Source organism: Alexandromys fortis, unplaced genomic scaffold, assembly GCF_014885135.2.
Source record: "Alexandromys fortis isolate MF-2015 unplaced genomic scaffold, M_Fortis_MF-2015_v1.1 scaffold_2_1_26212458, whole genome shotgun sequence".
NCBI classification, from domain to species: Eukaryota; Metazoa; Chordata; class Mammalia; order Rodentia; family Cricetidae; genus Alexandromys; species Alexandromys fortis.
In genome coordinates, this window is record NW_026067930.1 from 15098099 (window position 1) to 15169992 (window position 71894).

The window sequence follows — 71894 nt, forward strand, 5'->3', positions numbered from 1 at the left end:
GAGCTGTGTGGTCGCCATGCACTTGACTTTTGCCCTTTGGTCTATACCCTGTCTCTCTGCTCTGTAGTTAACTAGCCACTGTCAGCAATCACAGGAAAAAATTGTCAATTTTCCTTTAAAGATGCTAGCCTCAGAACCATTGGATTGTCTTGAAGCATAGCTTGCAGACCCCAGCTTGGCTTTAGGTTACGGGACAGGGAGGTGTATGGTTCTAAGTTGCCATGAGCAAGGGAAGCACTCTCTTTCCTGAACTCAGAATGACCATCTGTGGGTTAACTTGGTCTTTAAGATGAAAGTCATACCTTTTCGGTCAATTTAAGTGGCCTGTGACAGTCCTATCAAAAAACTGAAACCAGAGACTTTTATGTTTAAGTACCTGGAAAATGAAGATCTAGGGGAAAAGGTGATGGAGTAGAGGTGGGGTCATTTTAAAGAAAGGCCACTCCCCCCCCACCTCGAGATTTTGAGCTGACAGTAAAGGGGAAAGAGGCATCAGTTAGGGTTACCTAAACCTCACCCCTCAAAAAATAATTTGTGCTGCCAAGAAGGGGCAGGATCCATGGGCTTCTGACAGCTCATCTCATTCAAACACTATACCCAATGAAACACGATTGGCCTAAGGTCACAGCCTGATGGCCTCCGAGTAGCAAGCTCTGAGTTCACTGTTTTTCAAAGCTCCAGACTTGCTTTTCCTGGTCTGTTTTGAATTTCCTCTTCCCTAACATGTATTTATGTCACTCCCGTTAAGAGCTGACAAGAATAGCCCCTAGCGTAGCTGCTTCTGCTCAGGCCCTGACGTCATTTAGTTCATTTCTTCAAGTTTTCCTTTTCTTTTCTCATCACACCAGATGGTCTTTCAAAGGTGAAGGGGTAGGGCTGGAGAGAGGTGGCAGCTTTGGACTTGATTAACCGGCCAATGAATCGGCCAAACCAGCTGACTGGCAAAACAAATGAGAGCCATTTAGCACTGAGTGCATGGAAGAAGTTTAGCAAAGTTGAGTGACTTTTCATTTGCCCATCCTGTTAAGAGGTTGCTCCGAATAGAACTGTATGCCAGGCAGTAAGAATCAAACCAAGAACAAGCTACTGTCCTTTCCCTTGAGGAACTCACAGTCTAGTAGGTCATGCACACACACACACACACACACACACACAAAACCATAGCTCACTGATTTGCAGGAGAAGTTGTTGTGAATAGGTTTCACATCTCCTGGCAAAAAAAATATCTCACAGGTTTAGCCAAAGGTGATGAAGGTGAGATTGCCGTTGGTTTGATGAGAGCTGCCAGAAGGGGCTATGGGAAAACCTACTAAAGACAAAGTAGGCTTTTTATGGGGCTGTGGCATTTATTTTACCCACAAATTACCAGGGTGCCTCCAGCTATGTCCAAGGGATGGTTTTGTTACTGTTTGATCATTCTCCTTACAGTGGAAGATGAGACAGAGAAGTTGGAAAGTGAGTACCAAGGGAGAAACTTCTTAGTTCATAGGCTCTAAGGGAGACCACCACCCGTACGTCCTGCATATACTGCAATGAAAGGACTTGCTACGTATTGCTCGAGAAGCGGATTGGTCTGTGGTGTTGGGGTTGGTGTCCAGAGCCTGAAGGCTGGGGCCAGGGATGATGAGTTGGTGACACCCAAGCAGTGGTCTTGGCTGATACCAATAACCAATCAGACTGCCTGATCTGCACACTCTAAAACAAAGAACAGAAATGACTAGTTTCTCAATTCACTTACATATTCTACTCCATGAGTCTCACTATGGATACCTGGGATAAAGTTGTCTGTTGTGTCCAGCAGCTTGGGGTGTTAAAACTGGCTTCTCTGAGGTGACCCCAGTCTTGTCCAGGCAATGGCTATCTGCCATAGCAAATTTGCTGAGCAAGGGGTTTATGCCTTGGGATGAAATTTCCAGGGAAGTGGGGGCAAGGCCACAAAAGGAGTACGTTTTCCCCTGGGACTATCTTAGCAAAGGAACAGGCCATGAAGGAAATTAGAAGGCACCATAAATCCAGAATTCTAAGGTGTCTCCAAGCTCTCTGCTCTTGTGTGTGTGAGGCAAGGCTGAGGAATTGCGTGCAAGGCCCCTACAAAAAGACTGTGAGGTCACACACAGGGAAGATTATCCTGACTGAGCCTGGGCCACTCAGGGAAACCCTTCAATGGAGAAACAGGAGAGAATCAAAGTGGGTGGCACACTCCACTGTTGACCTTGAGGAAACCAACTGTCCTAGAGTGTAGACGGTCCCATGTCAAGGAACAGGTGACCTCTGGGTGCTGAGGCCCTCAGCCCTATGACTGCAAGGAACTGGATTCAGCTATCAACTGAATGAGCTTGTAGGAAGTTCCCAGTCTTCAAGTGTAAGCCAGCCTGGGTTGACATCATAGTTTCAGGTTTCTACGTCTCTGGGTCAAGATGCCCAGGCCAGCACACATAAATCTTGAGGTGATGAGCCGCAAGCCCCTGGGTTATTACCATCAGTGTTGGATGTTCATATCAGCATTGGATGTTAATATCTGTGGTGTTGGATATTAATACCAGTGTTGGTTGCATTGCAGTCCATGGCAAGAGAATAAAGATGGAAGTTGTATCTATTTCCAGATGGGGCATTGATCATAATGCATATGATACCGACTTAATACATTTAGACAGACCGTAAGAAAGAAACCAGAACTTTATTCTTGCTTCTAATACAAGGCATTCTGTTTTTTTAAAATGCAACAAAATTATTTTCTTGGCATTGAAGGAACAGGCCTAAAAAAATTTTTTACAAGCCCTTTCAAGTACAGTTGTGTGGCCCTCCCAGCCACTCTGTCTCGTTAAAGAGTTGCAAGGGGAAGGGATGGAGATGATGGAGCTAATGGCTTACTCTAGGTCATAACCCAAGACAGTGCAGATGCAGGCTAGGTTTCTTTCTCTGGCTCTTTGGCAGTCTGCACTTGAGACACTCTGGGTGGCTCTTGGTGGGTGGTACATTTATCATGTGGATAGCTGTGCACTTTGGGTCCACACCGGATGGTAACCCCAAGACTGAGAAACAAAAGTGCTGAGCTCTGAAGGAGATGCCTATCCTAGCATGAAGCATCATTCATGCAAAGTTATGTGTAAACCCACACAGATTTGTCGTGGCCGCCCAGCCCAGCATTCTTACGTTCATATTCCAGATGAGGAAACAAAGCCCCAGGGACAATTGGTCCCAAGCCACCCAACTATTAAGTCACAGAGCAGGGACTCGAACCCAGGTCCTTGTGGCTCTGAACCTGAGCCTCCTTAATATATTGGTGGTTGGGTTTGGAGGTCTGTGCATTTTAGACTTCACCAGTGAACAGCATGCAACTACAGTCAACCTGAACCAGGTTGCCAATATGGCCCTATAACTTAAGAAAGCTCTTAACCTATAACCTATAACCTATAACCGATTCCTGTTGTCGAGCAACCAATATGGGTGAACTGTGAATTTTTACCGGTGCTGGCTAATTTTTTTCCTATCTTTAGTTTCTCTGCTGATTCCTCGCCTCCTCTTGGTTCAGGTCAGAGGTGCAGCTCTTTGGTTCTTTTATTATTTCAGCTCCTCCCCTTGCCACCCTTTCTGAAATAGGCCCGGTTCTCACAAATGTTTGCTTATCCACAACACACCCTAACTTGGATCTGAGCATAGTCCACTGGCTGCCTTAGGTGTAGCTCGCTGGTTCAGCTCTGGTCCTTGAGGCTCCTTACCTGGAACTCTCTTCTGCCTGAGCCTCCTTAATACAGTGTGTATATTACACACTCTTGGTCTGGCGCTTCTTGTCTGACAACCTCTGACCTTACTGTCCCTTCAACTCTTGTTTGAAAAGGCTTTTCCTGCTGTTGACAAGATTCCTGCTTCTAGCCCACCCCAGCTTCTGTTCATATTCTCTCTGCAGAGAACCAAACTTGACTCTTCAAAGGTAGCATGAGTCACTGCCAAGGAAAAAATGCTTTCTAAGCATTTTTTAAATATTTTTGACATGGCAGGCATGTTGGTGTATCCTTGTCTCAGCACTCAGAAGGCTGAAGGACAAGGGGATTGAGAGTTCAAGTCCAGTTTGGGCTGTCTAACAAGACCCTGTTTCAAAATCTAAAGCCAAAACACCATTATTTAAGTATAATATGCTCACAGAAAGTGCACAAATCAGACATATTGGGTAGTCATTAGGCCTTATAGGGACCTGGACTTCTGAACACACAGCCAGTGATTCCTTGAACACTCCCTACCCCCTCCCCCAAAAGTAACCCCTATCTACCCTCCTTTCTCACTCAATGGTTAATTTTCACCTGCTTCTGAGTTTCATATAAATGAAAGCACTTTGCATATATGATTTTAAATTTTTAAAAATTCCTGTAACAAATATATTTGACCTAAAAATGCCATTTCTCTAGTTTGAGCATATAATTGGGTGGCATTAGTGTACTCTCAGCAAAACAGAGACCTAAGTAGCTGTTTAGCCTCTGGTGACTACCATTCTGCTTTCTGTGATTTGTGGATATTTTAATCACACTGTCAAAACAGAACCATACATTTGTCTTTTGGTGACTACTTTATTTCACTTAGCGTAATGTCCTCAAGCTTGTCGCGTATAGAAGAATTTCCTTCTCAAGGCTAACTAATATCCCCTTGTGCGGCTATCACACATTCCATTTTTACATCTGTGAATATTTGGGTCGCCTCCATGCTTTCACTGTTGTGGATAAGGATGTTGTGCTCTGTAAATGTACAAATAGCTCTTCAAGACTCTGTTTTCAATTCTTTTTGCTAAATACCCCCAAAATAGAATTGTTGTGTCATATAGCAATTCTGCTTGTAAATTTTAAAAACGAAACCTTCACATCTATGTAAAGGGGCCTTGGAATTGGCGCAGAACACACACAACGAAATTCTCGGTATTACGGGGATTTATCGCCCGGGTGGGACAAGCGCGGATGGGGTGGGTGGCCGCCTTCGTGTCAGGCCAAAATAGCAGCAGGTGTGTCTGCAGAAGTAGTTTCTACAGAAGTAAAAAAGGGGGAAGTCTGTGTTAGAATGATTTGGTAAATTCTGAGTGTTGGCCAGTATAGCCAAAAAATGAATTTTAATTGCTGGACTTTAGTGTTTTTAGTCGGGCATAAGGAAGTGGCCAATAAGGGAGTAGACGTTGGGGGCTAGCTTTAGAGATGTCCTCATGGTTTAACATGGGAGACAGCAGGGAAGAGGGTCACATCTGATGGGTCACGTTTGCCATGCTTGGGCCTCAGAGAGTCCTTCAATATGTGAAGCAGAACATGCCAAAGGGGGGCGGAGGGCGTGAATCAAATAATCCAAAACTAATTCAAAAAGAATATTCCAAGATTATTCTTTATATTGTAAGGGGAAAAACGCACGGAACAGGAATTGGGGGGGGGGGTCCAACCTCAAGGTATGGAGCGCGGGAACAAGAGAAAACCAGAGCTGGGTTTTCTCTGAGTACCCAAAAAGTAAGGTCCCAACCTCATCCAGCCTCTTAAAGGTTATTGGCTAAAGGAGGTTCCCCATCAAATATGGTCAAGAGATTTGGGGTAGTGGTACCTAAAACTAGTCAGTAGGGAAGGGAGATGTCTTTTGAACAGATGGTGATGGGAAATACTCAGAAGGGGGAAGCAGAATCCTCACCTACTGCCAGGCCAGCACAGCCTGGATGCCGTGTCCGAGAAAAGGACGTCAGGATTAATGAAACATGCACTCTGGATATTGCAGAATCATAAGCCCTTTATTGCACATTACTAAGGGGATTTTATACCTAACCCAGACAGGTGGGTCAACAGGATGGAGACCTGATAGCAGATCCTTGGGTTAGAGCCAAGGCAATGCGTACTCAGGAAGCAGCGTTGGTAAACAAGTCTAGAGTACAGAACTTGTTTCTCAGAAAGCCAGAACAAGGGCAAGAAAGGTCACCAACAGGGGAGGTGAATAGGAAGCCAGGACTCCATTAGGTCCCAACAACCTACCACAAAGGAATTGACTTATTAAAATGCCCAGTGTTCAGAAGGAAGCATGGAACCAAAGTTCATGCTGCTGGATTCGACAGGGACCAAACAAGACAGCAATACCAGAGTGGACTTCCTGGAAATTAAAAAGCCTTGTGCCTCGAAAGGTGCCGTGAGTCGAGAGTACAGAGACGATGGACCGAACACATTGCCCAATCACATATCTGACACCAGAATACAGAGAATGCTTGACAGCCAGGTAAACAAGGGCATGAAAGGCTGGTTCTCCAAGGAGCGCAGATGAGCGATACACGCAAAGATGGCCAACACTATTGGTCATTAAAGAAGCGCAGAACAAAACTCAAGGAGATGCCACGTCTCACCCAGTAGGAAGTCTTCTGCTAAACACAAGTAACATTGAGAGAATGGAGAAGCTGGATCCCACGTGCCCTGCAGTGGGGATGTAAGATGTTGCAGGCCCTGTGGACACGGTACGTATTCGCGGGACTGGATGGTTTTATTCCAGTTGTGTTTCTGAGACTCAGGGATGTGACTTCATCTAATTATATAGTTGCTGCCTTGGGTCCTATTGTGAGGAGTTATTGAAAGGTATTAAATGTGTGGGTTATGTGGATGGCTTCCAGTTTGGGGTCTGGATAGATACTGACCACACACACACACGTTTTATTATAAACATGCAAACTTATATCAGAATGTAATAATAGGATAGTTCTCATAATTCCCATCTACCAGTCTTGACAGTTATCATACATGGGGCAATCTAACTTCATTTCTTTTCTATAGTCCATTCACCTCTGATTGTTTTGAAGCAAATACTAATATTACAAAAAAATTGTCACTAAACATTTCAATATATATATATATATATATATATATATATATATATCTCCAAGAGATAAGTGTTGCCTTAAAAACCCCACAATAATGACTTCATCTTAACAATTAATGTAATATTAGAATCAGAGGTCTCATCTTCATCTACATTTGGACTGATATGTACAATTTTATCTTTGTGATTGTTTTCTTTAAATTTACAACGTCACCTGCCTCCAGTGTCTTTGTCACCTGCGAATTTTGTACACAAGACTAGGTCCTTGGTGTGGTACACAGTTTCCTGGACTGTTGACTTCCTGTTGGTCCCCAGAGTATTATTGAAGTTGTCCCCTTGTTCCATTTTATATGTATGGTTAAATTTGTTGTTTATTTTAAAAGCTTTTCATTTACAATGTGTGTCTCATGGTGTGTGTGTGGGGTGTGTGTGTGTGTGTGTGTGTGTGTGACAGTAGACATGTGGAGGTCAGAGGACAGCTTTTGCGAAGTCACTTCCGTCCTTCCACCATGTGTGTTCCAGGGCCTGAACTCAGACTGTAAGGCTTGGAGTCATCTCACCAGCCTGAACCGATAGATATAAGGCTTGCAATGATTCAGGTTATTTTCAAAAGGCAGTATTCTGTCTGTCTAGCAGAAGTATCTGATTGGTGCTCTCTCGCTCTCTCTCTCTCTCTCTCTCTCCCCCCCCCCCCATGATGTAAGCATTGCTGATAGTTCCTAAGTCACGAATGCCTAAAAACCATTGGTAATCATTGTGCTTGCTACCGCCATTCATCACTCCTTCTTCTTTTAGTAGCTGGGAATACTTCCACGACGAGGTGTTTCCTGAATCCACGGTGTGGTTTTTCTGAGACACAGGCAAGCACTGGAATATCTTGTATGTTATGAGTTTTCAAGATGTCAGCATGAGTGTCCTGGCTCCCCGGAAGGTGAGCAGTGGAGGCTGTTTTTATTGACAGGACTGTTTATGAACCATTATTTAAATATTTGGCATGCTCAAATTCATAGTCACAAGCATAAAACATGGATCACTGATTTCAAACTCAAGTTCCATACACATTGGTGGCTCTGTGGCTTCCTTCCCCATCACTGCGGTCAGAGGCATCATTTTTGTAAGGTCACTTAGTGCTTTTTATAACTAAGCAGAAGTGCTTGAAGAACCCACCAGCTTTCTCCTACGTCCTCTTAGAATAATTGTTTGGAGCCTGGCATGGCATCTTTCAGTCTTCTTCCTTTGTCTGTCTGTCTGTCTGTCTGAAAGCCTATACACATACAGGCAGGCTTTCCCCTTTCCCATCTTAAATGAAGGTAATTTTTCACACTTTATTTTTAATATTTTTAAGATTGAATGTATATGTGAGCTATTTTAAAACAAGAGAAATTAGTACCAATGATTAGGAATGGTTTCTACTTGTGTAACTCTGCTACAGCAGCAGCAGTAGTTTGTTGTTGTTGTTTTGGTTTGGTTTGAGTTTTGTTTTTTGTTTGTTTGTTTTTAGAGACAGGGTTTCTCTGTGTAACAGCTCTAGCTTTCTTAGAACTAGCTCTTATAGACCAGGCTGGCCTCGAACTCACACCTACCTCTGCCTCCTGAGTACAGAGATTAAAGGCATGCACCATCACTGCCCAGCCCAGCAACAGTACTTTTAATATCATATTTACCTTCATTCATCCCCCTAATTCTATCCCTCTATAACTTGTGGTGTTTATATATGGGTGTTATGCTGTCCATGGAGTATGGCTAACATGTCAGAGAGCAGAGCCCTGAGGAAAATTGACTCTCTGTGTCCAGGAAGCTATGAATCATCAGTAGTTTCTCCACAATCTCTGCAGTGATACTCACTGGATTGGTCTTGTGCAGGTAACCCCAGCTGCTGTGGGTTCGTGTGTACAGTGATGCTGTCATGTCCAGAAGGCATCGTTTGGGCTCCAGCCCTTCCCCAACCTCTGCAGACAAGTGTGTGTGTGTGTTTTGCATATGCATACAGAGGTCTGTCAGTCTCCAGTGTCATTCTTCCTATTATATCTACCTCGGTTTCATTTTGTTCTATTTTTTGAGACGAGATCTCTTCCCTGGCCTGAAATTCATCGATTAGGCTAGGTTGGCTGACTAGCATGCCTCAGGCATCCACCCAGATAGGCTTTCTAGTTCACACATTTGCTGTCAATGAAACGAAATCTCATCGTGGTTTTCTGAGGTGCAGAGTGCTTTGCCTGTCTAGTAGGTACAGCCCCTCCTTATTTCCTGTGGTCCAAAGAACGCATGTCAATTATTGAACAGTTGAGCTCAAACCCAATAAAGTGCAGTGTTTGGCTGGGTTTTCTGTTTCTTCCCATGGGTGTTTCTGTTTTCCCTTAGAGCCCTCTAACACCATGCCTCCCCCCGACTCACAGAAGCCCCCAGTTAATAATCCACACATCCCTTCCACTTTTCCCACACGCAGGCAAGTCATAGAAATATGTAAGAATGTGCTCCTGTGTGTTCTCTTTGTCGTATCTGTCGTTCAGGCTCCTTCCAGACAGCTTTCCTCGAGAACACCTCACAGACATTCTCCATGTCAACCCCTGTGGCTCTTGCTTATTCCTTCAAGTAGCTACACAGCAGAATACAGCCACCTACGGTCGCAGCATGGGGCCACCCACCACTGATCTCGGCACCGTAGCCCCTAATGGCGGAAAATCACAACACTTAAGCATTTATGCGCATTGACTGGTGTATTTTTGCTTCTTCAACTTGAAATTAATTTCCTATACAAAGACGTAAAACGTTAGTGATTCAAGAAAAGTGACGTGATCTGGTGTTGCTGTCAGAATATAAATAGTATGAAAGTTGATTACAGCTCCTGAACAGTGTTTTTGGCGAAATTGAGCCAATGAAAAGAAATGATATGGACTAAATAATTCATGAATTATGCATGTGTCTTTATTGATGGCAACATCAGTGATCTGTCAGGAGAATATCTAAACATTTGCAATATCATTTAGACCTGGACACCCTATCTTGATTACATTAAAACAATCCATGACTCACTGAGCATCCTTCCTTGTTTCGTTGTTACATTGAAGCCTTGTCAGGGCACAGTGAGAGGACCATTTGCTAGGTACTTGTTTTATAGCTTTGGTTGTTAAGAATTATGGTAAATGGACAAATGTCTGGGAGGAGCTTATCTACTTTGTGTCCCAGATACTACCATCTGCTGGTTTGTTAATTTTGGGCATTAATATTTCCACAGCCAGACCGTGTTCTGATCCCATTCACTCCACAAACACTCGTGAGTCATGCTGTGGAGTGCTCAGACGACACAGGGTTCAATGGAGGTTCTGGTTAATATGATCAGCGTATTCAGAAAGTGTTCAGCTCAGTGAGGGAAGGCAGACACATGGGGAAACAACTCAGACAATGTAAGCATTGGCTTGAAATGCACACACCACACTCTGGGGAGGCTGGGACATCTTTCATGGAGGAGATGACATGTTGGGTAGGAGAGCTGACACTTGATCCCAATTTAATAGATACTATACATGTGGACAATGCATATTTATACAGAACATATTTATACCACGGCCTATAAAACATAGTTTATAGAATGTATAATTGTAAAATATGACTGTAGTTAAATGTACAGTATCTTAGACACATGCAACATATATGATTTATAAAATCTGAATCATAGGTAAATCGTAATTTTAAAAACATGTAAAATGGAAGCATTTATTCTCAGATTTTTTAAAAAATATTTATTTATTATGTATACAATATTCTGTGTGTATGCCTGCAGGCCAGAAGAAGGCACCAGCCCCATTATAGATGGTTGTGAGCCACCATGTGGTTGCTGGAAATTGAACTCAGGACCTTTGGAAGAGCAGGCAATGCTCTTAACCTCTGAGCCATCTCTCCAGCCCCTATTCTCAGATTTTTATATGTCAATGAGACCTTTGCAGAAGGGTAGGAAATGTTGGGGGAGGGGAAGGAAATGGAGATGATCAAGCTGGAGTTTCAGGCATGCTGACTGAGAAAGGAAGGAAAGCAAAGGTCTTGGAAGAGACGCAGGGGTGTTAAGGCCCAGTAGCTTCAGGCTCCTCCGAAGTGGAAGATGTGTTGGTTTCTGTAAGGCCCAGGCATGTCAAGAGGGAGCCCAGTTAGAAGCTAGCAACTTACAGATGAAGATGAAGCAACCGGCTGGGGTATTTGCTTTAGTTTGTTGGCTTAGCGGAGGGGATGAGTCACACCAGACCACAGCATCAGAGTAGGGTGACCTGTTATCCCACCAGCCCTCTGCCTTGCCAGGGAATACTCTACCCGACCACCCCAATGAGTGCTTCCTGGATGCTGCCAGCGCAGATAGAAAAGGGCATTTGCCTGGGGGTGTTTTTCTGACCCTGCTACGTCAATCTAGAAAATTCCCTGGAGCTGTTGCTTTGCCCACAACATCTAGTGCTCTCACACCCCCGCTGTTTCATGACCTCACCTCCAAGATGGCATCTAGATTGCCAGGAAAGAACCTGCTGCCGGCAATGCTAGCTAGACAGGCGAAAGCCAATGCTTCTGACCGGATCCTCCAAGGAGACTACCTTCTAGTACCATCTTAGGGAGAGTCATATGCCACCTAAGTATTCAACATGAGCCATCTTTGAAAGTCAACAAGTCTTATCTCCTTCATCCACCAGGTCATCAGAACTGTTCAGCTTTGAGGAAATGATGGAAAATCACCTTCCAGGTTCAGGAGATGTCTCAGGAAAGTGTTTTCTGTGCAAGTGTGAGGACCTGAATTTGGATCCACAGCATCCACGCCAAAGGCCCTGTGTACATAGCGATGCATATCACTGTATGCTTCTAATCCCAGCACTGGAGAAGTGGAGACAGGAGGAAGCCTGGGGTTTGCTGGTCAATCAGTCCAGCACGTTCCAGGTTTGGTGAGAGACTCTATTTCAAAAAGTAATATGGAGAACAACAGATGGGACACCATATTGACTCTGGCCTCTACACGTACACATACACAGGCGACATGTACCGTCCATGCTACTATGTGTACAAGACCTGTAGTGCACTACAAGACAGTTCACGAGTCTCGGGCAAGGGCCTGGAGATTTAAACACTAACACACTATACAGTGAGACAATGACACAGGTCATCCCTGAAGCAAGAATGCCAAGAATGCCCCCTTTATTGTCAGCTTGTCGAAGGCTCTGGCCGTGCCCCAGCTCTCGGGATCTTTCAGCTGCAGACTCATCAGAACCCACTCTCCTGCCATCAGGGTCTTGTGCTCAGAGCAGCAACTGCAGGCTGCTCAGAGCAGAGGAAAACAAGTTGTTTACAGAAAATTCAGGGTCTGGTGGTCCACAGTCCCCAACACATACACACTACACAAATACGCATGCACAACACAAGCACACACTTCACATGGGTCTAATGGGGAATCAAAGTTGAACAAATGATGGCAACACAAATAAAAATTCCAGGCTTTCCTCAACTGTGATGAAGAATCTGCTACATTCCCGCTTTAATGACTTTCCTCTGCATGCGGGAGCAAGTGTACCTTTGACAATTTCAAAGCAAAGGAGGAGGAATGAAGCAGGGTAGAGATGGAGGTGCTGACCCAAGGGTTAGGAATTGGGGGGGGGGGCATCCCAGCTCATACCAGTCATCAACTCATTCCATGCTGCGTTTCCAGTCACGATCCATCCTCAAGTCTGTTTCTTTGAGGTTGTCAGGGTGACACGGTCTCTCACACTGGATGACCACTTTATGGCCATCCTCGCACACTAGACTGGAAGTACCTCCAGAGCTCAATTTTATAGCCACAGGGATCAAGTGTGCGTTGGTTCACATGAATGAAACTCGAGGCTCCTTCCAGATCTGAGGGATGGATTTCCTCAGTAGCAATAATCCCATATCAGCACATTCTGCAAACAAGAGGGAAGGAGGGAGTACGGAAAGAAAGGAGGGAGGAAAGGGAGGAAGGGGGGGAGGAAGGAAGAACATTACCTTTGCAACCAAATCTGAGATTAAGTGTCCATATTTAACTCCCAGGAGTAGACCATCTTCCAAGAAGTATAAACTTTATTCTCAGTGACACATGAGGCCACTTAATCGGGTAAATAAATGTCCACGAACTTGCTTGTGGTGCCTAATTATCATGGATATCTGAAATCTGGAGTGCCACGCAGTCTTCCAGTAGGCTGGTGCTCTTGACAGCAGTTAAGAAACTGTCTGGCTCACTGTGGGTCCACTGAGTGCACAGGCAAGTCTAGTGGTCACTATCCTAGCATCCAAATGTGTTATCTGGACAGCATATATTTGGTTGCTCATGCAGCATCTACATTAGTTCTTGATTTTATGTTGGTGCAGTAAAAAATGTCAAAGTATGATCTTCTGAAAGCTCTGCTTCCTGCAGCTAACAAGAACAATCAAAAAAAAAGGGAGGACAACAGGGGAACAATGAATCTAGATCAACTGAGCAAAGTTCATATGGACTCATCAGACTGCAAAACGTGCACAGACTGCATGGGTCTGCACCAGGTCCTCTGTGTATATATTATGGCTTCCAGTGATGTGTTTTTATATTTTTATGAGTGTGAACAAGTGGGTCTTTGATTCTTGTGCCTATCCTTGGGCCTTTTTCCTTCTGTTGGGTTTTCTTGTCCAACCTTGATGTGATGGTTTTTGTTTCATTGATGTGGGATTTCCCTCTGTATGCCGCAAATACCATTGTTTAATAAACAAACTTGCAAAAAAAGAAAAAAGAAAAAGAAACTTGCTTGGCCTGATAGGGTAGACAGGCAGGGAAAACTAAACTGAATGCTGGGAGAAAGGAGGCAGAGTAAGGGAGAAGCCATAGAGCCTCCACTGGAGACAGACACGCTGAAACTTTGCTGGTAGGCCACGACCTCGTGGTGATGCACAGATTAATGGAGAAGGGTTAAATTAATATGTAAGATCTAGCCAATAAGAAGCTAGAGCTAATAGACCAAGCAGTGATTTAAATAATATGGTTTCTGTGTGATTATTTCGGGGCTGAGCAGTCAGGAACCAACAAGCGGCCTCCTTTTAACATTTTATCTAGTTATATTTTATTTTGCTATGTCTTGTTATCTCTTAGAATCCTGTTCTTTCCTAAGGAAAGGCAGAAGGGGAGTGGATATGGATGGGAGAGGAGTTGGGGAGGAACTGCAAGGAGTACAGGGAGGGGAAACTGCAATCATGATATATTGTATGAGATAAGAATCTATTCCCTATAAAAGGTGAGGAGGTGGGGAAGAAAGATCAAAAAATAATAAGCTACCTCTGGGTGACCAGCAGAGACTTGAGTCAACTTTGAAGATCATTTGGGTCTTGCCTCCATTTAAGAACCTTACCTAGACCTCCAAAGCTAGGTGCGTCCTGGATACAGAGGTTGTTGCTGCATGGTCAGAAGTAGGACCTTCTGTATCAGTCTGGCTTGGCTTCAGGCACACGGTGGGCCACCAGTGATTTTACGCATGGATTTTTTCATGATCCCTCTTAGAAAAGGAAGATTGGCATTCATTTGACGGGACCACTGGTGTGTATCTCCAGTCTTCCCCCAAATAGAAGTGTGGAATCTATGCTGGGTGACCATTAAGACCCAACTAAAGTCAGAGTGACTTAGAGTGCCTAGACACATCATATAGATTCAGTATATTGGTGACATTATGTTAATTAGACTAAATGACTAGAAATGGCAAATGGCTGGCAGGGATTAATTAGACACAGGTGATCAAGAGGGCAGGAAGTCATACTGAAGACTCAGGATCACACAGTGAAGTTTGCCCAGTTTTGAAGGGGAAGCCCAAGAAGGGTGGCTCTCCAGGGGCTCAGGCAACTTAAGAAGGTCCGACCACACCAGCAGGTAAGCAACTTCTATCAGCAGAGATGGAGAGACAAAATCTAGGCTGGATAACAAAGTACAGAAGCCACAAGGAATAATTCCTGCCTTGGAATCGCTGCAGTGGCAGGGTTGAGTTCACTCCACTGGCTTTTGCCTTGCACTAAGCAAAGGACCTAAATAGCACAGGGGTGGGTCACAGTGGAGCCCAAACCACACTCAGCAGGTCTTCCCTTCAGAACTGAGCATTCCAGCCAGCCGCTGTAAGTTTTGTTAACTGAGAGAGCAAACGGTCTCCTCACTGACAAGACTCTCTATTTGACGGAACACTAGTCAGGCCCTTTAGACCCACCTGAGCTTCACTGTAAAATCCAGTTTTAGCAAAAGCCCTGATCAGTCGGTTTAGCAAGAATCCCTGACCTCATTATCTGATCACTCCCAATATGGAGTCACTCGGGTATCTGCCAGCTCATCCCCAGTGCTCTGATCACCCAGTGTGGTGGTTTGAAAGAAAACGACCCCCAAATGAGTGGTATTATTGGGAGGTGTGACTTTGTTGTGATAGGTATGGCCTTGTTGGGGTAGGTGTGGTCTCGTTGGAGGAAGTATGTCACTGTGGAGGTGGGCTTTGAGATCTCATATTTGCTCAAGCCATGCCCAGTGAGACAGACCACTTTCTGTTGCCTGCAAGATGTAAGACTCTCAGCTACTTCTCTAGGAACATGTCTGCCATGTCCCACCATGATGATAATGGACTAAACCTGTGAACTACAAGTAATCCATGCCAATTAAATTATAAGAGTTGCTGTGGTCATGGTGTCTCTTCACAGTGACAGAAACCCTAAGACATTCCAGTCTCTCTTCAGCAAGAACCCTTTATCATCGACAGGTGTTCAGCCAAATCTCTCCAGGGAACTGAAGATATTTCCATTGAGTCATAAGCTAAGTGAAATAAAATGATTGTATAAAAGCTGGGGCAAATTGCAGTACTTGGACCGATCAATTGTGGCAGCCGTCCCTCAAACCCAGCTGGATTGATAGAATGGACTAAGACCCCGTGCCGGGAAGAGACTTTGCTATTTGATTCAAGACAACCCCTGTGAAATAGCTTATGTTTTAAACAGTAACTGTAAAACAATAATCCACAAGCCCAAGAACTCACTGACACGTCAGCTACGCTGGGCCACCGTTTGTAGCCCTTGACCTGAATGACAATTAAAAAGGTGACTTTCCCAAGTACCCTGACTTGAGGACCATTGGGAAAGTGACCTCATTCCCCTAAATATCATCCCCTGTGTGGCCTCAATTTCCACTATTTTAAATTGATTCTCCAAGGTAAAATTGAGCTGTCCGTGTTCATTAAGACAACATGAGAGAGAAAGCTAACCTACTAAACATTCACACCCTCCAGCCGAGAGACACAGAGTGTCTGAGCAGACGGGAGTAAGGCTGATTGGACCCATCCTGCCCTTGGCTCTGCTGTCCCAGACTAGCCTCAGCACCTTCTCTCCTGGGCCCAATAGGGAGGAGGTGATGCTGGGACTGCCCGCGGAAGACAAACACAGGAAACGAGGAAGGAGAGGCAGGCTCGTGGTAGAACAGAACCTGCAGAAGCAAAAGTGAGGAAAGGTTGGGACTGAGGAGGAGGGAGTGAGGACCAATGGGTTGCTCTCAGACCTGACGCCCAATAGGGTGGGGGTAGGATGCTCCACCGTATGTCGGCGCCTCCTCCCCAGGAACCATAACACAGACCCCAGCCCTTTGACAAAACTCACAGACCCAAAGCCTACGTGGTGGGTGAGTTTCAAAAAAAAAAGGGGGGGGGACAGGCTGCTGTCACAGCAGAAATGGGCAGTAGGCATTAAAATACTGTTCCAAATCTGACCTCCAGGAGACCTGGCCAGTCCTTCTGTCTCCCTGAATTTTAGCTAAGAGCTCCTTAATCCAATGACCAAGTTTTTCCTGCCCACGATGCCCAGCTCATTAGTTCCATCCCTGCTCTGAGTTCCAGACCCTGGTCCCTCAGGGCTGTCAACTCCAGCAGTGCATCACCCCAGTCTCTCAGGGATGACGAAGGGATGTCCCCCTCTGACCGCACTGCCTCATTCTCTGCCCACACCCCCACCCTAAAATGCATCTCCTGGAGTTGTCATGGCCATCATTCCCCTGCAGCCAGCTCTGTGGGGGGTCCATGGAGGAATCAGAAGGGGAAAAAAAGCCCTGGCTATGTTTATCCAAGAATATGGTCGCCTATTTTACTGTGACATTTAATAGACGCTCTGTGATTTGGACCCAAGGGTTCCGTCCCACTTTTGAGAAGCATCTGTCTTGCCAAGCGCCTGTTTGCAGCTCACAGGTTCCCTCTCCGTCCTTAGTTCCAAACTTTTCCTCCCTCCTCACTTCCGAGGTTCCGCCCTCAGATGCTCTTCTATCCTGGTTTCTTCTCTGTGGTAACACAGGAGGAAAGGGTTTGTTTGGCTCATTGTCCACCATCAAGGGAAACCAGGTTAGGAACTCGCAGCAGGAACCTGGAGGCCGAAACTAAAGCAAAGAGCTCGGAGGAATGTTGCAGACTTGCTTCCTATCCTAGTTTGCAAAGTCTGCTTTTTGTTTGTTTGTTTGTCTTTGTTTAAACCAACCAGGCCCACCTCTCAGGAGTGGCATCTCCTCCAGTGGGTTGGGCCCTCCTACTTCAACCAGTAATCAAGAAAATTTCACACAGACACGCCCACAGACCAGTCAGGTGGAGGCAATTTCAACTGATGTCCCTCTTCCTTGGGGACTCTAGTTTGTATCAAGTTGACAAACAAGCCATATACCTTCCTATTCCCTGTGGTTAAAAGAGCACTCATTCCAGAGACCTTTCTCTTCTCTTGTTGTTGGGTTCCAGCATCACTCTTTACTGTTAGGACATTAATCATCCCAGAAGTCTTTGCGCTTAGCAAACCTTTTTGGTTTTGATTTTTGGTTTTTCAGGACAGGGTTTCTCTATGTAACAACCCTACATGTCCTGGAACTTGTTCTGTAGACCAGGCTGGCCCCGAACTCACAGAGACCCGCCTGCCTCTGCCTCCTGAGAGCTGGGATTAAAGCGTGCGCCACCAACCCCCAGCTATCCTTTTGGTCTTAATGGAAAGCCCCCAGTGCTGGTTGACTTGCTCACATCACAGACCCTGGAATTCACGGGCTGAAGTCTCCACTCTCAAGGAGGCCATAGGAGATTGTGTCCGGAGAGCAGGTTCAGTCACAAAGGCGCCATCCTCATGAATAAGATGAGTGCCCTTAAGAAAGAGCCCTGAGAGAGGCCATCCCAACTGGCCTGTTGAAGACACAGTGAAAAGATACCAGTTATGAACCAGGAAGCAGGTCCTCACCAGACTGGATCTACTGACATTCTGACCTTCAACTTCCCGGGCTGCAGACGATGACCACGGCTTCACTGTTTCTAAACTAGACGGCACACTTTCTAGCATTGGGATAGAGCAGCACCATTATCCTAGGGGCCAACTCTAGTTCCCGAGAGGAGCCTCTCACACTGAGTGCCTCCATTCGTCTCAGCCAGTGTCTTGATAGGCAACTGCCTACTCTGTTACATACTGTATTGTGAGACTTACTTGGATTTTTTTTTTATTTTTATTTATTTATTTATTTATTTTACAGAGTGCTATAAGGACAGTGTGGAACTAAAAAGGTCAGCCTTTCATTCTGAATGTTAGGAACCGCCCACATTCCAGAACCAGCTGCCCCCACCCCCCACCCCACTCCCGCTTCAGAAACTCAGGACCAGCAGCCCTGTCATCACCAGCTGCCAACTGCAACACAATTCCCACTGTGGCCTCGAGCTGCGTACCCTTTAAAATGTCCCCACCATCATAGCCCACTCTCCGTCCCTCGGTCTCTCTGTCTCTTGTCTCCGCCGAGAGGTGGCCTTTTGCTACACCACCCCCCTCCACACCCTTAATAAACCTCTTGCGTGAGATCTGTTGCACCTTGTGCTCTCTGCAGTGTTCCTTGGCCCCAATGCGCCAAGGTTCTCTTCTGTCGCTAAACCTTAACGCTGACTACTTGTGCTAGGTTTGTGTTCCTCCTCTGTGCCGCCCCCTTGTCCTTCCCATCTTCCAAGTCTGGTCCTTTCTCCTTCTCAATAGTTCAGTGTGAAGGGACTCAAGACAGCCAGCGTGGCAAACATGGCTCTGGCAGGCCTTGCTCTTCTCCCCCATTCCCTCTGCCTCGCTAAACTGCTAGTCACCGAGGTCTAGTCCCTCATTCGGCCACGTTTTCCTCCCGAGGCTCACTACCAAGGTCCAGCTATCAAAGTATTAAAGTCCAGCAATCAAAAGCCCCCTTTAGTTCACCTAATTAACATGCCCAATCATAACATACCACCTCATCCTAGCCCATTCTAACTCAGACTTCCCTTTCTCTTGTCTTAAAAATTATACCTGTGCCAAGGCAGAGGTAGCGCATGTCATTAATTCCAGCATTTGGGAGGCAGAGGCAGGTGGATCTTTGTGAGTTCAAGGCCAGCCTGGTCTACAGAGCGAGTTCCAGGACAGTCAGGACTACACAGAGAAACCCTATCTCAGGAAAAAAAAAAAAAAAAACAAACCTAATAAATAGCACCTGCAAGGTCGTTTGCTGCAGTTTTCTGCCTGAGTCAGAAAGCAGCCACTTTAACTTTTCTTCCCCACTTGATAGAGGATCTCTGAAAACAGCTGTTCGGGTGCCTAATCCAGGGTCTGGGAAGGAACCTTCACAGCGAATCCCAGATCTCCTTTTCACGTACCCCTTTTGTTATGTAAGCATGTCGGGGAAGCTCCGCAGTCACTGGGCCAGCTGCTTTGTGGGTCACACCTCATTTTATTCTTCTGGCCAGCCTCCATGTTTATGGTCATGAAAACCAGGACTCAGAAGTCCATACAACCTCCTCAGAACAGAAGCTGGGGCTGCTCTGAGCCCTGCTTATCAGCCCTTGTCCTTGGTGATGATGATGTTAAACTATACAATGTCTAAGATGTCAGGAGGCATGGAAAGCGAATCAGACAGCTAAATAACCCTCAGAAGAAGCCAATCAGCCCTGAGATGAATGAGGATTACCTGCAATGTATAGGAAACCTTTTCCAGAACACCTCACCAAGATGATCATTAGATTGTCTTCACTGTAGTGTTGTGGAAGTGTTGAAGATGTGTTACATTTGTTTATGCTGTGGGACATTTGTTTCATGACGCAAAGGTGTGCTGCATTCTTTTATGTTGCATGTGTTTAACTCTGTGAATCTGTGTTTCTTTGCCTGTCTAAAACACCTGCTTGATCTAATAAAGAGCTGAACAGTCAATAGCTGGGCAGGAGAAAGATAGGCAGGGCTGTTAGGCAGAGAGAATAAATAGGAGGAGAAAGAAGAGGAAGGAGTGAGCAAGAAAACAAAATATATTAAGTAATTCAGTCCAGTTTCCATTGTTTGGAAGATTTTTTTTTTACTTAATGTTGAGTTTCTTATGTGTGTACTATATTTGCATCATTTTCCACCTCTGTCTCCTCCCTCTAATTCCTCTCATGCCCATCTCTTCTCCCTTTCAAATTCATGACATCTTTTTCTTTAATTTTGTTTGTGTATGTGTGTGTGAGAAAGGGTAAATATTTAAGTACAACCTGAAGAGTTCATTTAATGTTGCATATACATATATATGCATATATGTGTATACATGTTCAGAGCCGATGACATGGGATTAGATTAGATCTCCTAACACGAGCTTCATCCTTGAGGAACACTAACTCACCCTCTCTCAACATTAATTTCCTGTAGCTCTTCCTCTAGGCATGGGGCCCCATGAGATTTCCCTCTTCTGCACTGCCATGGCAGCTGCTGTTATTGTTCAGGTCTTGTTTAGGCAGCCACATTGTTATGATTCCTTGGTGCAGGTTTCCTGCCTTATAGAAGACACAACCTCACCGCAGGCATGCCCTTAATAGACCTTACTTCCAGCTGAGAGACTATCACTTCCTGCCGGATAACCAAGAGCAAAGGTAACCTTCGGCTGGCTTGCTGTGAACTGCAAAGAACGGCAGTGTCCTTCATGCTTACGGAGGAGATTGACTGCACGGTGTCCTCGGTGCACAGGTGGGATGGCTCTGAGCCCAGAAGACCCAGAACTCACAGATGTTACCTGCGTGTAGACACTGTGGCTTTCTGAGGCGAGAGCTGTGCAGAGAGGGTGGAGCTGCCTAACCAGGTTAGCCTGCTGGCATGTGACCACGCCCTCTGCGGCCTCCTGGTTACTTTCAGGTGTTTCTTCTTCTCAGTGACCTTGTAGATTTCAGAACTCCACCTCCCAAAGCTCCTCCTCTAGCTTCAGAACTGCCTCATTTCTTTTTAAAATTCAACTGAATTGTTTGCACATCGGTGAGGGTTTTGCCTGCACAGATGTCTGTGTGCTGTGTATGTGCCTGGTCTACAGAGGCCAAAAGACTGGATCAGATCCCCTGGGACTGGACTTAACAGATGGCTGTGGGCTGTTGTGTGGGTGCTGGGAGTTGAACCTGAGTCCTCTGGAAGAGCAGCGAGTGCTCTTAACTGCTGAGTTAACTGACTCCAGTCCTGGACGCCACATTTCTTACAATCAGCAATCGTAGATTTCACTTCCTAATTCAGAATCCTGTGCGCTTTGATTCCCAATGTCCACGTGAATCTTAATGCTTCTGCAGTTAATCAGGACTATCTCTACCTCACCATAACTCAATGGGAATCACCCAAGGTGCCCTCCACTTTACCCTGTACTAAACTGAACAGAGCTGCCTCAGTCACTCCTTTGCCGTTCTTTGTAGAGCCAGCAGGTGCCGTCAAGGTCAGTTAAGGTAATCCACTGGCTTCAGGCTTCGACTGAGTAACATTCCAGCTTCTATTTGGAAAGCACAGCAATGGATAATTCATCAGCCCCAAGATAGCGCGTTCCATTATTGCCTGTTAGAAAGCTCTTTCTTTATTAGCTTTGAAACTGAATTCCCTGTAATTTCTCCTCGTTGGCAGAGGCATAGCAAGTGGTGGAGGTGTGGCAGGAGCTGTCTGTCCATGCAAAATGGGATATTTTTTTATTACTGAAGTGGTTTAGAATTTCCAGCACGCGATGCTAATGCAAACTTATTAAAGTTCTGTGACTTTTATCGTCATTTTAGAATGCTCCACAGAGAACGCATTTCCTCGTTACCTGTGTCTAGGAGGAGCTGTCTCATCAGGCCTGCCCTCTGGGACCACATAGGAAGCCTGATTCTCTTCTCGAGAGACAGCTCGTTCTCTTGGATGGCAGCCTAGGGGGGGCCCTAGAAATCCCTGTTTTACGTGGTTGGTCCTAATACACCCTCATCATACTGATTAGCCTTCCCTAAAGAAATGGGTGCCCGTTGACATCAGCATCATTTGCAATGCTTTCAGTTGCCTGTCATGGAAAATCAAATCAAAGGGGGCTTAAACGATGAAGAAGATTTGCTGAGGCTTCACCAGCTTCAGACAAAGCCTTCACCCAGATGCTCCTCCTGGCACTGGGGGAGACTTTTCCATCTTTCTCGTTTTCTCAGCCTTTGTTTTATAAGTTTGTCCTCAGAATGACTTCATTTTGGAGAGCAGGATGGTGGCCAACCCTCCTGGTGCTTCTAACCTTCAATTTCCCTTTGAGGAGAAGAGGATATTTTTTTTTCCTCTGTGTCTTAGTGTCTAGTGCTGTGAAGAGACACCATGACCATGGCAACTCTTATAAAGGAAAACATTTAATTGGGGACTGGCTTACAGGTTCAGAGATTTAACCCATTGTCATCATGGTGGGCAGCATGAGGGCACACAGGCAGACACGGTACTGGACAGGCACCTGAGAGTTCTACATCCAGATCTGCAGGCAGCAGGATAAGAGAGACTCTGGGCTTGCAACATGTGCACACACCTGTAATACACATGCACACACCTGTACATACAGGTGCACATAACCCCACACACACGCACACACACACACAAAGTAGACAAGTAGTTAAAGTTTGGCCTTTTAGAGAAGGACAAGCATCTGGAAAATAGAGTTATTTCCTTGACCCATAGATGTTGGCAAATGCTTCCCAGAGCTCGAGAAATTCAAGGGCGTTGCATGACGTGAGGAATGGCTCTCACTGCCATCCTTCACTGCCTTTCATACTCCTGTGACTGTAGACATGAACCCTGCCTCTAGAACACACCCCAGACCAAATGTGTCCCCTGTCCTCAGTATGCCTTCCTGGGCCTTTTGATTGATTGAAGTCATCGCGTCATCCTTCCCCATGACAACCTTATCTAGACAATCCCTCAATCAAGGCTGTCTTCTTAGGTCACGGGTTCTCATTCTTCCTAACGCTGCCACCCTTAAATACAGTTCTTCATGCTACGGTGACTCCCAACCATAAAACCGTTTGTGTTGCTACTTCATAACTGTACTTTTGCTACAGTTGTGAATGGTAATGTAAATATCTGTGTTTTTCAGTGGTCTTAGGCAACCCCTGTGAAAGCGTCATTTGACCCCTAAGAGGTCACAACCCGTAGGTTGAGAACCTCTGCCTTGGTTGGTTCTAGGCTGTAGCAAGTTGGCAGTTAAGAACTGACCGTCACAGCCTCCACACAACCACCAATGGGAACCAGAGGGAATGGGTTTCCTATAAAAGCCTGTCATGTAATACAGTGTGATAGTGCCAAGTGCCAGAGAAGATGGGGACACAGCAGCCCTTACACATAGCTGGGAGGAGTGTGAATTGGTACGAGTGCTTTGAAAACAATCTAGAATTATCTTGTAAAACCAAACGTTCCTTAACTCCTGTTCCGGAATAGGTTAGGCTAAATAATCCATTTAACAAACCAATAATATATTAGTTACTGTCCTTATTACTATGGCACAGTACCTGTCGCAAGCAACGTGAGCAAGAAAAAGCATTTATTTTGGCTTGTAGTTTGAGGGTTCCGTCCACCGTGGTGGGAGAGGTGTGGTGGTGGGAACGAGGTGTTGACAGTCAGACTGCAGAGGAAGGTGAACACCGGCACTCAACTCCCTTCCTTCCTTTCACTCAGGCCATGACATGATTGTCACCGTGTTCAGGGTGGGTCTGTCATCCTCAGTTAATCCTCTCTGGAAACCCCCCTCCAGGACGTGCGCAGAGGTGTCTCCATGGTGATCCTAGATCAGGGGAAGTTGATAATGAAGATTAGCCATCACGTATGTTTAGCATCTGTGATGTGATATGTCAGGCCCCAGGACGGTGTCATGGGATAAAAACATTGGGACAAAAACAACCCCTACCTTCAAGATTCGTAGTCGAGCAAGGAAGAGTGACAATATATCTCACAGATGAGACGCTAGTCAGTCTGTGGTAACAGCAGAAGTGGGAGGAGATGAGACCGGGGAATGTGAACTCCACCATGGTCACAGATCTGGTCTCTGGGGGATGGACAGTGCAAGAGCCCCAATGTGGCCAGATAAGACGTTCTCACTAATTGTTGAACGCCAGGGCCCCATGCTGAACCCCTTTGTTCGTGTTATCTTGTTTATCCCACGCAGCACCCTGTGAGAGGGAGTGTCCCCACTGTACAGTTGGCAAAACAGGTCCATAAGATTAAGTCATTTGGCCTGGGTCACAGAGGCAGAAACAAAGTCAGGACATAGCATTCGCTGGCGCAGCCCGCCCCCAGATTCTGTCGCCTTCCTTCTGCCCACGTCCTCTGAACACCTGTCTCTAATTTCTGTCCTTTTCTGCCGCCGGTGTCCTGCATTCAGTGATCCGGGGTTTGTCTGTGGGAGACTCAAGCTGTCGCACCCACAGGGGATTTAGGTCTGGAAGAACCCTTAGTCACGGCTAAGTGGAGGAGCATGAGAGCCCTGTTCGTCCTGGTGGAGGCATGGTTACATACAGCGCCCTATGGGGGAGCTAAGGCTGGGACTTGGTGGGAAGCCCTCCATCACACCCAAGGATAGACATACTGTTATTTCTTCAAGCTCAGCCCTCTCAGCTGTTACTTCTTTCTCTTCCCTATCCTGCTTCTCCACTCCTGTCCTGCTCCTCTCCTGAAGCAACTGCCTTCATGAGTCTCTTCTCAGGAACTGTTTCCAGGACCCCAGCTCTAGACAGCCTTAGCCTCTTAGCCACCCCTCCCACCCTCATCATTCTTTTGTTACTTATTCTGACTTGCAGCTTCACAGCCTCTGGGGAGCAGAAGCCGGTTGCCACCCCTACCTGGGGTTTCCCTTCTTCACAGTCCTGGGCCACACACCAGACAAGGCCCCACCTCCACACGAAGTCTAGGCTGACTACTCAGGCTTCGCTGTTCCCAAACTCCAGCAAGCAGGGACAAGACCCACCTCCCAGGGTGTGGGACAATGAGGTTGCGGTTGGAGACTGTCTTCAGGCCCTGTTCAGACTTGTGTGGGTGCTGAGGCAGATTCTTGAGGATCAGCCCTGGGTGTCTGGAGGAGAGAACCAGACAGACCACTCCCCTGGGGAAGGATGCCAAGCCTGTAAGGAAAAGCCCTGTGTAAAAGAACGGGTCTCAGGCTAACAAGTTTCTTGAAGAGTAAGCAACACAGTTAGGCACATCCACCTAAGGTTGCACCGAGCCAAACTTCTTCCACCATTTAAAATGCTAGGTGGTCCAGGAAAACCTTTTGAAGATGCTGACTCAGTGATTTCCCTTTCTGGGTCCCTGTGAACTTGAGATTAGAGACTCACGTTACCATTGTTTACCAGTTACATGAAGCTTCCTAGCTGGGCTAAATTCAGTTTAGGAAGGAAGGGTGGAGCAGGGAGAACTCAGCCTGGGAACTGCACTGTGGTCCTGGTTCCTCTCTTTGAATTCAATCTTCACCTGTAATGAGTCTCTCTCTCTCTCTCTCTCTCTCTCTCTCTCTCTCTCTCTCTCTCTCTCTCCACTCTCCTTCAACTTTCTTCCACTTTTTAAAAGTCCTCTGTGATTCCATCTGTCATTTTCTCTGCAATCTCTGCATCCATCCCATCACCCTCCTTTGAATATGGAATCTCCTGCCTTTCTGCTCTCAGCTCACTCCCTCACGTTGCTTGCTTTTGTCTATTTCTCTCTTAACGCTGAACCCTGGCTTCATCTTCCCTAGGAAGCTTTTGATCTTTTCTAGCTGCTCGGTTGGGTTGGACTTTCCTTCTCTGGGTTCCCACATCACCTTGGATCCTTGGTCATGTATCGTTTTCTGTATGTTCTGATCTTGATGCCTAGGCTAGACCTTGGATAGCATGGCCATATTTTAACTCTGAAATTCTAAGACCTACCACAGCCTCTTGATGACACTTTTACTCACTAAACATTTGTTGAATAAACCCCCGAGAGGAAGGGGAGTGTGGAGAGTAAAGGAGACAGCAGAGGTGAGAAGAAACTGTTAAATTGCCATTTCACCCCATTTACGGGATTCCATGAATATATTTTTGTGCTCAATGCTCAACCTCATAAGATCTAGAATGACCTGGAAGACATGCCTCTAGAGATTATCTTGAGATGAGATCTGTCCACTGTGAGTGGCATCGTTTTCTGGGGTGGGATTCTGGGCTGTATTAAAAGCAGGTAAGTACAGCATGAGCCTTCATCCTTATCCGCTTCTTGACCGTGGATGTGACGACATATGACCTCTAACTATGAGCCGAAACAAAGCCTTCCTTCCTTGAGTTGCCTTTAGCAGAGCATTTTATCACGACAGGCAAAGCATCTAAGGCCCTGATTGGTGTACATCACGTGTCAATACGATTACAGTAGCAACATGCAAAGTCTGGGCGAGGAGCTTTGCCGAAAGTCAAACGCTAATAAAAACAATCAGATATATACATGTACACACACACACAGCCTGTACTCATCTCTAAGTTCACGCTGTAGCCAGAATCTCACTCTGGACTCCACTCAGTTCCTCAGCCCTTGTGATCTCAGTCTCAAGAATTCAGATGAGACACGCAGAGAATGAAGAAGAAGGGGTAGTTTATCACAGAGAAAAATGGTGGCCTTGGGGGATGATGTTGACAACACCCGGGAGACGGCTTAAGTGGAACACACTCTCAAGGGTGAGAGTGACCAGTATCCAGAGAGACTCTTTCACCAACCTACTTTAGATAGGCCTTCTACTATTTCTTAAGGTGTTTTAGAAATATAACTTCCCCGGGGGGGTGGGGGGGGTGGGGTGTTTTCCTGTTCAGGTGACCAACAGACTCATTCGGATTCACTTTTATGGGGGGAACAATGGAATGCCTTTGTCCTTTCCTGGAAAGCCTTCAGGATGTATAGTAGCATTCTGAGCTTTTGAGCAGTCGAGATGGTCATGGAGCTACCCAGGGCCAGAGATGTGAGTCACACCCCGTTCTTTTGACCAATTATCAAAGTCCTGTGGCTCCCAGTTGTACAAGCTGCTGGTTATGAAGGGGGAAACCATCCACGGTGGCCTTCAAACCTGATCATACCTGGCCAGCTATCTAATGACACCACGAAATGACAGGAAATTGTTAAAATTCCTGAGCAGGAGGTGACCACTTTATAAACAACCGGTCCAGGAGCCAGAGGGGAGCTCACACGGAGAACGAACATCACACCTGGGCCTGGCGTATGCCCAAGTCTCTCCCATTTCCAGAAGACTGGGCCATTGATCCTGGCTCTCACAGTACACATTCATCTAAGAAGTCAGGCAACTGGCAAAAACAAAAGACATTCTAGGCTCCACCTTCACTCTGTGCCCCTTTGTCAAGAGAGGGGGTATGGAAGCAAAGCCTGTGTTCTCCCTTTCAGGGTGAGAAGGTGGCCAAGGAGGGGGATTGTGGAAAATAAGGGTCGACCCCAAGCTCTCTATCACAGCCCTGCCAGAAGTGTCTGATTCTATCTGCCAAGTGTTATCTCCTCCCTTGTCACCCAGGCCCCAGCACAAGGGCTTCACAAATCTCCCACCACCTCACCTAGCCCCCCCCCCCCCCCCAGCTGTATCTGATGGCTCTCACTTTGCCCAGGACTGCAGGAACGGGGCCCTGCCCTCCGTGCCTCCCTCCCTTTCATCCCCAGCTCCTTCTGTTTCTTGATAAGATTTTAAGTTTTGAAACATTAATACCATCTTCTCAAGGTTATAGATTATAATTATTAAAACGATAAATCTTCCCTCCCTTGTCTATTTCTCAGAACTTCAGGCCTGATGTGTGACTTTCTGGAGATTTTTTTTTCTTTGCTTTGTATATGTGCATGTGTGTTAGATGGGGAGGTACAGGTGACGGTAGATGCCAGAGGTCAGTGTCTCATTCCTCAAGTGCCATTCACTTTTTTTTGTATTGTTTTTGTTACTATTTTGGTTTTTGCTTTTGTTTTTTTTTGTTTGTTTGTTTTGTTTTTGGTTTGGTTTTTGGTTTTGGTGTGTGTGTGTGTGTGTGTGTGTGTGTGTGTGTGTGTGTGTGTGTGTTTATAGAGTTTCTCACTGGTCTGGAACTTGCCAAGTAGGTTATGCTGGGTGGTCAGAGAACTCCAGGAATCTCTCTGTCTCTGCTTCACCAAACAGATTACAAACACATGCCACTCAGTACTTATACCTTTTAAATAAAATGTATATATCTATTATGTTTTAGAGGGAGTACACAGAACTCATAGGAAGGAGGTCAGAGGACCGTGTGAGGGAGTCAGTTCTTTCTCTGCCATGTGGATCTCAGGTCAAACTCAGGTGGTCAGGATTGATGGTAGGCACCTTTACCTGCTGAGCCATCCTGACAGCCCACACCCAGCCTTTTATGTGCGTTTTGGGGGCTTAAACTCAGGTTTCAAGCTTGTACAGGATGAGTATCCCAGTTTGTTTTCTGTTGCCATGATCAAATACTCCAAAAAAAGCCTCCTGGGGAAGAAGGGGTTGATTTGGCTTGCACTTCCACATCACAGCCCATCATTGAGAGAGGTCACACAGGAACTCAAGGAGTAGCAGAGACAGGAACCACAGAGGAACTGTGGGAGGTACCACCCCCGGGCCCACCTCCTGGGATGTATAAGAAGGCAGGTTGAGCAAACCATGCAAACAAGTCAGTCTCAACTAGTGGTTCCTCTGTGGTTCCTGTCTCCCCCGTCAATCACCAATCAAGGAAATGCCCCCACAGACTTGCACCCAGACCAATCTGATGGAGGCACTCCCTCAAGTGAGGTTCCACCCTCTTCCCAGATAACTCTAGTTTGTGTCAAGGTGACAAAACCAACAAGCACACTGAGCCACCTCTTCAACCCCCTCGCAGAGATATTCTAATGTTTATGTGACATGTTTACATGCTAATCTGCTCGTTTATTCCCACCCCTTGCCTTCCCTGGGGAGTGTCTACCGCGGAGCGGAGCGTAACATACAGTATTCTGCCCCTCAGTTCTCGCAGGGAACAATACTTCTTAGAGATCTTGCCACCTTCAAGCATTGAAGAGTTTCCTCTATCGCTTCCTCACAGTTATGTAGTTTTCTAGTCCACATAACTTACTCCGTCATCTGAAACAGGTGGCTGTCATAACAGACGCTATAAATACCAAACAACTGTAGACAGAGGGGCTTTCCCAAGTTTAAACTAATTGGAGGGGAAATACTGGGTTAGAGGTAAATGGACTTGTTGTTTTTACAACTGCTGCCAAATTTCGCATCGCAGGAATTGCACCAGCTTACTTCCTGCGAGCATGTATAAAAGGAATGTTTCTGAAATTTTAAAACTGGAACCGTACTTGCGCTTACGCCTTCTCTTTGACCTGTTATGTGGCAGTGCTACTTAGCATGTTCAAGTCCCGTTGCCGCCGTTTGGGTTAGGTTGTAGCTGGTCCTGTCTTCAGAGCGGAGAGCCAAGATTCCTTACTGAGGGCAGAAAATAAAAGAAAGGAGAGCATTGGCTTCTTCTTTCCTCCTTGCTAGTCTTAGTCTTTCATCTAGGAGTCAAGAAACAGATGAGGGACTGGGGATGTAGCTCAGTGGCGGGACACTCTACTATGTGGACAACCCTGGGTGTGATTCCCAACACCGTGTAAGAGAGATAGCCTCGTCAGGTTGGCGGTGGCGCACCCCTTTAATCCCACCGCTTAGGAGGCAGAGGCAAGCAGATCTCTGTGAGTTCGAGGCCAACCTGCAAAGCAAGTTCCAGGACAGCCAGAGCTATTTGTTATACAGAGAAACCCTGTCTCAAAAAAAGAAAAAAAAAAAAGCAGGGGAGAGGGGGCTCCTGGTGAATACTCATTCTAGAAACACCATCCTCTACTGAGCACTTAATTATGCCAGGCATATTGTCGGGCAAGCCCTCACGCGGCCTGTGACACAGGCTGTTATCTCCTTCCATTTTCAGTGATGAGGAAATCCAAGGCTGGTGTGCTGAATGCCTCTGGGTCAAGGTTACCCGAAGTGTAGGCCGATCGCAAGTTTGCTCGTAGGCTGGCTGCAACACTCGGGCCTTGCCTTACCCCACACAGGGGTCACAGTCTAGAAGTCTTCAGAACACAAAGGCAATCACCTGCAAAACATTAAATTTACAGGCGAGGAGAAGCGAGATTCAGAAGAGAGGGAGAAGACCTGTCTAGTGGCTGCCCTGAACGAGGTTCTCATCTCTTGACTCCCGGGCCGTGTCCTTTTATTCTCAACTTGCTGTCACTTACATGACATGCCTAGGACAGCCTCAGCCCTGGTTGGGACAGAAGTGTGGTTGGCAGGCAGATCCAGGATAGGCATCTGGCTCCTCCCAGACGGTGGCACACCAAAGGTGGCAGGTACAACCCACAGGTCAGCTGGCTAGAACAGCATCCGCCCAAAGACCCTACTGTCCACCAGGTTAGTTCTAGCCAAGGAATCAGAGAGCTTGAATTCTTGGGTCACCTTGCCTGAGAACTTCCTATCACGTGTACAATGACAATGGAGCTAGCCTGAGACTCACACCTGCTGGGTGCATAGCAATGCGGTCAAACCCATTGCTTCACGTACTCCTAGCCATAGCTAGCAGCTCAGGAGGCTACGTGACTTGGTGAATGTTATAATCAGTCAGTGAATGGCAGAGCTATATTCTGAACCTAAGTAGTTTTATGATAAAATTAATGATTCTCTTCTTCTTCTTCTTCTTCTTCTTCTTCTTCTTCTTCTTCTTCTTCTTCTTCTTCTTCTTCTTCTTCTTCTTCTTCTCCTCCTCCTCCTCCTCCTCCTCCTCCTCCTCCTCCTCCTCCTCCTCCTCTTCTCGAGACAGGGTTTCTCTGTAGCTTTGGAGCCTGTCCTGGAACTAGCTTTTGTAGACCAGACTGGCCTGAAACTCACAGAGTTCCACCTGCCTCTGTCCCACCACCGCCCGGCTAAATTCATGATTTCTAAGGGCAAGATCGCACAATGGTTAGAAGGTTCGTCTTATGGAGTTACAGGACCTTATTCTCCCACTTATTTGATGAACATGTGAAATTCCAGTTCCAAAAGCTTAAGGATATCCCTTAATCAAAGACATCTTTACTCATGTCTGTGGCTCCGCTGTTTTTCATAGTCCAAAGGTGAAGCTGCCCAGTGGCAATCTGCAGAGGCATGGAGAAGCAAAGTGCTTTAACCCGATGGGTTATAGCTTGGCTACGCTGTGTTCCTTAATGAGGCCAGTGTACTGAAAGATCAGTCACCAGCTGGTGGCACTATGTTTGAAGGTTCTGGAAATGTTAGGAGGAAGTGCCTAGCTGGGAGCAGTGGGTCATTAGGAGCCTGTGCCATGCCCTGCTTGATATCTATCTCTATCTCTCTGTCTCTCTGTCTGTCTGTCTGTCTGTCTGTCTATCTATCTATCTATCTATCTATCTATCTATCTATCTATCTGCCTATCTATCTGTCTATCTCTATCTCTCTGTTCCTATCCACCCCTGTCCTCCCGTCTGCCATGAGCTGAGTAGCCTCTGCCACATGCCACCATTACGTTCTGCCATTCTCCTGAACCTCGAATCCTCAGAGTCGAGGACTACGGACTGAAACACCCTCCCTCAAGCTGGGATGTGGGGTGTTCTAGCAAACTGACACAGAAGCACATGCACCATACAAAGGACTAGTGTATAGTCTGAACACAAAGCGGATAGAGTTTGAGACCATCACAGCTGAGTGAAACCAGCCACACACACACACACACACACACACACACACACACGCACGCACGCACAACTCCATCTTTGAGACATTGCTAAAAGAGTCAACTTCATTGAGACAGAAAGCAGTCTGGGGAATGAGGAGTGAGAAGGCCCATGGGAGTTTTCTCATGAGTCTGGAGTTCCAGTTTGGAAAGACAGAAGGAATTGTCTGTGAATGGCCACAGCGGCCGCTCGGCACTGAGAGAGGATGTCATGCCACAGATATTTGAAAGGGATTACAAAGGCAAGTTGGACGGTAGGGATATTTTATCAAAATTCTTTCTGGAAGGAAAAATTTAGGTCTGTTTTGAAGAGCTGTGGAAATGAAGAGACAATGCTCTTAATTCAGGCCTGGCCCAGGGCCGTGCTCACGGGCCACAGCCATGTCTCTGCCGTCCGTAACTGCTGGATCTGTGGAAAGAACCTGGGAGTCCGCTGTCACAGGGTGAACGCCTGTTGTCTTGCCTCCTTCACTGGGTGTTTGTGAGTCAGTGTTTGGGCTCCTGTGGGAAAATGCATATAAGCTGTTAAAAAATAAATAAAAAGAAAGCAGGGGAGGGACTGACAGAGGAGTAACCACCGCAGCTCTTAGCTGGGTCTTCTACCTGTCTCCTCTCCTTTGCACCTGTACTTACTTACCCCCATCAGAGCGTCTGTCACCGCTATAGGGTGACTTCTACGGGTCTCTCTCCTCCACACCTGTCTGCTGAGTCTCCAGCAAGAACTTTGCTTCATTTCCAGTTTCTAGCATCCGACAAAGCACCCGCACCCTGGGGAGAGGGGACAGCATCCATTTCTGCTGACATCAAGTGAAAGAGGTTGAACATCCCCCTGGATAATTTTAGCTGTAGACATGAGGGAAGAGGCTCAGCTCTGCTTTGTGGAGTGGAGTACCCTTCCGGATCAGTTCAGCCATAGCTGTGAACTGCCCAGTCCTAGACCAACAGGCTCTGCGGGTTCGTGGGCATTATTACCCTCTGAGGAAATGAAGGAAAGTGTGGGAGGGATGATTGGCTGAAAACTGAGAGAACTCTTCTGGGCCTCCCAGGAAAAGGTGACTTCAGGACATGGACAGCCTTGCTGTTTTAGATGTTGGTATTACATTGTCTGAACTCCTGTGGAGTGTCTCAGGCTTACTTGAGGATCCAAGTCTACAGTCTTTGAGTTAAAAAAAAAAAAAAAATGCGAGCTACCTGCCCTGTAGAAGCAGAACTGGCTGCTAAGTGCGCTATAAAACCTGTCTGTCCACACAACAGATGTGGGCCCCGGGAGATGGACTGACCGGTTCATGGTCTCCAATCTGGAACTCTGTCTCCTGTGGCCCTCAGCTGAAGGAAAGGCTGAATGTGGGCCAACTGAGGGAGCAAATACAGGTTCTCCCAGATAGGATAGCCAGGTAGCTAACTCTTGAACCAAGCATGCCAGATAAGAATGATCACGTCTTTGTCATTCTTCCTTTTGACTCACCATAATCCGGCCTCGTGTCCTATAGAAGGGAGTGCTGACCAACCACAGAAAAGAGGAAGAGGAGATGATGAGGTGGCTTGAGGGGCTGTCTTACTCACCAAATAGGAAAGAACAAGCTTAGTCAGATTGTCACGGATCAACAAAGGACTTTCTCCTCAAGGGAGGTGAAGAAAATGGCAGCCACAGCACTCCCTGCCCCGCCTCAGTGAACAGTTTGCCAAGCAGCTCAGTGCATGGCCACAACTACATAGTAACTCCTCTGGGAGGGTTTGGTGGCAGTCGTGGAGCTGGTGGTAAGAGATATGGGATGGATGTGCTGAAGTAAGGCAGGAAGAAGTTAGGTGGTTGGTTAGGGCATCCATGGCTTACCCACAAAGTCAAACTCGTGACCTCAGGCAGGTCACGAGTTTTTCCTGCCTATAGCCGATTTCGTAAGGAAGCCAGCAAGCCAGTGCTCAAGAAAAGAGGAGGCAGCTTTTGACCACACCCAAAGCAGTTTTTGATCAGGCATTCCCGGCAGCTTGCAACACCACAGCATGTCCGGCAACTTGCAACACCGCAGCATGCCCACACCTCTTAAAGATGAAAGTCGGTAGACAACAGCAATGGCCCACTGGGGCTGGGCAGTGCTGGAGTGTGGTTTGGGGACAGAGAAAGGGCTCCTTCCTAAAAATATCCCACGTCCATTTCCGGCCCTAGAAGGCTTACTCCGTTGGTTTGAGGCATTATAGACCCAGGAACTCTGATTTCGAAATCAAACGCCACTCTACGTGGGGAACCCACTGTGGTACCCTGACTTGGCATTTGTTGACAGCCCTCTCCAAGTCCAAAGAAGGATTTGACAGTAACGCGTATTTCCTTCTCAGATAGTCAGCTGAGGAAACAGTCGAACAGTCGTTCTGGCAAATTCGAGAGCAGTTAGAGAGAACTTGGACTCTTCTTTGGACATTTCACTTTTCTCTTTAAAGACTCTGACAGAGTCCTGACCCATTGCACTTTAAGTGGAACCCAAACTCAGCATCTTTCCAGGCCATGCATGCTCCGGTCCTCATCTGGCTCATCCTTCTCAGCGCCTGTCATTCACCATCTTGTTCTCTGCCTCCTACCTCACTGTGACTATTGGTTCATTGGCTAAGCTTATAGAAGATTTCGTACTGGCTTACAGTTCCAGAGAGGTCCATCATGGAGAGGCTTGGCCACAGGAGCAGAAAGCTGAGAGTTCGCTTCTCAATCATGCAAAGGCAATGGAAAAAGCCAACTCAAAGCCTGAAGCTGTACTTGGAATTTTCTTTGGACTGCTAACCAGCTCCCAAATAAAGGCACGGAGACATATTATTAATTATGAATGCTCGGCCTTAGCTTTAGCCAATCCCACTAGCTCTTATAACTCAATTTAACCTGTTTCTATTCATCTACATTTTGCCTCAGGACTTTCTAACTTTCTTTCATTCTGTACGTCCTACTTTCCTGTTTCCCCCATGTCTGTTTGGCTGACCCCAGGTATCTCTTTTTTTCTTCTCCTGAGCCCAAATTCCCCCTCCTACTTACTCTCTCTGTCCGGAAGTCCTACATCTACCTTCTCCCTCACTATTAGCTATTCAACTATTTATTTGTCCAATCAGATAAAACAGCAACACATCTTTGCATAGTTAAACAAACACAACCCATCTCTGCATAATTAAACAAGTATTCCACAACATGAGAATATGGGCTTTCAAAGCCTGCCCCCAATGTTCTAATCCTCCCAGCAAAATCACACTAGAGTCCCCTAAAGAGTCTACAGGTTCCCAGAACAGCGCTATCACAGGGGGACCAAGCATTCAAGTATCTGAGTGTTGAAATAGGGAGCGGCGGGGCTGCGTCCCCAACACCCCGGCCGCTTCGCTAGCTCATGCCCGAAATAACAACACACAAACTGTATTCATTTGAGAACTGCTTGGCCCCTGAACTTTAGCCCTTACAGGCTAATTCTCGCACCTGGACTAGCCCATTTCTAATAATGCCTGTAAGCACCCCAAGGTGCGCTTACCGGGGAGATTCTAGCCTCCGTCCATGGTGTCTCTGCTCCAGAGAGCAGAGCTGTCGGGTCTCTCCGGGAGCAGAGCAGAGTCTGACCTCACTTCCTCTTCCGCCCAGCATCCTATCCTGTTTATTCCGCCCACCTATCTTATAACCTATCAGGGCCAGCAGTTTCTTTATTACTCAGCCAATGAAATCAACAGATTGATATATGACACTCCCACATCATCTGAGATTATGGGGGACATTGCTCATTCGAACCACCACATCACACAAATGCACCAAGCCCTTTACTTCTGCAGAGACTTCCCATGGGCCCTTTCTCTGGGTAGAACTGTCCCTTCCCTCCTGGGCCACCTCTATCCTTCAGGGTCTGGTTTGAAATGCCACCATTTGCCACCCTGGTCAGGTTTTTTTTTTCTTGTATTTCACAACACTCTTTCCTTTTCTTCCTTACAGGTTGAATGTGTGTGTGTGTGCATGTGTGTGTGCATGCATGCATGCACGTGTGTGTGTGTGAAATCGATCCTCAATATTTGCCAATTCTGTATTCATGATTTTTGCCTCCTCTCTAAAAGTTGTCACTCCAAATCAATATTTAAAGCTCTCTCAGGGTCATTCAAGAGTTGGCACAGAGCAGAGAGAATTTCAGTCACCTGACACACGTGTTCCTTACTGAAGCCAGCAAGTAGCACTCCGTCTTTTTGTTCCAGCTCTCACCTTGTCACACTGAAACCAACAGCCATTTCCCAGTCAACTTAGTCTCCTAGTTTCCCCCACTGTCTTGCCTTTCGTTGGCGGTCTCATTGTGTGTTTCAAAAAGGCCCCGAGTTGAGTGCTGGAATGTTTGTAAGCTCAGGAAGGCTATGCTGTGCTTTGGAGGGGACATGTATGTGTTAGGTATGACTTATTCAAGTGTTGCAGTTGGCCATGACGTCTATGTCAGGGAATCACCAGAGTACATTAAATAAAGCCTCTCTACACATAAGCACACATGAAACATGTGCAAGTGTTGATTGGTCAATAAAACTAGAGACTCATGAGAGCCAACCTGGTGTTTCCCACAGAAGCAATGGCTGCTAGTTGTGAATTCCGTTCTGCGATTATGCCACAGATGATAACAGCTGCAAATAATGAGGAAAATCTGTATTTTATTCATCTTTTTAGGGCTCACTAGTCTATCCAGTAAAATGCATACGCATGTACACATTGTTTATTTCAGTGACATTTGTTTCTGTCTTGTTAGATTATAAGGCTCATGAGACAAGGACAAGGCTTTCTTAGTCATCCTTTAATCCCTGATACATGGGAGAAGTTCAGTCAGTATTTATAACAGACGGATGAATGACTTTCAAACCTTAGAACGTCCAAGGTCATTGATCTTTGGGGCTTAGACTCTCAGGAATTATAGGTTCCTGGTTGGTTTAGTTTGGAGTTCTATTGCTGTGAAGAGACACCATGACCATGGCAATTCTCAGAAAGGAAAATTGGAGTGACTTACAGGTTCGGAAGTTCAGTCTATTCTCATGGTGGTGTGGCATGCTGGTGAGCAGACAGACATGGTGCTGGAACAGGAGACAAGAGTGGAGAAGGAACTACATCTTGATCCCCACAGGCAACAGGAAGTGAACTGAGACACTGGGCAGTATCTTAAGCATAGGAGACCTCAAAGTCCACCCCCACATGACACACTTCCTCTAACAAGACCACACCTACTTCAATAAGGCCACACCTCCCAGTAGTGCCCTCCCCCTTAGCTTATGGGGTCCTATTACACTCAAATTATCACACAGGCTATTAGGTCAAGCAAGAGAATATTAGTGGACGGGTTTACTGCCTCAACCTCTCTCTAATTCCACTTTAAAGTTTTTTTAATATTTATTTATTTATTATGTATACAATAGTCTGTCTGTATGTCTGCTGGCCAGAAGAGGGCACCAGACCCTCAACAGATGGTTGTGACCCACCATGTGGTTGCTGGGAATTGAACACAGGACCTTTGGAAGAGCAGGCAATGCTCTTAACCTCTGAGCCATCTCTCCAGCCCTCTAATTCCACTTTAATATCTTTATTATATAGTCTGCTTCTAAAGAGAGCTACCACAGTGGTTAGAAGCACTTGCTGCTCTTCCAGAGTTCTGTTCCTGACACCCAGGACTGGTGGCTCATAGCTGCCTAAAGGTCTGACACCCTCTTCCGGCCTCCACTGTCAAACACAGGAGTGTGCCTACTCACACACAGGCCCACACATAAAGAAAATCTCTAAAAATGAGGAAACTCCGTGAGTCCAGACCCCTATTGTATATATAAAGAAACAGGTTCAGAAGGAGCCTGCCTCTGGTCACCAGCCTGTAAGTGTGGAGGCCAGGTTGAGGCTCACATCCTTGGAGCCCAACATGATCAGTTCTGCCTTTGCTCTTACCTGCCAAGACATTCAGCAGGAGAACTTCGGAATTTGCCCTCTCTGGGACCCCGTTTTTCTATCCAGAGAAACTTCTGAGAGATGCAATGGAGCCTGTGGCATGTGCCCTTTCACCATAGCTCCCAACAGGCCCTTTGTGCCAAGTTCTGTGGACATTCCACAGACCCGTTTTAGACAGATCTGTCTGCCAACAGGTCACAGTCCTATCTTCATCTCCAAGCTGAGGCCCGACGGGCCTTTCTGCTTTTACACACACCCTTTACTTTCTTGGAAGCTGAAGTCCAGCAAGGGAGGGTGGGCTTAGAGGTTCCGGAGGAAAGGGGCGGGGTGGACCACCAGAGGAAGGGAGTCTATTTTGCAGACCTGGCTAGAAAAGAGAACTATGCTGATTATCTCCCAGGCCAGCTGTGGGAACAAAGGCCTCAGCGCAGCAGCAGCAGGGCTATAAATAGCCCAGAGTCCACTCCCAGCCTCTTGAAAACGGGAAGATTTTTCCTATGTGAGAGGAACAAGGCTTTAAGCTGTGCTCGCTCCTCCCACAACCCCCACCCCCAAAGGGCCATGATTTATGCCTTCGCACCATTGCTGGGATCAAGGATCACACTGCCCCGATAAACAATGATTAATTCATTGCCAAGTTCAAAAAAAAGGAGAGGAAAAAGGCATTCCTTTGGAAGCCATCTCTTTCATTTGGCACAGACACTGACCCATGAGACCAGCGGGGGCAGTTTCGCTGCAAGCTCATGGCCCTGGGTTTTACTGGGCCCCCTCTGGGATTGGGGACATAAGGACGGGGAAAGGGAGAAGCAGGCTTTACGGAGATGGGAACTGTTAATGTGGGAAGTAAGGGAGCAGAGACAGGGAAAGAGCAAGCATGGACTTGACTGTGTGCTGAGGTCTCCGGGCTGGACAGATCCAGTTTTGGGGGTGTTATGTTTACATTCACTCCAGTGGGCAGTCATTCCACAGCTGAAGAAAGTGAAGAATCAGTTCTGGGTGAGCAGCCTTAACGCCCCCTAGACCCATGGGCTCACCCACCGGGACCTTACGCACTTTGCACACCGCTCTCTTCTCTGACCTTCACAACTCGGTTGTTTTTCTCCAACCAGAGATAATGCCCACTTGTTATTTAAAAGCTCAAAGTTTCAGAAAAACAAAAGGAGGAAGAAAAAAAAAAACATCAAATTCTAAGATTCTGAGACAGTGATATTTACACAAACAGCTTTTCTTATTCTTTATACTGATGGATTTGATTTTACCTAAAATTATGGCTTTGGGGAGAAGTAGATGGAACAGGGTCTGAGGATGTAGTTGATAGAATGCTTGCCTCTTGTGTATGAAGCCCAGCATCATATAAATTGCATGTGGTTGTGTGTGTTTGCATTCTAGCACTCAGGAGGGCCAGAAGCTTAAAGTCATCTTTGTCTACAAAGTGAATTTGAGGTCAGCCTGAGATACACGACACCCTCTCTAAAAGAGGAGGGTGGGTTGGATATGTGGAGCATTCAGCCAGGTAGACAAGTGAGGAAGGTTTAATAAAGGGAAGAGTTACATGAATGTGGGCAGAGTTATGGAAGTCAGAAGGACTCTCGCAGTACACCCCCGGAGCATTGAGCAAACCATGTTATCGTCTGTGGGGCTGAAGGTTAAGTGAAGGCAATAGAACTTTCTGGAAACTGTAGCCGTAGGTGGCACACAGCCCCAGGATGCCAGCAAAGATGATACCAGAGGAATAAATGCCCTCACCTCATGCTCCTCCCACACCCCAACTTCTGGTGCCTCCTGCTGGCCAACTGAGCAGGCAGAGGTCTAGAGTATGGGAATCAGCATCTCAGTAGAGTGGGCAGGAGAGGCAGGCAGAGAGCGTTTATCGTGCTCACTGTAATCCTACTTTTATTATCCAATGGCAAATCAAACCACTTCAAGCACAGTGAAAGCATCATCAACGGTGTCTCTCGGTGGAGATGCAGCCAGTTTCTAACAGGCAAAGAGCATCATCAACAGTCTTTCTCGGTGGAGATGCAGCCAGTTTCTGACAGGCAAAGCTGTGCTGAGCAGGTCTGTACCTGCAAACTCTTTGTGCACAAAAGATATATTTGCTTTCATTTCTCCTTGGCACCCTTCAGAAGCTGACCTGTGAGCTAGAGATTTGCCCTCCCGTCAAACAGAAGTAACGTGACATTTCTGATTCACTCCGTTTTTTCCCACCAAACTCAATGTGCTTCTAGAATAGAAAAAGGAAAGAATAATGAATTGTTTTAGTTCTGAAAACAAAATAAATTTTTCTTCTCCTGAAAGTCTCATCCCCCAAGTGGCTCTGAAAGGGAAGGACAAGTGCTGGACAACACTGGGGACAAGGGTGTGCCAAGTCAGGGAACAGAATCCAAGAAAAGCCAGGATCATAGCTTAAGGGGGCTGTCCTACACAGGAAAGATGCCACCAAGGACATGGGGAGAGAAAGAAAGGAAGTAGAAAGAGAAGAGTGGAAATGGGAGGAGGGGGCTGGCCCAGGCTGAAGGGGGCGGTGGCTCCACAGACTCACACAGTGGTTTTACAGTCACTTCCTCTAAAGGTGGAAACGTCTCCTGAGGCCTTCTGTGGAAAACAGGAAGAAGACAGGCTTGGGCAGTATGGAAGCTGGCGGTGGGCAATGCTGCCTCTGCTTTTTGTAGGCATAAGTAGGACCTGGGACTTAGAAGATGTTCAACCAATGCACGTTTCTTTCTTGCTCAAAAACTGGAGGCTAAAGATGAAATGTTTTCTTTGGCTTCTGATATTCAACAAGTCTTTACAGAGGAGTGGGTGCACACAAACTCCAACAAGATAATATTCCTGTTTTCCAAGAACTCAGAAACTATCATGCTCTTGAAGTCGTACGATGAGTAGCTGAAGGCTTCTGGGCGTTGCGTGGGGCTTTGGCTCTGCCTCTGGGACATTCTCATGTCCTGTACTCTTACATCCTCCCTCGTCCACTCACATCGGACAGATGCTAACACGTTCATCCCTCCTCTGTGCCCCGTAGTTCTCTTCCCACACCTCTCTCGGACACTTTGCCCGCCATGCAGCAGTGGTTAAGGGTTTTAGCGTCAGGTGGGTTTGGCTCCCACGCCCCTCTGCCGCTCCCTAACCTGGTGTCTTTCCACCACCTCCCCTGAAGAATGGGAACAACGCGGCCTCTGCAGGGTCTCTGTGGGAATGGAGTCTGTATTTACATCACCGCCTGGCAAAGAGCAAGGGGTGTTTGCTCATTCCACGGAAGAATGAATGGTGTGTATTTCTTCCCGTTGTGGAGGGAAAAGCTAGGACTCCAGAACAGCCTGGAATCAACACCATCCAAAAGTGGAGCACGCTGGACGAGGACAAGAGAATCCCTGCCGATGACCAAGGAGGGATCTGTGTGCTGGACAAGAGACAGAAGGAGTGATAGGGATACAGTTCTGGAACTTTCCGAGGACAGGGGCTCTGGAGAAGCTGGTGACCCCTCTAGACTTGAGTTGACGTTGTGAAGATACAGATAAAGAGTCTCATCTTACAGAGGAACTGGGGAGGCTCCTGCAGGGTGAGGTCAGAGGCACCCCAAGTCTAACAAGAAGCAAGTGACTGCCATGATTCTACCATCCTCATGGCTGATAGAAAAAAGGAAAGAATAATGAATTGTTTTAGTTCTGAAAACAAAATAAATTTTTTTCTTCTCCTGAAAGTCTCATCCCCCAAATGGCTCTAAAGGGAAGGACAAGTGCTGGACAGTGTTGGGGACAAGGGTGTGCCAAGTCAGGGAACAGCATCAGCAGCCGGCTTGCCTGGGTTGCTTTCCACAACGTGAACAATCTCAGAGCCTCACAGTCTAGGATTTCCTGGATCTGGGAACCTGGACCAGACAAGGAGCTGTCCTCCAGTGCACGAAGAGCCGGCTGTGAAGATCCCAGCGCCCTACAGGGAGCCCATCTGCTGGGTGTGCCAAGGCCAGAGCCATGAGGTGGAAGCCAGGGAAAGAGCCCCGGTGTCTGCGCTGAATGCCAGCCTGGGCACGGACACGCTGCTGGCCATGTTGTCCCTGCAGGCGCCGCCAGCCTGGCCTTTTCCCAAGAGTAGCCAGGGCCTTTGGCCTAGGTTGTCATGGAGACAGTCTTCCTCAGAGGCCTTGCTTTCCATCTCTGGCTTCAGCATGTTCTTGACAGGGAGTCCCTCCCCTTTTCCCCAGCTGATTGACTGTTCCCAAAAGGCAGCCCCTCCCTTTCAGTCATTCATTCAGTCATTCATTTATTCTGACAATAAACATATGGGAGGGGGGGCCTCCTGTAGGCCACACATCATGTCAGGTAGCCAGATACAAAAGTCTCCGCTCCATGGAGGCTACATTCTAGCAGTGAAGATAGATAATCAATTAATAAATATATATAACACAAGGAAAATAATATAGAAGGGACCTCTCAGAAGAGGTGACATTGAGCTGAGGAACCTGGGTTGAAGAGACTGGGAACCATCTGAGTGGAGCTTAAAACCAGAGGACTTGCTTGGCTGAAGCCAGAGGGAGAAACAACTACAGAGGACTAGTCAGAGAAATCGGATGTGCTGGGTTTGATCATGGAAACGGGGGGGGGGGGGGGGGGGGACTCAGAGATGCGGCCAGCCTCGGGAGGCTTCTAGAATCTAGAGAAGGCAAGGAAATGCAGTCTCCTCAGAGAGGAACATTATCCTGCCTGTGTTTTAGTCTTCTCGACTACAGAGCTGAGGGACAACAAACTTGCGCTGTTTAATCCACTAATTTTAATAGTCTTTTGCAATAGAGATGGAGAAGCCGTACAAGAAGGAAGTGAGCAGCTAGTCCAGGCGCTACCGGGGCCTGTGTAAGATGGGTGTAAAAATCCCGCAGTGGTTTGAAGAAGGCTGAGGTCACTGGAGACCTTGACCGCAGTAGTGTAGTGGGGAGGGAAGAAGAAGAAAGAGGTGGAGACTGAGCCAGTCTTTGGAGGAGTTCATCTCGCAGTGGTACAGGACAGCTGAAGGAACAGAGCCCACTCTGGTGCTGAAAGAGCCAGCGGAGGGTGGAACCTTGGAAGTGATGTCCCAGTTTGGACCACTGGGTGGTTTACTTTGATCATGAACTTGACCAGGCTTCTAATTGCCCGGGACAATTGTGTCTAGGTATGTCTGTGAGGGTACCAGAGGGGATTAATTGAGAGCTAAGCCCCATCCTGAAAGTGGGGACCATAATCTAATGGGCGGTGTCTACCCTGAAGAAAATGGAGACAGAGAGCCAGGCACGCATCAGCGTTCATGTCCTCTGCTTCCTGATTGCAGACAGAACGTGAGTAGCTGTCACCACAGCATAAGCCACCATCGTGTGTCAGGCTCCCCCAACCCCCGCACCTTCCTCATAAATTGTGAGCTGGAACAAACCTTGTTTTCTTTGATTTTTTTTTTTTTTTTTGCTTTATTTATTTGTTGCTACAGCGAAAAGAGTAGCAAGCCATGCAGACTGGAAGCTTGAGCCTTGAGCAAAACATAGACATTGAAGAAGGTGGCAAGATGCTACCACGTGGGAACAGACTGGGATGGGCACCAACAACAGAACACAGCCAGGAACTGGTTCCCTTTCGCTGTGGAATAGGAGTGCCAGGCTTAGAGAAGGCAGACCCAGCGAAGAATTCACACCCATTTCATAGGCAACAGAATGTCTCGCCAGAGCACAGTGGCTGACTACTCAGTCAGCCTGTCCCAGCCGATAGGGCTACACTCTGGATGTGGTTACAGGGCTAGAGTGATGGACAAACCAGAGACAGCAGCATCCCAGAGCCCGGCCCGGTCCATCCCCCTGCAGCTGGCTGGGGTCTGTCCAAGTCTACCAGGATCCAAGTTCACTTCAGAACAGCAGCGGCCAGGGTCCAAAGCCTAGAGGGGGTTGGATGGTGTCAGAGCAGGGAGCAGAGGCCAAGTTCTGTGTCTCCACAGACAAAGGAAGAAAGCAGACTGAGAGACGGGGCCAGCATGTGACACCTGGGCCACAGGCCTGGGCAGCAGCCGCTGTCATGGCAAGGATAATGGCTCCCTTTGTCTTGCCTGGAAATTCTCCGGAAAAGAAAAGATTCCAGGGCTTGCTTCTCTTGTTTGCACAATGCTGGCTCCCCAAGGCTCCACTGTGAGGGTCTACCATGGCATTTGGGGGACCACTGAGGCCCCATCACTGACTTGTTCCTTCTAGGCACGCAGAATCAGGAAGTTAGAGTGATGAGCCAGACAGACTGCAGGGGGCTAAGAGATGGGGCTGAGGTTACACAGAGAACTTTGTGTGTGTCCTGAAAGAAATCAAAGACCTTGAAGCTCAGAATTACAGTCTTCTGCTTCTCCCAGTGTTTGCTTGCCTCCACTCTTGCCTTCTGCACGACATTTCCTCGCATGCAGTAGCCAAAAAAATGGCTCCAAAACCTCAGCTCTGGAACCTGACGAAGCTGACGTTGACGAGCCTCAGTTTCCCCAGGTTCGAATGGGTTCCATAGCACTTGCTTCCTAAGGTTTCCGATGGGAACAACGAAGCAAAATGTCTGCCGTAGGCTTAGTGCATGAGAGCTTCCGGAGCAGAGGTAGACAGAGCAGCGGCTGTCCAGCCTGGACTCCAGTTCTTGAAACAAGGAGCTAGCCTCCTGTAGTCCATTCCCAACAGAGTACAAAACCACCTCTTACACCCTCACGGCCTAAAGCGGGGTGTGAAGAGGGGACAGACATATCAAACATCTGCTGCATGACAGTGATACCAAAAGACACTCAGAGTAATTCAGTGTCTTGGCCAAGGTCACAGAATGTGACCAGAATTTCTATTTGAGTCTATCCAGTTCTATGCACTGTGTGTGGGAACAGCCTCCCTGGACCCTTCAGTGTTTTCTCTTCTCCAGGGAAGAAGTCCCTAGACCTCAGAGGATGGGACTTTGTGTTCTCCACACTCCTGTGACCCTCCTGTTCTCGCCAGGATCCAGTCATTATCTCCTTTGAAAGGAACAACTCTTCAGATGCAACGCCTCACCCCCACCCCCAATCTCCTGAGCAGTGCAGGAGAATGTCCTATCATTTGCTAAAGGCTCACCTGTTAGGAGCCTGCTTGCCCTCAGGTGAGCTTTGGAAAAAATGGCTGACTCGTGAGAACTCTGGCATCTTTGATGGATTAAACCACTGATGGATCACAGTTTGGTGATGTTACTGGGAAATAATGAAAACGTGTGGAAATGGGACCTACTCAGAGGAAGCAAGCCACTGGGGCTGTGCCCTTTGACATATCTTGTGTCCAGCTCCTTCCTCCTCCTCTCCACCCCTCCTCTGCTACACTATCCAGCTGCCATGATGTTCTGTCTCACCGTTGGCCTAAAAGCAATGGAGCCAGTCAGCCATGGAGAAGCCTCCAAAGCCGTGAACTAAAATCAGTCTTCCCCTTTAAGCTGTTTGTCCCGGGCACTTTGTCACTGAGATAAAGTGGCTATCACACCCATTCTATCCAGGGTTCTGTGGTTAAGATGGCAAACTCTAAGATGCTGGGACCACTGACATTCTGCTGGTAACTCTCACACTCACTATATCCAGCCACTAAGAATGACACACAACTTATGCTCTGTGAACCATAGAGCAATCATCGCAGATGACTTACATCTTAATTTAACCCATTTCTATTTATCTGTGTATTGCCACATGGCAGTGGCTTACCGGGTAAAATTCCCAGCATCTGTCTCCAGAGGATCCATGGCGTCTCTCTGACTCTGCTTTCTTCCTCCCAGGATTTAGTTCTGTCCCCCCCCCCCGCCCCACCTACCTAAGTTCTGCCCTGTCAGGCCAAGGCAGTTTCTTTATTCATTAACCAATACAAGCAACACATAGAAGGAAGGACCTCCTACACCAACATTGCAGATGACAGAACTCTTTCCAAACATTTAAGCAGCTCGAGCCTACTGTATGCTTGGTGGTTCACAGACTGAAACATGGCCGTGAATAATTCCTAAGCCACCTCTTTCAGGTTCCCATCCTAGAGACATCACCACTGCCACGTTGCTGATGCTGACATGGAACTCTGTTTCCGGAAGCAGTGCTCATGGGAACGTGAGCCTCCCACACTGATTACTTTCTTCTCTACCTGTCTCCTTCAACTAAGCATCCCTGGTGCGTCTCTAGTCAAGGGAATTCCTGCACAGGGAACCAGTTCTCAAAATGGTCCAGGGACACTTGCTTCCTGGACTCCTGTCCTTCTACAAACTCCTCCTACACTGACCCATGGAGTCATTCGTATGTCGTGGAGTTGACATCATGTCACTTCCGTAGTGTCATCATGAAAGACATTGTAGCTTCCACCTTTGTCTCTTTCTACTCAGGAAAAATCTTTCATAAGAAATATCAAATCTGGGTTCTTCATCATCACCTGCGTTACCTTGAGTTCTTATGACATCTCTGTCCCTAAAGGCAGCAATATCACCAAAAGCATCAATAGTTGGGACTAGAGGGTGGTTCAATGGTTAAGAACACTGACTGCTCTTTGAGAGGACCCAGGTTCAATTCCTAGCACCCACAAGGCAGGTCACAATCATCTGTTATTCCAGAGCCAGGGGATCCAGGGCCCCCTTCTCACCTACACGGGCACTGCATGTATTTAGTACACAGACATACATGCAAGCAAAATGCCCCCACACATAAAACATTGCTTTTGGTGACGGTGCTTTCTCACAGCAATAGAAAGCAAACTGGGACAGGGAGCAGTAGATAGCTAACACAGCATACATCGAGACTTGGAAAAGAAGTCTGGTCTATATTTACCTGGTCTCTAGTCAGGGGGTCTTTGAACTCTGTCTAGCTCGTGGTTAGTCTTCTTTAAGAGTATCATTATTTTTATCCTCACTTCCTCTGTGCCAGATGTCAGAAGTTGTCACCTCAGCACTCTGGGGAGTCTGGGAAACGGGGAAAAGTGATGATTTCATTTGATCCTCCAGCACCCCTCTGACTGGGTGTATGAGCACCCTCACTCCACACATGATGACAGGTTGAGTCACTTTTTCCCATTTCCCAGGCTAGCAGACTCCAGGCCACCACCCAGGGCAGGCTGCATACTGCTGAGGGAGGCTCCTTGACTCAGGACTTGTCACTTCCAGACTACATGAAGTTAGCATGTATCAACTGGGAGGCAGGAAGGGAAAGAAGCCAGGAGCTGTGGTGAATCCAATGGGGCCAAGAAGCAGAACTTTCAGGGGCAGCCTCTCTCTTTCCCCACTGTCGCCCCTTTGGGGCAGAGATGCCGCAAGAAGCCAAGTTAGCTCAGTTGATGGGAAGAATTCCAAGTTCCTAATACCTTGTCAAGGTTGTCTTGCCTTGTTTTGTTTTCTGGATGAAGGTACAACTGCCTGGATGCTACCAATTTTCCTCCAAGAAGTCCCTAGGGTCCCTTCTTAGCTGGGCTGTAACGCAACCTGTTTCTTTACCACTGTAAGCTGTCACCACCTGTTCTAGTTTGGGGGACCTGTCACCTCCTCATCCAGCACTAATGCTATAGTAGAATATAGTGTATATAGAGAGAATATAGTATAACCTCACCCACTTCTCTCTCTCTCTCTTGTGTGTGTATGTATGTACACGTATACACATGTGTATAGAGGGCAGAGGTGGATATCAAGTGTCTTTTTCAATTGCTTTCACCTTAGCTTCCTAGGTAAGGTCTTTCCTTGAATCTGGAGCTCACCGCTTTGGCTAGGCCGGCCTGTCAGAGAGCTCCAGAGATGCGCCTGTCTCCACTTCCGAAGCGCTAAGATTACAAGCACACACTGTCATGTTTGCCTCTTTATGGGGGTGCTGGGGATCTGACACCAGCTCCCCTTGGCCCCTGCCTCTCTCCATTGCAACAGTCCTCACCGAGGTTCCTCTGTCTCTTTTGTTGCAATCTGTTCTTGTGACTGACGCCCGCTGGAACAATCTCCTAAGGCCTGACCTTAACTCCTGGTAGCCGCAGGGGAGAGTGGAGCTAACAAAGCTGCTCACGCTGCTACCCAACCCCTTATCTGCTGTTAATCCTCTCCTAGAAGAGAATCTGCTCCAGCTGCCTCTGCTTAGGCTGTTTCATCTCCACCTGTGATGTCCTCCCCCACATCCACCCACACTGTGTCTGCTCTGGGACCCTTCCTCTCCAACCCTACCTCTGGGAAGCCTTTGGGACGTGTCACTGTCACTGTCTCTCCTCAAAATCTCCCCGCCTGGGCGCCTCAAAATCCCCCTCTTCCCAGGGCCAATGTGATCTCCTCCACTGGGGGAGGGACAGACATTGATTGCTACAACTGATTCCCCCCTCCCTTGAGACCTGACATTCACAGACGGCAGATGCTCAATACCGGCATGAAGAGTGATTCATGAGTACAGCGCAGCGATGGATTATTACAGGAATAATTTCTACGTAAATGAACGAATTGCCCGAATTCGTGAATTAATTCATAATTAAATCTGACCTTCCAGTCTTTGGTCACTGGTAACCTTGCATGCAGGTAATCAAAGGCCCAGCATGCAAAGCTCTTCTTGACGATAACTGTCCAAGTACAAGCTAAGGATGAAAATGCCTCAGGATTCCGCAAAGACATCCCCAGCAGAGAAACACAGGGTATGAGCCATGTGGAGGAAATCAAAATCCACAAGATATACTCTGCTTCTCTTGTTAAAAAATACAACTCACGGAGCACGGAGGTGCAGGCCTTTCATCCTAGCACTTGGAAGGCAGAGGCAGGCGGATCTCTGTGAGTTCGAGGTCAGCCTGGTTCACAGTGAGTTCCAGAACAGCCAAGGCTATGTAGAGAGACCCTGTCTCAATGAACAAAACTTTAATTTATGTTAATTAAAACATAAATTAAAAATGCAATCCAAAAATGAGACTTAAGTCTGTTTCCTTGATAAGTATGTAAGCAGAAGTGGAGGCAGGGAGTATATATACTCAAGTATTCGGCCCCGGGCTGTTACTATCTCTAACTTTAGGAGAGTCTATCTGAAAAGTGCACACTTAGGTTGTTAATTTTTACATACATGCGCCCTTTGAGGCAGCAATGCCACCTTAATCCCAAAGAAATATTTGGCAAAATTACAAATGTTTTTAGCTCAACAATGTTTGTGAAAATGAAAGATGGTAAATAACATGAAAGCCTGTCTGCAAGAGTCTAGCTGAATAAACTGTGCTTCATCTACACAGGGAAACAACTGAGCTCTGTACAGTAGCTGTTCAAAAGCATTTCTTTTTTTTAAATCAGTAACACTTGAGCATCTCACCTCTCTGCCAATGCATTTCTGGGTGTAGAGAGGCCAAATGTATCAAATGGCAGAAAGTATGTCAACAAACCGTTTGTGCCCTGGATCCATTTCAGCCTTCACATGTTCTGAAGTGAGTGAAAACTGTGAGCTCAGATCTACCCGTCAGAACTGCACCGCCTCTCGGCTGAGTGGAGAAACCGCTAGGTGATTGTAAGTGACCCACAAAAGCTCGAGGGTGACAATTGCCACTGCAAAGTGTTTCTGTGATCATTAAGTCCATGCACAAGGATTGTTTGGGCCCCGTGGAGAGCGCTGTTGTTTCTAGAGAGTTCAGCAAGGCATATGGGCTACTGTCCCCAGACCTTTTAGCTGCGGTCCATGGTCCAGAGTCACAACTTGACAGCGTTAGAACTGAATCAGGAAGGAAAGGCCAGCAGGGAAGCTGCTGGTGCCGCACACTTGCCACACACTGCCTACTTGTGGGATGGCGAGATGGGAACCTGAGTCAATGACCACCTCCCTATTTGTCTGCGCCTGGGTGTTTCTACCCTTGAATGCATTACAACCCTTCTGAGATGCATCAAAAGCACACACACACCCCAGTTACAAAGCCGTGTGTGTGAGATCCTGCATTGTCTAAGAGCAGAGGCTATGGAGTCCTCCACTCCCACCCTCTGTTTTGACACTTGTAAGACAGCACTGGCAAAAATAACCACTTCATGGAATTGTCCCAGGCTCTTTGAAGCAACGCATGGAAGTCATTGTTTTCCGTCCGTGTGTGTTCTGCCATCCTTACCAGCCGCGGGGCCTTGTCCAATCTGCGTCCTATAATTTGCACGACAATGCCAACAGGCTTATTCTTTTCATTTCCAAATATAAAGATGTGCTGGAAATGCTTTTTCAAGCCCAAGATTGCAAGGTGCCCTCTCACCATTGGTACCTCTCAGCAGGCGGAGTGCCGAGGGGCGACCCCAAGTCGACAGGGGCTCTGCCCGTGCCTTCTTCCCTTAGCATCTGTTCCCAACAAGGAACGGTTCCAATAGCTGCAGCTGTCTAGCGCCCTGAGCTATTTTTAGACCCCTTTTCAGAACCCACCCCTCCCCCGCCCCTCGCCGCCCCGTGCTCCGCAATGGGTCTATTCTCTTAACTGCCAAGCGATAATGCTTAAAAATGGATAGCTTGAAAATATTCCACGGCACTCATAAAAATTGACGGAAATAGATAGCGTATCTAAGGCGGTCTTTGTGTGGGGCAGCAGAGGACAGCGCGGCGAAGTGTCTCAGACCCCAGGGCAGCGCAGCCACTGGGATCTGTCGCCGACAACCGTGGCTTTGTGTCTTGAATGTGTGCTGTGCCCAGAAAAAGCAAGAAAACCAGTCATTGTGGAGAACATCAGAGACCTGCCATTTAAAGTGGCCATCCGTCCCAGGCAAACAGGAGACCCAAAATAGCTCCCTAAGAACAGCGCTCGACTTGGGCACTGCCTTATCTAGTGAGCCTGTCCAAGCTGTCTAACTTGGACGTGTCTTTGTCCCTTCCCTGAACTCTGGAGTTTTTTCTGCCCCACTGGGTAGAACCACTGCTTAAGGGGTCATGTGTTACAGCTGAAGGAGTCATCCTCACTTCCCACTACCAATCAAGGTCTACCAGTATTATGTTCTAAGCCTAAATGTTTTTTAAGTCTTCGCCTCTTTACATCCCCCTTCTCACCTCCCAGTGGCTGCCCTGATTCCAGGATTACAAAAAAAATAAATTAAATAAATAAAATAAAATAATAACTCTGGGTTTTTGGAAGAGCATCCAATCTAATCTTTTCATGTGTTCATGTCGGGTGGGTTGGAGGGTGGAGGGTTTGCATCTTTGTGTGTGCAGTGCATATGTACATGATGTATCCCTAGGTGTGCCTGCGTGTGCAGGTCAGAGGGCAGTCTCAGATGCCGCAGGTACCATCCGCTTTGTTTATTTTTTTGGACAGGGTCCATCACTGGCCTGAAACTCACAAAACTGGCTACATGGTCTGGCCAGCAACCCAGGGATCTACCATCTCCGCCTTCTCAGAGCCGAGATGAGAGCAAGCCACCACGTCTGACTTTTTTTTTTTTTTTAAGCGTGCATTCTAGGGATTGGACTCAGGTCTTTGTGTCTTTAAGGCGAGCACTTTATTAACAGCTATCTCCCCACCCCTAACCCTCCAATCTAATCTTCCTGTACCTGTTTCGTTGTTGCTGCTGCTGCTGCTGTTGCTATTGCTACTGTTGTTGTTACTGCTGCTATTGGTGCTGCTGCTGCTGCTGCTGCTGCTGCTGCTGTTGCTGCTGCTGCTGTTGCTACTGCTGTTGTTACTGCTGTTATTGTTGCTGCTGCTGTTGCTACTGTTGTTGTTGCTGATAATGTTGTTGTTGCTGTTGCTGCTGCTGCTGCTGTTGCTGCTATTCTTGCCGTTGTTATTTTTACTGTTGTTGTTTTAACCCCCTTCACCATTTGATGTAGGGAGTCTTTAAAAATTAAATGCTATTATGTCACCTCCTACTTAGACATTTTCGTGTTTCTCTGCTGCCCTCGGAAGACAGGTGAAGCCCTACTGTGATACACGCAAGCCCATCCTATTGCTTTTTCTACATCTTCAGCCTCAGTGTTTCTGGAACCCACCCAATCTCTATGCTTAGCAGCGTCAAGCTATTCCTAATTTTCCCCAATGCTATTTCTTTCTGCTAGGTACCCTGCGAGGAATTCCCATCACTTCTGCTTTTTTTTTTTTTTTTTTTTTTTTTTTTTTTTTGGTTTTTCGAGACAGGGTTTCTCTGTAGCTTTGGTGGCTGTCCTGGAACTAGCTCTGTAGACCAGGCTGTCACTTCTGCTTTTCTGTACTTATGTTTCACTGCATCCATTCATTTATTTGGGGGACACATACACCCGGGGCGATCAGAAGACGATTCGCCAGAGTTGGTTCTCTCTTCCCATGGCATGGGTCCTGGGGATCAATCCCAGGCCATCAGGCCTGGCAGCAGGTGGCTTCACCAGATGAGCTGTCTCACCAGCCTCACAATCTCTATTTTCAAAAGGGAATATCTTAATAGCAGGTGGAACAAACGTAGCAAAATGTGTAGGTCCTTTGTACACAGCTTGATCCATTTTTACCAAATTGGTAGATTCAAGTAACTCCATATAAATCAAGAGTTAGCATATTGCTAACGCCCCGGAAGTCTCCTTCCCAGACCCCATCCCAAGAAACAGCTAATATTCTACTATCATTACAATTTGGTAAGTTTGCCAAAATTTGAAGTTGAAGTGAAATCACACAGCAGACGCCTTTATATCTGGCTTCTTTAATTTTGTGAGAATCATCCATATTAATACCTATGGACCCAATTCTTTTGATTTTATTCTAACACAGTTCACTGTGCAAATATAGTGTGTTTATCCAACCTAGTTTCGATTTGTAAGTTGACTATTTATTAAAATGTCACTCATTTTAAACAATTTATCATTTTAAACATGCAGCGTCATTATTCCCTGGCTTGCATTACTTCCATACAAAGACTCAACACTTATTTAAATTTAGGGCTTTGAAGCTTTCAATAAACCCCCGTGCAAAGAGCTTGACCCTGACATTACCCAGAAAAGTCTCAGACACACATGTACTGAGTCAGCACACGTACTCCTAGGGTTCCCATGAAGACACACGGCCATGCTCTGTGCATCCCGGTACTTCTTTCCCGTCCTTGTCTGTCTTTCCTCTAAGTCTGAATATTTACTAGTGTTCTCCTTCAAAGTTACTAACGGTCTGACATCACATCTGCAATTAAACCCGCATATGAAGTCCTTGGTTCAGTTACTAGCTTTTCGGTTAGAGATTTTCTGTTTTGTTTTTCTATCACATCAGCTCTCTGTAAAATTCTTCCCTGGGCCATCACTCTCTTGCGGCTGACTCGGTTATTCAGAAGACTGTGTTTGTCCAGATCGCTGGTGGCTCTGTTCCTAGACTCTGACTCTTTTGACCTTTGCTTCTCGTCCTTTGGAACGTCTGCTAGTGTTTTATCATTAAAGTCTGCCGTTTCCGTTAAAAGTTGTGGGGAATCTCTATGGTACCATGTCTCTGGGAGGATTTCCTTCTCTCTGTTAGTTTCCTAGCACTGAGGCGGAGGGGACTGGAAGCAATGTGCTTCTGGAAGACCAGCATCTGGCCAGTTGTCCTTGCTCCTCATGCAGTGATGTTCACTGGCCGCACTGAAAGTCTGCTCTCAAAGCTAAGACCTTCCCTTTTATGCAGAACTTGAATCCCCCAGTACGTGAGGACTGTCAGAATTTTCACATAGATTCTTAGACTTTCGGGAACCACCTTCCTGTGGACTTTTCAGACGCTTCCTGATAAGTCACAAGGGCCTTAAGGGAAATGCGATATAAAACATCAGGTTCATGTCTCTGTTTTTCCCTTTGGTTTCCTGTTTGCCTCATAAATCCTAGTTACCTTAGTTTTTCTCTGATCCCTTAAGAGAGCTGGCCTTGTTTTTAGTTAGCTAGTTAAGCTAGTTATTTAATTTGTGGTCTAGCTTTTTTTTTTTTTTTTTTTTGGTTTTTCGAGACAGGGTTTCTCTGTGGTTTTGGAACCTGTCCTGGAACTAGCTCTTGTAGACCAGGCTGGTCTCGAACTCACAGAGATCTGCCTGCCTCTGCCTCCCAAGTGCTGGGATTAAGGGCATGCGCCACCACCGCCCCGCGTGGTATAGCTTTTCTAGTTATTCTTGATGCCTCTTCTCCAGGAGACCTCCCTTTAATAGCATTTGCCTCCATCCTCCTCTCTTGGTACCTCTACAATCCCAGAACACCCTTGTAGACTTCCCACGCAGCTGGTAAACCACACTTGAATATACACACAACCCCTAAACATACACACGTATGAACATACACACAAACTAAGCCATGAAGACTAGGATTGTTCATTTCAGGGACTTCCTAGCCTGGCACAACACATGCATTCATGGGAACTCTATTTGCTCTACGTGGTCACTCAGAAAAGTACAAAACAATACCCAGAAAATCCTCAAGAGATGTTTTTATTCCTGCCCTAGAAAGTGACCACCGGGATTTGCAGATCCCCATCACAGGACTGAACTTCCCTTGGGAGTTCTCCCCAGGACCTTAAAGAACAAGGCCACTAAAACTGGGGTGGTGTGCTCTGTACGTCACCTTAAAATGTGACAGGAACCACATTTAAAGAACAGAGCCTGGTCGAATGCATCTATAATCCGGGTGCTGAGGAAGTAAAAACGGCTTCTTGGAACTCACCGGCTAGCCAGCTTACAGAGCGAAGTCCAGGCCAGCAAGAGACCCTGCCTCAAAGAAACACGAAGGGTGACACCTCCAGTTTCCACACGCATGTGCACACACGTGCACCCACACAGACTTGAACCCAAATGTGCAGACACACACACAGGGTCTCACACACACACGTCAGTATGCAGAGTCATATGGTGGTAGCTAGCAGCCCTTAGCATTCGGAGAGGATCAGGTGGGGATACAGTATACGTAAGAGTAAGAGTCCGTGCCGGGACCACAATGATGCGGTGTCACCGAGATTGATTCATTCCCTCTAGGGAGAAGCTGCTGCACCCTAAGCTGCTGAGGAACTACCAAATGGCACGCTGAGCACTACAAGATGAACATCCAACCTTTGGCTGTCAGTTTCCTTAGCTTGAAGAGATGCTTCCAGCTGGAGCATGCAGTCAGAGTGACTCACACATGAGAGCTGAGCCTTTCCCTTGCTTCCTGAAACCTACAAACCAAAAACCCTGCACAGCCTTGCTTCTCCCACCGCAGACATGGGTGAGGCGTCGCTGAAGAGGAAAGAAAGGTCCAAGCCGTGCTGGTGATCTCCGCCCTGAGTCTGATGTCTCCTTGCTGGGGACTAAGACAGGCTTTTAGGGTGTTATAGAGACAGATGCTGTGAGCACTCCCCTGACCTGGTCCTCAGTGGAGGCCCCAAGGAATTCAGAAGTGAAGTGCCAAGGGGTCCTCAGGCTCCACAGACCATTATAACAAGAATGCAGAGCAGTCAGGGGAAGCCTGAAGTGTGCAAGGCGTGGCAGGCCGGTGTCACCTCAGAACAAGAGGCCCTAGTCCAGGTGCCTGCTACTGAGCTGCATTCAGAGCTAGGGGAGACCCGACACTGGCAAGGCCCAGCACTCAGCAAGTACGGAGGGAGCAGGGCACACTGGGGTTCCGCCCAGAAGCCAAGAGCTGGTCTGAAACCCAGTAATGGATCCAGAGCTGGAACTGAGCGGCAGTCAGGGAACACTGAAATGACTTGCTACCCTGTCGGTGGATAGGACACACCCAAGTGCTTGTCAAGAAGCAGATGATCAGGCCACGCATCCCAGAGCATCTGAGTATGGCAAACAAGATGGGCCGTAAAATTCTGTGTTGTTAACCAGGCCTAACAATACTTTGTAGGAGTGTCCTTGGCTGCCAAGGATTGATAAAGCAGTGGGGAGAGAAACAAAGAAGATAGAACCGAAAACTGTGTATTCTTATAGCTGTTTGTCTGTTGGAGGCATCTTCATGAGTTTTAAAAGGTACCCCCCTGTCAGGGGGCAGATAAGAATACCCAGTCCTGTCTGAAAAAGCCTGGGTTAAAACCGGTCTCACTGAACATAGCGGACAATGAGGACTACTGAGACATCAAGAACAATGGCAATGGGTCTTTGATCCTACTGCATGTAGTGGCTTTGTGGGAGCCTAGGCAGTTTGGATGCTCACCTTATGAGACCTGGACGGAGGAGGGTTTTCCTCGGACTTCCCACGGGACGGAGAGCCCTGATTGCTCTTTGGGCTGACGAGGGAGGGGGAATGGATTGGGGGAGGGGGAGGGAAAGGGGAGGCGGAGGTGGGGAAGAGACTGAAATATTTAATAAATAAATAAAGAAAGAAAGAAAAAAAAAAAAGAATACCCAGTCCTCCAACAAAGTCTGAGTCCTGGCGCCCAGAGTAGACTGGGGTTCAGTCCCTACAGTACTCTTAGTTTGGGGGCCTTGAGCAATGTGAGGCACAGGGGCTGAAGTCCCTTAGCCTTCCCTTAGTCACTGACAGTGGCCCACACAGGAGTCTGGGAATCTGGCGGGACGGCTGATCTGTCAGAGGGTCCCAGAGGTGAGAGCTCACACTCTAGATCCAGTTAGTCCAGAGCTGTGGTGGCCTCTCTTCTACTCACTGGTCATGGGGCCAGTCATAAACCTCCAAAGTCCTCAGCAGGCCCAGCAGCTCAAGACAGAAAACAGAGCCGTGTTACTACGTGCCAGTGAGTCACGACCAAAGCCAGACCAGCAATTCACCCCTCATCAGGGACTTTGGTAAACACTAACGGCCTCCAGTGACCACAGGAAGGTGACCACTCTCTCTCTCCCCCCACGGCCTTACTATTTGGGAGGAATGTTCTAAGGAAAGCAACTACAAGATTACATTCTCCCGTGCACAAACATAATCAGCAGATAGGCACAACCACAGAGGCTCCTCCCAGCTTGGAGATGCCCCTGCTGTTCGTCTTTTGGCCTTTTACTGTGAGCCTTGCCAGAAAGTCCTGTCCAGACACATAAGGCTTGATTCCGACATGCCAGAATCACTAAGAGGACAGCCAGAGGCCAGGAGTCTTAGATGACTGCTCACACAGCCGTATGAAAGTGTGTCCAAGCTACTGATACGGCAGGAGCGCTTCATTCCTCTTTAATAATATTGGAATTAAGTTACTCCGGGACACGTAATTCAATCCACGTGGGCTGCTGTCAGGAGGACCAAGGCTGAATGGCAAACGTGTACTGTTCCCAGCTCTGGAGGCTGGGAATCTAAGATGGGTCTTAGGTCTTGGTAGATGAGGACACAGACCTGCCTGGCCCGCAGATAGGTCTCGCTCTATCCTCACATGGCCAAGGGAAGTAGCTTTCTGGAGGGTTGTTTATTTGTTTGTTTGATTGATTATAGCACTGCAGTAGTGATTTTAATCATTATCATAGCAAGAAACCACCTAAGGGGCTGGAGAGATGGCTCTGTGGTTAAGGGTGCTTACTGGTCTTTCAGAGGCCTAGAGTTTGGATCCCTCTACATGTTCACAACATGTAACCTCAGTTCCAGGGGATCTGATGCCCTCTTGCCCTCTTCTGACCTCTATGGGTGCCTACACACACACACACACACACACATACATACATACACACACATACACACAACACACACACACAACTTAATTATTTTTTTTAACGAAGCAATTTAAAAGAGGAGGATTTATTTTGGCTCACAGATGGAAGGAACACACCCACCATGGCAGGAAGGCGTGGCAGTGGGCAACTCTGGCGGCAGGACTGTGCAATGGCTCCTTCACATCTCAGCAGACCCCAGAGCTGGGCTGTAAGCCGTGCAGCCCACCCTCAGTGACCCACTTCCTCAAGCAGGGCCCAACTGCCCTAAGGCCTTGTCTCCCTCCTAAAACAGCTCCCACCTGCCCATGGCTGACAGGTCCGACACGCATGCTGACAGCGGACATTGAATAGTCACACCCTAGCAGACACTAGCTCCTTCACGAGCCCTCTTATAACCACTCACCCCTCGAAGGCCTCTCTTCCTCACATCCCTACAGCGGGAACTGGGACTTTACCATGTGACTCTGGGGGAAATGCAAATATCCAAAGGTCTCTAGCAACGCCTAAGATTGTGTGTGGTCTGGTCTGAATCATTGCCAAGAGAGTTTGGTGTTTCCCTGCAGCAGAAGGGCACCAGAACCTTCTGCGGCAGGAAGGTTTAAATATAGAGGCTGGTAAGATGGCTCTCTGGGTAAAAGACCTTTCCACACCATGTCAACAATCTGGCCGCCAGACTCCAGCAAGGAAAAGACAAACGCAGAGGCACACGTCTGCATGCCTGGTGCTCCCCTGGGGAGATGGAGGGGCTGGTGTTTCCATAAGGAGATGGGGAGCTGGTGCTCCCCTGGGAAGATGGAGGCTGGTGTTTCCATTGGGAGATGGGGAGCTGGTGCTCTCCTGGGAAGATGGAGGCCAGTGTTTCCATGGGGAGATGGGGGGAGTTGGTTCTCCAATAGGGAGATGGGGGGGGCTGGTGCTCCCATAAGGAGATGGGGAAACTGTTGTTCCTGTGCAGAGATTGAGGGGGGCTGGTGCTCCCATGGGGATATGGGGAAACTGCTGTTCCTGTAGGGAGATGGGGGGCTGGTGCTCCCATGGAGATGGGAGTTGATGCTCCTATGAGGAGATGGAAGGCAGAGAGAGGAGAATCACCCCAAAACTTGTGGCCCAGTGCCTTTGTCTTCTTTTGCTGTGATGAAACATCAAAACCAAAAATGACTCACAGAAGGAAGAGTTTATTTTGGCTTAAAGGTTCCAGAGCGATAAGAGTCCATCGTGATAGGGTAGGCACGGCAGTGGGAAGCTAGGAGATCACTTCTCAACCAGTCATAGGAAGCAGAGAAGTGGGGGGAAGGCTATACACTCTCAAAGCCCTCCCCCTCCTCAGGGACACACTCTCCCCAGTAAGCCTATACTTCCTAAAGGACCCATAAGGCTCCCACAGCAGCACCAACTGGGGACCAATTATTCAAATAGATAGCCTCCAGGGGACATTTTTTCTTTCAAATCAGCAGCAGCAGCTAGCTTGGCATATGCAGTGGGACAGAAACAGGAGAGCCCCTTGTCTCAAGCGAGGCTGAAGGAGTGAAGGATGTCCAAGAGCTGTCCCTTGACCTTCACATAAATGCTCTCTCTCTCTCTCTCTCTCTCTCTCTCTCTCTCTCTCTCTCTCTCTCTCTCTCTCTAGCTTTTTTGTTTTGTTTTGTTTTTTATTTATTTATTTATTTATTTATTTATTTATTTATTTATTTATTTGCCAGCATTTCTTAACTTAAATTATCCCATCTATCTTTGGCCTCAGGGCTTTTACCTTTCTCTATTTCTGTATACTTTCTATTTCCTTCTTACTCCATGTTTGGATGTGAAGCGGGGTGACTGGGTGACTGGCCCCTGAAGTCCTCCTCCTTCCTCTCTCATTCCCAGATCCTCAGATCCCAGATTTCTCCTCTCATTGCCAGCCCCTCCTATTCCTCCCTCCTGCCTCACTATTGGCCGTTCAGCTCTTTATTAGATATACATCAGGTGTTTTAGACAGGCAAAGAATCACAGCTTCACAGAGTTAAACAAATGCAACATAAACAAAAGTAACACACCTTAAAATAATATTCCCATACACACTCTCTCAATGTCTCTGTCTCTCTCTGTGTTGTTTTGTTTGTTTGTTTGTTTGTTTGTTTGTTTTGGGTATTTAATGTTCTGCTGAAGGCATGGAAATACTTCTTGGAGCACAGCTTCTAACTTCTTCAGGTCATGAGACCTGCTTCTCTTATGGCTCTCCTTCCTTCCTTCCTTCCTTCCTTCCTTCCTTCCTTCCTTCCTTCCTTCCTTCTTCCCTCCCTCCCTCCTTCCTTCCCTCCCTCCCTCCCTCCTTCCTTCCCTCCCTCCCTCCCTCCTTCCCTCTCCTTCTCCTCCTTCTTCCTTGGCTTTGTTTTGTTTCTTGAGACAAGGTTTCTCTGTGTAGCCCAGGCTGTCCTTGAACTTGTTCTGTAGACCAGGCTGATCTCCAACTCACAGAGAACCACCTGCGTCTACCTCCCAAGTGCTGGGATTAAAGGCGTGCACCACCACCACCTGGTTTATACTTGCTCAAGGCCTCTGACAGGAGCAAGGGGCAGCACTGGCCCAGTGTGGAGGTAGAGAGTGGAGAGTCAGGAACTCCTCCGAGCCCAGGCTAGAGGTGGCAAGAGTCAGGGCTGCACATGAGTTCCAGCTGCGAGCCTCATGCGGACTTCACTGCCCCGTTTGTCCTCACTATGGAACACAAATTCAAAAACAAAACTACTAAGACTTTTAAGATTTTCGAGCCACTGCAGAACCCAGAGTCTCCTCTTTTACTGTGCGACTGGCCTAGTCATCACCTAGCCCAGAAATTAATGTCAGAGTTCAGAAAACTCAAGGAGAGGGAATCCCACATCAAAACCGAAGAGTGGATGCCAGAGCACCCGAGACAGCACCTTGCTCTGAGTTAAACTCAAAAGTATTTTTGAAAGCCAAACTATTGAAAATAGGCATCAGTACTGAGAACCATTGCGAAATCCACACCAAAATCAAACAGTTTATATGCAAATTCCTCTGCCTGACCACTGCTGACACAGAGGCTGGGAATTCTCTGCTGTAGGAGGCTTCAGCCTGACTCCGATGCTGGACCTTCGCTGTCTCCATTGCCGTGTACTCAGGACTGGTTACGGGCTACTGAAGCATCATCACACCTATCCTTGCAGGGGCACAGGCCACATTCAAAGCCATGAGGCAGACTTCTAAGCCCACATTTTCTCCATGACCTGTGCGGTGGTTTGAATGAGAATGACTCCCATAGACTCGTATGTTTGAGTGCTTGGTCCCTAGCTAATGGAGCTGTTTGGGAAGGATTGGGAGGCGTGGCCTTGTTGAAGGAGGTGTGCCACTGAGGGTAGGCTTTGAGGTTTCAAAAGCCTTTATCATTCTCAATGAGGTCTCTCTCTCTCTCTCTCTCTCTCTCCCTCTCCCTCTCTCCCTCCCTCCTGTTTTTGGATCAGCTCTAAGCTCTCAGCTCCAGCACCATACTTGCCTGCTTGCTGCCATGCTCCCTGCCATGGTGGACATGGACTCCCCCTCTAAAACTGCAAGCCCCCAATAAAGTCTTTCTTCTCTAAGATGTCTTGGTTATGGTGTCTCTTCACAGTAATGTAAGAGTAACTAGAATAACTCCATGCCTTGCTAACATTCCTTCAAAAGACTATTGGATTGTGGTTCTGAAGTTTTTTCATCTTTTCCATCAAATGTCAGCAGTATATTCCTTCCCATCCATTTACAACAACCAAAAATATCTCCAAATATTGTCAAATATCTCCGGAAGGTCGTGACGACGGGCAAAGCTGCCTCCAGTTGAGACTCACTGTTAGAAAATTGCACTCTTTTGTGGGGTTCCTCATTTCTGCTTGGTGAACAAAACTATTAGAGATTCTATTTGACCTACTTTGTTTGCTATGGACAAAATACTGACCAAAAGCAACTTATGGAGGGAAAGGCTTGTTTGTATTACTCTCCCACATGGTAGTCTGTCATCAAGAGAAGTCTGGGCAGGAGTTCAAGGCAGGAACGTGGAAGCAGGAATTGAAGCAGGGACCATGGAGAAATCTGGCCTACTAGCTTGCTCCATGGCTTACTCAACCTGCTTTCTTATACCCCCCAGAACCACCACATGTCCAAGGGAGACACCACTCACAGTGACTAGGCCCTACCACATCAACCGTTAACTAAGAAAAGTCGGTCCCTCTTTCCAGGCTCTCTTCATTTGAGTCAAGCTGAGAAAACTCACCAGCATATCGCTCCATGCTTAAAAAGTCAAGTTCTGTGGAGCTGGTGAGATGGCTCCAAGATAAAAGAACTTGCCGGGTCCAGCCAATAACCCGAGTGTAGTCCCCAGAACCCACATAAGGAGGGAGAAGCAACTCCACAACTGTGGCATGTGCGTACCCATCCTGAATCATTCATGTGCGCACACACAATAACTAAATAAGTCAAATTCTGGTATGCAGTCCCCAGAGTGTTTTTGTAACTTGAAAGCTCTTCCTATCTAAACTGCTGTGCCTTCTTTATCACCTAGACAGTTAGCAACTTGTGATGGCCACGCCCTTAAAGTTTAAAAAACTGTGAAGACAAGGCATCATGAGTTACGGAGCATTTGCACTCGGAGTTTCCCGGGAAGCTGGAGCTCTGAATGAAGTTATCTCTTTGCCTGCCGTCTTCTCTTTCCACCTTGTTCCCTCCGCTTTCTGATTCATCTCTTCCCAATGAATCACGCTAAAAGCCGACATTCACAGTTAACTTAGAGGAAACACAGAGGTATTTCTTTTTACCCATAAGTCCACGAGGAAAATGTGACCAGTGTGTATCATACTCATGAGACTGGGCCACAAAGCCAACCCGAGAAGATGTGGTTTATTGTTAGTCAGTGGCGATGTTCCATGTGACCTCGGGGTTTTAAACCATCTCTCCATTTTTTTTCCAGCACTCTCTAAGTAAGGCCAGAGCCAGAGAAGGGGTAATTGGCGGCTCGGAAAGAGCAGTCCAGAAGAAGATTCTGGGGTCAGATAAAAGAACTTAATTATCTAAAGTGTGGACTAAAACCCATGCCGAGAGAAGGATCAGGATCAGGAGCCTGAGGGGCACAAATGGGCATTGAGGAAACCCCCGCACCTGAGTCCAGACTAAAAAACTCTGATTAGCATCCAGCAAACCTGGAAACCCAGTCTCTTCATGTCAAGGCCAATGATCTTCCTGGTAGGCTCATTTGTTTTCTCTCCTGTGTGACTCTTTGGAGTCGTATCAGCACCCTTATGTCCAATGTCCCCCAAGACATTAAATTCATGTCACTGAAAGCTGAGACCTAGAGGTCTTTATGGTGCTTGGCTCAGGGCCCAAGGCACACGTTTTGGTGACGGACGACTAAGTGTTCCTCCTGTCCTCATGTTTCTGAGGTGCGCGTGAAGCTTCAGTCAGAGCCGCACACGTGCTGCCGAGGCATCTGTAAATGGATGGCCAGCTATAGATGGACTCTGGATGTTCTACATCAGAGCAGCACCGTGAACAGATGTTCGCTCCGTCTTCCATGGACACCTTGGGCAGAGGCAATTTCTATAAGGAACCTGGAACTTCTCGGTAACCGGATCGACTTAATCCTTCAGGAAACTCGGGAGCAGAGTGGCAACTGTGCACAGCCTGGAGGCCAAGAAGATGCACAGCTGTTCTCCTCATGAGATGTCTTTAACACAGTGGCCGCTTCGGAAAGCTCAGGTGCTCAGATGAGTATGGCCTCAGGATACGTGGCAGGGCCTGGGGCAGGGAAGGCAAAGAGCAAGCTTTAGGTTTGTGCAATTAGCCGGACTCTGGGCTGAGACCCAACCACCTCAGTCTGCAGGGCAGGCTGCTAAGCACCTAATCCGTCCACTTCTCCATCTTCAAACGTAGATACAGTGGGGAATTACTATAGAATAGGCAGTTTTTCACAGGATGATAAAAGCAGTGGGGGATCTCGGGACCCTGATTTGGAAGTCAGAACCATAGTTTTTGTTTCAACTACGCTCATGGAAAAGCAGATAAGAAATTTCAGTTATCAATACTCAGTCACGTATGACAATGAAGATAGTTAAGCGCCTGACTCGTTATCGTCGGAGAAGATGAGATCATAGAAGTGTGTGCCCGGCATGGAACTGGCACAGAGTGGATAAGTGCTTGTAATGGCTAATTTTGGCTGTGAACTTGATTAGATCTGGAATCAGGTAATAGGCAAACTGCTGGGCACCCTGGTGATGCTGTTCTTGATCAGGTTAACTGAAGTGGAAAGAGCCGCCCTAACTGTGGACGGCACCTTGCCTTGGCAGCCAGACGCTAGGTGGTCAGAGAGAAAACCTTTTATCTTTCTGTCGGCTTGACTTTGCATCTTGCTGGCAAGTTTGTCTTATTTATGAGTCCGTCAGCATCATTGCTGCCACCGCTGTATTCCTTCACTGACATCAGAACCCAGCTCTGATGGCTTCTAGTGAAGACTGAAGACCAGCGACTCTCCAGGGATCCTCTAGGCTTCCAGTACTGCTGAGACATTCAGAGTCATGGACTGAGCAACCACTGAGTTCTCAGCCTCTCTAGCATGAACACAGTCGCTGTTAGACTATCCAGCTCATATTGTGTAATCTTAATCTAGCAATTTTGTTTCTCAAGAGAACTAATTCTGAATGCATAATGCTAAATGAACAGATGAAGGAGCAAACAGAAGCATGGCCTAAGTAGGTAAAGACCAGGGAGCTGTGGACTGCACATTACAGAATATCTAGGTCCAATAAATGATTGACAGCTAAATCTTTCCCAGCCAGGCAGGGAACTGCTAAATGCCATTTATTGTCCACATCACCATTCAATTTTCTATATGTGTTATGTGAATCTGGAGAAGGTGGCGAAGGAAGCAGACTTGATGCATAATCGCAGGACACCAGGGAAATTGGTTTCACATGCTCCTGTTGAAGTTAACTCCTCTAAACACATGCTCCTGCAAGCCTGAAAACTACACAGAACTTTCATTTGAACAATCGCCATGTCAAAGCCATCATCAAAGAGAGACAATCAGTAAACGTCTGCACTTGAAGCTTGTGGCAGCAGTACGACAATCCTAGACAAACCCAGCTGGTAGGTGTAATCATTAGTGGATCTAGGAGGAGCCTTATAGGCTGGGACCATGGGGATCAGGGTGAAGACAGCTCAGGCCAACAAGAACATCTGAGAACACCACCCCGAAGAAAATCAAAGCAAGTGCATATAGCATGACAAGAATGTCCTCATGTGGAAGAGGGATTAAGCTAAGTTTTCAGGATCTCTATTGAAGTAGAGGTTACAGGAAGACCTCTCTGAAGTCAAAGTAACTATGAAAATGATACTACAGTCTAAGGGACTGTTGGGTTCCAGGCACCAAGCCAGGTGTTGTACCAATATGACCTTTTGGTTTTGTTTGTTTGTTTTTCAAGACAGGGTTTCTCTGTAGCTTTGGAGCCAGTCCTGGAACTAGCTCTTGTAGACCAAGTTGGTCTCGAACTCACAAAGATCCGCCTGCCTCTCGAGTGCTGGGATTAAAGGCATGCACCACCGCTGTCTAGCCCAATATGACCTAATTTTAAAGAGCCCAGAAGACACAACCGTCAGACAAGGCACCAAGGACTCAGAGAAGCTAGTCTGTGTTCTCAAGACAGGAAGCAGAGGCAGCACTGGAACTCAAGTTGCCCACCTGGGTCGTGCTCAAGGCTGCCACTCACCATTGTCCATTTGTTCAATGCACAGAGACTCTTAGCTGTCTTTGCAGGCGGAGGCATGCTGTATTCTTCACACGAACATCTTTCCTTTAACTCAAGCATGTAGTGGGGTTGCACGTACCCCAAAGGAGACCTTTCCTGTTTCTTCTTTTCAGTGCTGAGGATTGAACCTCACACATGATAGGTAAGGGTTCTACCAAGGAACTATACTCTTAGTCCCCTTGTCTAATCCTCCACGGAAATGAACTATGACTGCTGCTACATGGCTTTTGTGTTTCTGATGAACAAGTTCCAACAGTGGAGGAAGGTGAGAGTCCCTCAACACCAGAAGGAAGTGCTGGAAGTGGACAGTGTCCCCTTGGCATTCATTCTGTAATCAAAGCCATTCTCCAGCATTCCTCAATGGCTCCCTGTCTTTTCACGTCCTGCATGACGGGATCGCTGCTTTCTTCCATTCTTCTAGATGACGTGGGCCTTCTCTCTTTCCAGAGACTGCATTCTCTCTCTACTCTATTTCTCCCAGGCACCCTCACCCAGTGAGCCTTACTGATCAGTAAGCTAGCGACCTAAATGTATTTCTTTAGAGTTACCTTTGGCCCAGACTGAATGTTCCCCATCTGGTTTAGGTCCCGGTGGGACCCTAAAAACACAAGAGGTATTCTACACTGGGGGAGCGGTTATAGGTGCTGTTGGGTTGCACACAAAGAGACATTGAGATATTTCAAGGATCCGCAGGATAGCGTTGCCAATTCTACAGCTAGGAAACACAGAGGCATGGGAAACATCCATGGGGATGTTTCCAGAACAGGGAGGGCTCCTAGCTCCTGCTGGTACATCTGAAGATGCCCTGCAGGCTTGGGATGGCAGCCATATGCTGGGCCGAGAGGGTGCTCAGTCATCTAAGAAGGTACACACCCAGGTGCAGTGAGGGTGGCAAGAACAAGAGAAAACAGAAAGTGGCTTCTCTCTCCTTCTGCCTTTCCCCGTGTCTCCTGTTAGCAGGATCTAACAAAAAGATGGCTGCTGTCTACCCCAGGGTTCGAGAGCCAAGCATAGAAGAGATGTGATACCATGCTTCTCACAAAGTCTTATCAGTCAAAGCCTTGCCTCAGCCTGGTCCTCCAGGACCCTGAATCACGAACTATCCCCTAGGCCTAGGCCTGCTACCTCTTTGAGGGCCTCTGTCAGGCACCTGCTGCCATGGAGGCCCCTCAGGACAGAAGGAATTCATGCAACCTCTCTAGAGAGATGGTTCCCAAAGAACTGATAGCTGTGGGACTCAGCAGTCGACACCCACAGCATGGGCTGTGGTACACCCACCTGTGCAGAGGGTTCAGGGTGGGGCAAACGCATTCTCAGTGAATGGGCGGTATCCACACTGCGAGGGGAAACTGTGACAGAGGCTCCCAGGTCTTTTCTATGAGCTTAGGTTTCTTCTGCTGCACTCTTTCAAGATGGAGCGGATTCCTTTCATCTTGTGGGGATCTTTATCAGACATGACAGAAGCTAAAATGTTAATTGCCCACATCCCTGGGTAGCCTGGGCTTTGCCATGTCTTCTGGAGCCAGGAGCAACCACAGGCATGGCCTCCGCACTCCAGGAGCCTCCAAATGGCAGATTCCATCCCCTCTGTGGAGAAAAGACAGGCCCCTCACTCCTTCCCTAGCTGCCCTGCAGGTGCCCACTCAGCAGTGGCCTGGCAGCCTGCACCGAAGAATGTCACTCTGGCCTGAGGCCCAGCCTCAGACAAAAGCCCTTTTGGAGCTAAGCCTACATCCTCTGGCTGACAGGACCCTCCCCCACCACCAACTAGGGAGGGCAGCTAAATTCATCTCCCTCCAACTGATGCTTCCCACAGGGTAAGGCCACCTCCCTACTCAGGAAGCAAAAGGCGTCTGAACCCTTGCTAGCTGCCCTTGGCTCTCAGACAAATAGCTGACTGTCCTCAACCAGAGAGGATGATCAGACACCATTGCCCCAGACCAGGGCAGGGAGACACACACACACACACACACACACACACACGTGTACAGGGAGCTGGGAGGAGGGGGTCCCATGCACCAAGAACAAAGGACAAAGCCTAAGCCCCAAGCAAACTTTCACACCCAACCCTGCCTCTGCCTGGGAGCTGGGAGTCAACACTAACTTGAGCTTGAATTTCTGCTTTGCTGTCAGGAGCAGCCAGCCACCGGGCAGGTCCTGCTCTGAAGTCTTCACCACTTTTCCAAGAAGAGAATACCGTGTGATTACCTGTTTTGAAGATTAGGGGGGGGGATGCTGTGAGGTCCTAGTGTAGCACCTGGCCCTTTCACCACCAACCAGTCTTCTCATGCGCTCCCCGTTCATCACACAGCAGACGTCCCTGGTCCCTCAACCCTCCCATTTGCAAATGAACGAGTCTGGTACACTCCTTCTGTTTGTGTCCCCCGGAAAACATGACTAGCATTCTTGCTCTTCCTTAAAACCGGTGCCCAAGAGTCCTCCTCCAAGGTTGATCCTGAAACCAGCATCTCCTGTAAACATGGCCTTTGTTGTTTGGGATGCTAACAATTACTGCGGCTCTTTGTTCGGTGTCTTTTGGCCGACTGTCAGCTCATGAGGAACTGTCTGTACTGAGGCCAATTTGAATTGGGTTTTGCCAGTGAAATTTCAAGGGACAATGTGCCAGGTGTCTCAGCGAGCTAGAGTCTGGCGGGCTCTCTGTCATCTGCTCGCCAGAGCCAGAACTCATGTTTGCATGGTGATAGGCTTATTCTCACACTTGGTATCTCATTCCGCCTTCGCAGTGGCGATCTGAGGTGGGTATTGATCTGCCCGCTTTGCAATTAACCCATTCGCAAATAAGAGTCAGAACTGGAGCGGTGTCTGGAGGGTGGCGTATGCAGCGCGTGCTATTCTGGCAGTGGGAACCATGCTTTTGTTTAGGAAACTTTATTCCAGCAATTTCCTGAGCATCTATTACGCTCAGTGTTCTCTTCAGGGGATCCATAAGTCAACTCACAACATTGGTCTTAATTAACACAGAAGATTCCTACTTGGGGATTTTCCTGATGGTTATGAATCATGAATATCTTAAGACTTCTGAAGCATAACGTGACAGGAACACCATTATTACAGCCCCAGTGTGTAAGGGCTCAGCTCCACGAACAGTGGTCCAGTCATGGTTCATCACCTAGACCAAGAAGTAGCGCCATGCCCTTTTCTGAATGAAAACCTGTTGTGTGTGCCGAAAAGCAACTTGGAACAAGGACAGGGTGGTGAGGCCAGTGGAGGTGTGTGTATTACAGGGTGTATCATGCTGTGTGGTTTATATACCTGACCCTCCAACTATGGGATGTCCACTATTTTGTGGACTCCCAACCCCCATACTCCCAACTATGACCTGATTTGGAAATATGTTTATTGTGGATATAATCAAATTAAAGAAAGTCATAGTGAATCAAAATGGAGCCTAAATCTAATAACCTGTGTCTTTATGACAGGAAGGAGGCTTGGAGACACTGATCTTTGGGAGAGAGGACCGTGTGACACACATAAGCAAGACCAGCGGCACAAGCACAAGCCAAGGATGCCATGGGTCACCTACAGCAACGTGGACAGGATTCCCCCTTAGGAATCCCGCCGACAGGAATTATTCCCGCTGACTCCTTGATTCTGACTCCCGGGCTCCTCAACTATGAGGTAATCAGGTTTTGCTTTCACCTTGCCAGATTATGATTCCAAAAGGGATTATGTTGGGACCCTCAGGCAGCGTTTTTTGGTCGAAGGTAGAGAATGTTCCCTGAGTGTGGTTCTAACTCAAGAGTTTGGCAGCCTGTTTATTTGCGGTCATCTTTTTGACTTCCTGGACCAAAAGTCTTAGTGTTCCCTGAACAGAAAAGTTATGAGCAGAAATCAGGAGGCAGGCGACAAGGAAGACAGCAAACATGGAAGAAATACAGGGGGGTGATTGAATATTGTCTGTATCCATTTTTCGCTGCTATTGATTATCTTTGAAAGCATTACTAACCTTTTTGCTAAAATCCTAATTTTCATTACATTAATAAATTGGACTTGTTTTATAAAAATTTAGGAAACACAAGAAAGCAATTGAATTAAATAACAACAGCCTACCTTCCACATCCGGACAGTGGCCCTGTGTGTTTGGGTGTGTTCTTTGAGTATGTATATACTTTCTGAAGGGACACTAACCCCCTAGGGCATGTCATGTGACTCTGGCAGGCCTTGTCCATCTCCCCATTCCCCCGCCTTGCTCAAAACCACTAGATTACATTCCTAAAGCTAGCCCCCAAAGCCCATTCCTTCATTTGGCCACTTCCCCCCTCCTGAGACTGGCTGCCAAAGTCCAGCAGTCAGAAGCCCCCTTTGATTGACCTAATTAACATGGCCAATTAAAATTAAACACCTCATCCTAATACACGGTTTCCCCCCTTTACCTTTACAAACCGCTCTTTTCCTGTGGGTCATGTCTGTCTCCTGTCTATCCAGAGGCAGCCCTTTGTCCCCCTGATCAAATATTCCTGCCCCCTTCCCCTTCTCCCTCATCCCCATCTTCTTTATCAACCGCATCCTAGCCCATTCTAACACAGGCCTCCCCCTTTTCTCTTCTTAAGAACGGCACCTGCAAGGTCACTTGCTGCTGTTTTTCTGCCTCAATCGGAAAGTAGCCACTTTAACTTTTCTTCCCAGCTTAATGAAGTATCTCTCTGTGATACTCTCTGTTTGGGTGTGGTTTGTGCCTAACCGGCCCCATTGGACAGGAATCCCTTTCACTTTCTTTCTTAAAAAATAAAGTTCTGCTTTACTTGTATACACTTTCTTTTTCTCTTCTTTGGCAAAGACGGAATGGAAACCCATTCTGATGTCTCCCCTTACCCCACATTTCCATTTTGCGTTTCTCATCCCAGACCAGCGAGCAGCCAAGTCTCCAACCAGCTGAGTTCACCTGGAAGGTCTGGAGGACAGCACAAGCTGCGTAGGGGTGCGAGGGTGTTTTCCAGAAGTCTCTTTCCCAGCAAGCGTCAGATTCCAGGTGTTGAGAGTTGAGTTCACCCCACTCCTCCCTTCGCGTCACAACTATCAGACATTTATGCAAAGACCTCATTTTGGCGTGTCCCTTTAAACCTCAAGAGCCGACTTCCTTTCTTCTCCCGGGTCACCTCCTCCCACTCTGTCTGATTTATGTCATGAAGTACTGCATTGGATGTTCCTGGTAATCCTCCAGTCCCTGTCTGGTTTTCTTTGCTCAGTTCTGGGTCCCAGGGTGCTTACTTTTAGGGTGTGTGCACATTGACAGGCAAGTCAGCCATCTGGTTGGGTTTGGCATCATCCAGCGAGCAGAGGAGGTAGAAAGAGAAGCAAGAACATGTCTCCCATGTTCCCTCACTGGTGGGGAGTAAGGCCTCTGAAGGGCAGCTGCACCCCTGCATTCCTATCTTCATGAGGAAGCAGGTCTCTTGGTGGCTCTCCATTGAATCCTGCCCCTCCCCCACACCTCCTCTTCCCCCCCCCCCATCAGGGGCACAGGTAGGTCCCATGACTACAGGAGCTCTAAGCCACTTCCTCCCATCATCAAGTGCTCTCTGCCTAGCTCTCTGCTCATACCTTTGTAATTAGTTCTTTTTTTTAAAAAAAAAAAAAAGTGTAATTCTTCAGGTATGCAATTTCATGTTCATCTTTTTTTCCCCTGGGCTGTGAGAGATACAGATATCACACGCAGGTATTATAATATAATGAATGTCCCTGTGTAGGTGTGCTGTGCTTAACAATTGGGTCATCACTGTCTTCCATATCCTGCTTCCCACTTATACCCTGACACACTGTTTCTATGGTTTGTATTGCTGATGGGGGCGGGTTCAAGATAGGGTTTCTTTGTGTAGCCCTGGCTGTCCTGGAACTCACTCACTATGTAGACCAGGCTGACCTTGAACTCAGAGATCTGCCTGCCTCTGCCTCCTGAGTGCTGGGATTAAAGGAGTGTCCGTCACCACCCAGGAAGATTCACCCCCCCCCTTTTTTTCCTGATGCTAGGAACAACGGAGTTTTATAAGCTTTTTAATCCCCCTCTCTTTTTTTTTTTTTTTTTTTTGAGACAAGTTTTTGCTGTAGCTTTGGGGCCTGTCCTGGAACTAGCTCTTGTAGATCAGGCTGGCCTGGAACTCACAGAGATCCGCCTGCCTCTGCCTTCTGAATGCTGGGATTAAAGGTGTGCACCACCACCACCAAGCTTTTTAATCCCTTTTTTAAATTTTATTTTTGGATCTGATTTCTGAATTTATACCCAAGACAGTAATATCACAAGCAAACCATGCTGCAGGAACTGTATACCCCCAGTGCACATTCCTCAACTCAACAGAGTGGCCCTAACTTCATAAGAGGTGCCTTTAAGTTGTTATGGTTTGAGTTAGAAATGTCCCCCAAAGGCTCTTATTTTGAAAACCTGGTCCCCAGCCAGGATGCTGTTTGTGGGGAGGTGGGAGAACCTTGAGATGATGTGTCCTGGCCTCGAGAATTAGGCCACTCACTAGGGATAGATATTGAAGGCTACAGCTGGCCCTGCTTCAGCCCTGTGCCAGCTCTTAGATCACCAAGGTAGGAGGAGCCACTGCCCTATGTCCATCTCCATCAGGACCACAACACCGTCACACATCACACACTAACATCTGCAACTGTGAGCCCAAAGTAATCTCTCTGCCCAAATTTGCTCCGTTGAGTCTCATAGGCGTGAGAAAGGCAGCTACTGCGGATTTGTTTTTCTATGGCCTTTTCTTAAGCTACTAGGCTCGTAGATTGCATAATAAAATACATAACAAGCAGCGCATAGGCTACCGACGATGGAGCACTGCCTACGTGCTATGTTCTCTCCTAGGCGTCGTTGGAGCTTTAGCACATTCAACACTATGTGAAGCCAGCTTGGACCAGTTTGCAAGAGCTGATTATTAAATTTTCAAGAACTTTGCAAGCCAGTTATGAGCAGCAGTTATTAAAAACTACATTATGTAAGCTCACAATTAAATAAATTGCATTAGAAAACAAATGCAATAACAGCCCATCGGTTCCTAAT

At 47.3% G+C, this 71894-nt stretch overlaps 2 long non-coding RNA genes across 3 annotated transcripts; both read right to left on the reverse strand.

The window, feature by feature from the left end:
- Window positions 1–23608: 23608 nt before the first annotated feature.
- Window positions 23609–30758, reverse strand: LOC126503526 (uncharacterized). Of its 2 annotated transcripts, none has more exons than XR_007592318.1 (4): window positions 29377–30758; window positions 25016–25169; window positions 23960–24024; window positions 23609–23836 (listed from the first exon to the last, which is right to left on the reverse strand). It is a non-coding gene; the product is annotated as an uncharacterized lncRNA (long non-coding RNA). The 2 variants fall into 2 exon arrangements; XR_007592317.1 differs by having other exon boundaries at window positions 23960–24286.
- Window positions 30759–31059: 301 nt separating this feature from the next.
- Window positions 31060–35482, reverse strand: LOC126503451 (uncharacterized). The gene is made up of 3 exons (XR_007592300.1): window positions 35270–35482; window positions 32413–32543; window positions 31060–32276 (listed from the first exon to the last, which is right to left on the reverse strand). It is a non-coding gene; the product is annotated as an uncharacterized lncRNA (long non-coding RNA).
- Window positions 35483–71894: the final 36412 nt, after the last annotated feature.